General features: G+C 44.0%; 3 protein-coding genes across 4 annotated transcripts in view; 1 reads left to right on the forward strand and 2 right to left on the reverse strand.

Annotated features, from left to right (window-relative positions):
- Positions 1-6,346: 6,346 nt before the first annotated feature.
- Positions 6,347-31,861, reverse strand: SDC4 (syndecan 4). 2 transcript variants are annotated; one of them, XR_014527897.1, is made up of 6 exons: positions 31,479-31,861; positions 13,430-13,565; positions 12,053-12,096; positions 10,778-10,970; positions 7,812-9,643; positions 6,347-7,461 (listed from the first exon to the last, which is right to left on the reverse strand). XR_014527897.1 is itself a non-coding variant. In XM_083510859.1 (5 exons), exons 1-5 carry the CDS (start codon positions 31,557-31,559, stop codon positions 9,489-9,491), a joined length of 609 nt encoding a protein of 202 aa, XP_083366985.1. In that variant the 5' UTR covers positions 31,560-31,676; the 3' UTR covers positions 6,347-9,488. The 2 variants fall into 2 exon arrangements, 1 of the variants encoding a protein (XP_083366985.1); XM_083510859.1 differs by having other exon boundaries at positions 6,347-9,643; positions 31,479-31,676.
- Positions 31,862-55,956: 24,095 nt separating this feature from the next.
- SYS1 (SYS1 golgi trafficking protein) lies at positions 55,957-64,443 on the forward strand. The gene is made up of 4 exons (XM_083508308.1): positions 55,957-56,129; positions 57,256-57,516; positions 61,516-61,583; positions 62,908-64,443. Exons 2-4 carry the CDS (start codon positions 57,355-57,357, stop codon positions 63,146-63,148), a joined length of 471 nt encoding a protein of 156 aa, XP_083364434.1. The 5' UTR covers positions 55,957-56,129; positions 57,256-57,354; the 3' UTR covers positions 63,149-64,443.
- The window catches only part of LOC310709111 (neuritin-like), an 18,229-nt gene continuing 10,029 nt past the window's right edge, over positions 63,597-71,796 (reverse strand). The window contains exon 3 of the mRNA XM_083508339.1: positions 63,597-70,148. Coding sequence (XP_083364465.1) covers positions 69,923-70,148 — 226 coding nt within the window. The 3' untranslated portion in view covers positions 63,597-69,922. The remainder of the gene's footprint in view (positions 70,149-71,796) is intronic.

Raw genomic sequence — 71,796 nt, forward strand, 5'->3', positions numbered from 1 at the left:
GTACCTCAGGTTAAGAACAGACCTCCAAAACGAATTAAGTTCTTAACCCGAGGTACTACTGTATATTAAACATGCACAGTGGTCTCATCTGTGGAACATTTGTTTCGAATTTCTCCCTACCTTCTGAGGCTGACTTGCCAAATTTTCAAGTAACTGAAGCAATACATATTGCCATCTCAAGGGGACAGAGACATGAGACGATCAAGTCCAGAATCTAAAAATACTTTCTGATCACACCTAAGATTTCATAAAAAGGAGGCTTGATGGGTTTTCTCAGGGAGGAAGTTTCACAGCCTGGGTACCACTGCAGAAAAGGCCCTGTCTCTGGTTTTCAAACCTTATTCAACGCAGTGGTCGAGAACCTGTGGCCTTCCAGTTATTCTTGGACCACATTTCCCATCAGCCCCAGCAAAGATGGCCAGCGGTAAAGGATAATGGGAGTTGTAGTTCAACAACATCTAGCTAGCCCCAGGTTCCCCATTCTGCTTTGAAGGGATGGGGGAGGACAAACCTGAAATGGTGTATTGTCTTGATTTCAAATATACATTTAGAGGTCTTTTATAATGCCAGCTGCTGGATTTATTTGGTGACTATTCTTGGCACCCGATGCACATTACTGCACACTGCTAGAGCCATAGGTGTTCAACAGCATCCAATGCTCATTTTGCAGGTGCTGTGGCTGCGCATGTGCTGGGCCTTATCCAGGAATGGAATGGGGATGGACTGCTTTTGTGACCCTGAAGCCACAACTGAAAACGGTCTTGGTACACCTGGGTTGACCTTGTTGATTCGTGAGCTCTCATGCTCCAAATCTCCCACTTCCGGAAGAAGAAAGGTCGCTGGGTTTGGTGACAACGATGTTTTCAAAAGACAGCTAAGGATATGCAGTCCATCTTATTTATTATGGCTATTTATATGCTGCCTTTTACAAACATTCCTTTGGAAAAACCCCAAATTCAGGTAAAAGAAACTGCAAAAAAACTAATAAAGCAGTAGAATCCAAGCGGTATAAAACAAAACAAAAGGCTTGGGAAAATAAGGAGAGCCTTGCCTGATAATAACAAGGTGAGGGCAAGTATCTTTGAGAAGTCCCATTAATTCAGGTGCCCCTCTTTTCAGTAGCCAGCTGTGCCCACTTCAGATGGTGGAGACACTAGTGCAAGGCTCCAGTGGCGTAGCGTGGGTTGTCAGCACCCGGGGCAAGTAATTTGCGCCCCCTAACCCGTGGATTTGCGCCCCCTAACCCCCAGATGTTGCGCCCGGTGCAGCCGGCCCCCCTGCACCCCCCACGCTACGCCACTGCAAGGCTCTCTGTTTGAGGAAGTGCAAACTCACACTTTCTCAGCTACAAGCTGGCACAGGAAAAGATTAATAGAGAAGCACACCATTTTCTGTGCCCACACTATTATAAGGTAAGAGATAAAAGGGGCTGGGGTGTTCTGACCAATGAGGTGAAAAGTACTGAGCTGGCCCTCCCCAAAGGCAGAGTGAGGCAAGAGTCTCAGATAGCTGATTCCCTCCTCACCCCCACAATTTGTTATTGAGTTTAGGCAATTAATGCAAGGCAGACAATGGAAGATTTTACATAATGTAACATCAGACAGCTGGTTTCAGGTGTCAGGAGTAGCAGCAAGTTGCCAGTCCTTTTATTTATTCTTGGTGTATTTTTACTACAGGGTGGGGGCTCAGGGGGGAAACTGGTCCTTGTGAGATTTTCAGCCAATATAACTTGACTGGTACTATTATTATCATCCACTATGACTGGGAGGGGAGTGCCATTCTGCAGCAAGCTGCCTTGGGCTGGCCAGAGAGGAAATGAAGCCGGAATATAATTATTTATTATGTTTGTTTAGTCACTTGCCACCTAAGGAGGCTCCAAGCAGGAGAAATGGTTTTGAGGAGATATGGAGGGTGTTTGTAGAATTTGTACTGTTAAAACGGAAAGGGGTCAAACCATCGCAAGAGGTGTTGAAATTTTGGGAGGTTTCAATGGAATGGTCTTGGTGGTGGGGTGCACATTTTTATTCTTATTTATTTATTATTATTACTTTGTAAAAAATAAATTAAAAAGAATGTATAAAATGTAAATAAATGTATAAAATATAAAGGAACGAATACAAGATTAAAAAAAGAAGACTTCGAGGAAAGTACAATATTTTAAAAGCATAAAACATGGCAAAAAGTTGGAAAAAAAGAACATTGCAATAAAAGCCAACAAACCCAATAAAACAGCAACAACTGCAGCAGCTGAAATATTCAACCAACAAACAGCAAAAACATCAATACCTGTCAAATGCCAGAGAGTTAAGAGATGTTGTTACCTGCTGCTAATAATGGCAGCAGGCAGAACTCACTGAGTATATGACAGTTGTAGGAGAGGAAGAACTGATGGACACTTTTGGCCACCAGATTTTTGGATTCATATTTCTTAAGCTTTGGGACTTTGCCCAGTCCTGTCCTATACCTTAGTATGCGCAAACAGAGCCTCAAGTGGGTGTTAAGCTATGCAGAAAATCCTTCTGTTTTGTGGATAGCCAGCACTTTCAGTAAAAACAAAACTGCAGAACTGAGAAGCAAATGTCACTCTGCAGATTCTTTTAAATATGATGCATTCAGGACAGCAGAGAGATGGGGAGCCTGCAGCCCTCCAGATGTTTCTGGACTCCCAACTTTAATCTCAGAATCATAGAATTGTAGAGTTGGAAAGGAACCTGAGGATCATCAAGTCCAAGCCAGACCTGCAATGCTGGAATATGCAGCTGTCCCGTAAGGGGATCAAATTTGCAACCCTGGCTTTATCAGCACCATGCTCTAATGCACACATAGGCAAACTCGGCCCTCCAGATTTTGGGACTACAACTTCCATCATCCCTAGCTAACAGGACCAGTAGTCAGGGATGATGGGAGTTGTAGTCCCAAAGCAGCTGGAAGGCCGAGTTTGCCTATGCCTGCTCCAACCAACTGAGCTATCATCCAGTCAGTATGGACAGTGGTCAGGGATGATGGGAGTCCATAGTCCAAAAACAACTGAAGGACCGTAGGTTCCCCATATCGAAATAGCAACTAACATCCCTGGAAAACATAATATGACCCAGTATTCAGGTGGCATATTTCAAAATATTCCAGCACTCATTAATCCTTACATGATCTCCTTAATGTATCTGAAGAAGTGTGCATGCACACGAAAGCTCATACCAATAACAAACTTAGTTGGTCTCTAAGGTGCTACTAACGGGACGCGGGTGGCGCTGTGGGTTAAACCACAGAGTCTAGGACTTGCCGATTAGAAGGTCAGCGGTTCAAATCCCCATGATCGGGTGAGCTCCCGTTGCTCAGTTGCTGCTCCTGCCAACCTAGTAGTTTGAAAGTGCATCAAAATGCAAGTAGATAAATAGGTACTGCTCCGGTGGGAAGGTAAACGGTGTTTCCGTGCACTGCTCTGGTTCGCCAGAAGCGGCTTAGTCATGCTGTACACTGGCTCCCTCGGCCAATAAAGCAAGATGAGCACCGCAAACCCAGAGTTGGTTACGACTGGACCTAATGGTCAGAGGTCCCTTTACCTTTAAGGTGCTACTGGAAGGATTATTATTTTTTGTCCTTAATGTAAGTTAGTAGTATCTCCATTTTGCAGATATGGGGGCAGGAGGAGCTGAGAAACAATAAGCTTGGTGAAGGATTTCAAATGGCATGCTGGGTGCAAAAAGCAGACCTTTTAGCTTGTACTCCTAGGCATATTTACACAGAATTCAGCCCAGTTGTGGGCTTGTCTCCTAGGTGTGTGCATATGACTGCAGCATTAGTCACCATGTTAGACCAGCTCTAAAAACTCTGTTGACCCTTAAGCCAAGGCTGCACAGACTTCAGGTTTGTAGGATCTTCAGGCCGGTGGTAGGACTCTCCTCTGACTGCTCGGACCAATGTTTCTCTGCTGAATTATGACTTTGGATCCAACATGGTTGCCTGCAACAGTATGACTGATGGGCTGGAATCTGCGAGGGCTGGGAATTAATTTCTGCTGAGCAGAATTTTGCTGTGCATTATCTGTGATTCTATGGTTCCCAATGCAGCTGAGCTTTGCGGCTTAAAGTGATAAGCAGAGTACAAAAAAATGTCCAGGTTAGTGTAGCTTTCTGATGGTGAAAGAAAACCTTGTGAACTGTAGCATGCCTGCCACACATAGTTAGCTTTCACTGCACATTTTGGAAAGCAGCAAAAACTTTGCTCCCTGGGATGTGGCAAAGCAACCGGAGTTGGTCTCCACACATTTAAACAGCTCCACCGCAAGCCAAAATAGGCTGGGCTTTCTTTGCGAAGCAACATGCCATTATGCTGCTGTGGCTTCGCTGTCTCTCCCAGCGCTCTTGGAGCATTCAGACAATTTCTTTGGCTCCCCAAGCCAAGCAAAGTCTGAATGGGAAGCCTCTTTATGCAGAACAGGAACTCCCAACACAAGGTCTTAGATTTCCCAGACTTCCAAAAGTTACAAATCAGAGGAAGTGCCATTTACAAGCTACCAAGAGGCCCAATTTCCCCATCAAAATTGTGTGTTTTTTTTAAAAAGAGATCATTCTTTAAATTTAGGACTTCTGTGGATGTACGAGGGGGGGGAGTGGCACTCATTAATTTTTTCATATTACCTGTACTGTCATCAGCACTCCCGTTGGCTTATGCCTATATGGGACTCTTATTCCCAGTTGAAGTAAGTGCCCTCCTTCTGAATTAGACTAAAATACCATCTAGACCAGCATTCTACTTCCAGCAGTGAGCACATGTCCCAGGCATAAGGAAGATTCTTGCACGTAATCATAATAATAATTTATTTATATCCCGCCCATCTGGCTGGGTTTCCCCAGTCACTCTGGGCGGCTTCCAACAAAATATTAAAATACAGTAGTCCATCAAACATTAAAAGCTTCCCTAAACAGGGCTGCCTTCAGATGTCTTCTAAAAGTCTGGTAGTTGTTCTCTTCGACATCTGGTAGGAGGGCGTTCCACAAGGCAGGCGCCACTACTGAGAAGGCCCTCTGTCTAGTTCCCTGTAACTTGGCTTCTCGCAGTGAGGGAACCGCCAGAAGGCCCTCGGCGCTGGACCTCAGTGTCTAGGCTGAACGATGGGGGTGGAGACGCTCCTTCAGGTATACTGGACCGAGGCCATTTACGGGCTTTAAAAGTCAGCACCAACACTTTGAATTGTGCTCAGAAACATACTGGGAGCCAATGTAGGCATTTCAAGATTGGTGTTATGTGGTCCCGGTGGCCACTCCCAGTCACCAGTCTAGCTGCCACATTCTGGATTAGTTGTAGTTTCCGGGTCACCTTCAAAGGTAGCCCCACATAGAGTGCATTGCAGTAGTCCAAGCGAGAGATAACCAGAGCATGCACCACTCTGGTGAGACAGTCCGCGGACACATAGGGTCTCAGCCTGCCTACCAGATGGAGCTGGTAGACAGCTGCCCTGGACACAGAATTAACCTGGCCTCCATGGACAACTGTGAGTCCAAAATGACACCCAGGCTGTGCAGCTGATGCTTCAGGGGCAGAGTTACCCCATTCAGGACCAGCGAGTCCTCCACACCTGCCCACCTCCTGTCCCCCCAAAACAGGACTTGTGTCTTGTCAGGATTCAACCTCAATCTGTTGGCCACCATCCATCCTCCAAGGCAGGAGTGGGGAACTTCAGAACCAGGAACCGAATAACTGAACTTCGGGACTCTTCCCCCTCATTGGCCCTGTTCTTTGCCCAGTGTCAGGGACTGGCTGGCTGAAGGAATGGTGGGAGGCACCAGCCGGGGAACCCCAAGGGAAACCTCAGAGGAGGAAGGCTCAGAACCCAGGGGATTGGTGGTGGGGGGCCAGAGGGAAAAGATTGGGAAGAGGTACTGGATACTGAAGGACCAACAGGGGTATGTGAGCAGGAAGAGCCGGTGACAGGGGGCAGTCCAGATTCTGAGGCTGAAGCAGAGGAGGGGGGTCGAGAGGCTGTAGAAGAATCCAGGGTGTCTCCCTCTCCTGCTGAGACAAGCTCCCCTAGCCCCTGGTCTGCAAGAACATGCAGAATAACGAGGAGAGCAGAACAGAGGCCAGAGGTGTGCAGACACAGTTCAACACTGCTTGGGAAACATCCAGGAGGGGAGGAGCCTTAGAAAGGGTAGAAGGCCCCTTTGTCTGAAGAGGCACTTCTACATGTTCCGGTGGTCCTACGGGGTCACCACTTTGGACTCAAAACAGACATCATGCACACAGGCAGGGCTAGAGCCTTTGGGCTGGTCCGTGCGAGTAAAGGGAGATGAGTCAAAACCTACCCAATATTCATCCCCTTAATAGAATTATGCAAGAGAAAGCAGGATTTTTATTTTTTTTAAGAAAGTACCAGTTTATTTTATCAAATCAGTGACAGTGAAAACAAAAGCAAATATACAAGAAATCTCATTTGAGCAATCAGGAGGCAGACATGTTTTCCAAGCAATCGTTATAAAAATGTGTTAAGTATATAATCCTCCCCACTCAGCCCCCTACCCCAAACTAAACAATTCCAGAAGCCAAGTTTGAAAAGACTTGTGCTTGTGCCAAAGCAAAATCCATTCCACAGACTTAAAACTTTACCCATATGTTCATCAGAGCAGTCTAACATACACATGATCAAAAATCATCGCATGAATTCACTGCCAAAAGTGTTTTGTTTTTGTTTTTAAGGGAAGGCAAGCTGTACATTGTTCTGGTAACGTCTTATCAGAGAACCTTGCACAGGCCCCTTCTGTTCACGCAAGGACCACAAAGTTAAGTGTTAAGACTATGTCACGTTTTTAAAAGCTACAGCTCAAAGAATGCAAGTAGTTCAAGATTATGCCAGGATCTGTGTGGTTAGGAGATGGCCTTGTGCTGCACAGTACCCGATTTCCTGCAAATTACACAGCCACCTCCCCACTGCACGGAGACCTCCCTTTGCTCTCAGAGGCGACAAGACTGTGCAGATGCAATCTGATCACATCGGAATCAAGTGGGGCCCTGGAAAGCAACTTCCGAAGAGACTCGCTTCCTAGGAAATCCAGCTTACACCAGATACACTGCAAGTCACAGCAGCCGTAGTCCATGCAATGCAGCTTAAAGGTCCTTGTAATACCACTATCTACATCCCCAACCCAAAGATCTAGGATCTAAGCCTAGCTCCGCTGCACCAGTTGCACACTTTCCTCCAAACGAGGGGTGAGGAATCTCAAGCCAGGATGCCAAACACAAACCTCTAGGTCTAGGACACTACCTGCCTCTGAAGACTCTCCCCAGGCAACACACCTCTTCATATCCCCTTTCTGCCTGGCTAGAAGGTGTCCTTCAATTCTGAGAGTGCCTTTGGTTGCCTGGATGGAGCAGAGAAATTAGCAAAGGCAACATTTACATTCACTGGTTTACCCACTTTTGCTCCTGCTCACTACTAGCATGTGGTGGTCCTAGAAGTTTGCCCAGCTGGAAAGGTGGTCCTTAGCCCAAAACGAAAAAGAAAAGAGAAGAAACCACTTCCCCGCCCCCACTTTAATCTTTGCACAGCACAGACATCTTCGAAACTTTTGTACCATTCTGACATAACCACCAGTGGATGAAGATTCTCCCCAACAGGAACCAGCATTTACAGTCAGGTAGAACCAGCAGGTGGAGAAAAAGCTTGGCCCTGAAGATGCTCTTCTTTAGAAGAGGAACAGCAATGTGCCATTCGGAACGCTGAAAGCCAATAGCCTCAATTAAGAGCCCAAAAGAAAAACAAATATGTATTTGGAGCCTCTTGGCACTTGCCTGAAGGGGGAATAGCAACTTTGCACAGAGACACCGCTCTCCGTACCAAACAGCTTCTGAAGTCTGTCTTCTGTCACCCCGTGGCATTAAAAGGGCAGAAGCAAACAGCAGCATGTGGCCGAATCATGCCCACACCCCCAGCAGTGAAATTCCATGCTGCCTGTGCAGTGAAGCTGGGTGTAAAAGCTAGACTCCAACCCACACAGCTGAATTGTTCAGCTGCCATTGAGTAGCAACACCGTATGTGAAGTAATGACTCCATCGAGAAGAGGAAGACATTTAGGGGAACTCTGCAAGGAAGAGAGCAGCCCAGCACCCCTTGCAGGAAGGCTGTACAAAACCTCAAGTGTGCATTTTACTGGAATATATATATTATAGAGCTCCACAGCACTGATAATAGGCTAAAAACACAAACCTCCAATTATATTTTAGTCATGTTCAAAGAAATCTGATTTTTGCAGACAGACATTAATTCTAGCAGAACTTATTGCCTTCGGGTATAGTACACAGAATCAAGCTTAAATAGTTTTCACAATCATTAGGAGTTTCATTATATTAGTGTTTTACGTATAAAAAGAAGAGTTACCAAAAACAGAGCAGCCATCTTAGAAAGTATAAATAGCTCTATATAAAAACAACAACCCAGAAACTTATTTGCTTTTACTCCAGAAAATATATTTATAATTATATATAAATATTCTCTTCTCAACTGCCTAGAATAGCCTATGATATGAGCTTAGAGAGCTTTAACATACTGTAGCTGCTGCATCGGTTCTGGCAATGAGCGATATAAAATGCCATTCATCTGGAGAGATGTCCAGCAAAGGGGGAAAAGGGGACTTAAAAAAAAAACAGAACTCATGAAAATTACAAAATATATATACTTTTTAAAATTTCGGAATACTTTCTACAAACTTGTATAGGAAGGGAATTTTTCTTAGCGTCTTTTATTTAAGGAAACCCTCTTCTAAAAATAAAAAAGGTATTTCTTCAACTCAGCTCCATTTAAAAAGTGGGAGACATCCCCCCTGCCACACACACACACACACACACACACACACACACACACACACACACTGTTCTGCTTTTATAGGCTACCCAGCCCTCTCTCCACCAAGGAAGAAATCATCTCTTCACACAGCCGCATCCAAAATAGTACTGAGATACTCAAGTCTGCAGAGAGCAGATCTGCTCTCTCCCAAGGCTAACGTGCACTGTAGCGCAGGAGATTTCATAAATATGTTCTTTACAAAAAAAAGAAAAAGCATTGTAGAGCTAGCCCCGCTACAGGTCAACCTTCTTACAGGTAGAAATGAACTTATACCTTTTTCTGCAGACAAGACAAGTTGGAGCACTGCGACCAAATGCGAACAGTTTCACATCCGAAAAACCCTTCACCCAACCAAAACAGAGCATTTGGCAAAATTTGCTTTGCTTTTCAGGACACATGCACACTCGCACACCCCACAAGGGTTTTTTTCTCCCTAGGACGCTGCCTTTTTCTTTTTTTTTACTTTGCGTCCTTGTTGGCTAGCGGGATGGGAAGGGTCACAAAGTTTTTATATATATATAAAAAAATCACTTTGACGGTTAGATCCAAGAGAGCATTTGTCTCAGAGCTTCTTGTCCGCGGTCCAAATGCTTTTTTTTTCCCCCCAAAGTCCGTTTCTGACTCCCAAATGGGTTTGTGTCGTTGGCAAGCCTTAGGCGTAGAATTCGTTTGTGGGTGCTTTCTTGTAGATCGGCTTCTTGCCCAGGTCGTAACTGCCCTCGTCCTTTTTCTTCATGCGATAGATCAGGAGGAGGATTGGGAAGACAGCAAACAGCAGCAACCCGACTGCCCCACCTGCAATAAGAGCTGGAAGTAGGGGGGAGAGGGAGAAAGGAAATAGCAGCATATAGTAAATACTGTGGAAACAGAAGAGATTTGCACCTACTTGCAACACATGTCATGCAATGCAGCTTCCGTCTCAGGCTTCCACTACACAGTAAGTACTGGAAGCTGTTTTGCACCCAACTTTAGTTGCAACTGATACTAGGTATTTTTTATTATTACAATTAAATCATCCAACTGCTGCCCTAAAGAACTCAAGGTAGAGCACAATGTTTTCCCCCTTCCCACCTATCCTTGCAACAGCCTGTGCTACGAGGGTCAAGGTATTGCCAGCCGTGACTTTGAAAGTCATTCTAGTGCTCCAGGAAGTGTGTGTAAGAGAGATCTCATCTACTGGAATCACAACTGCTGCATACGTCAGCTCCATGCACGGGTCAGAATGTCTGCACAGGTTCAGCATCATCATAATAAATAATTATTATTATTTATTATTTATACCCCGCCCATCTGGCTGGGTTTCCCCAGCCACTCTGGGCGGCTCCCAACAGAATATTAAAAACACGATAAAACATCAAACATGTTTTATAAAGCATGCGTGAGCAGCAGCCCTACTAAAATTCAGGGCACAGTTGATGCTCTCAGAAGCTATGCAGATGTTCCAACCGATGGAAGGAAGCCAGGTGCATGGAAGGAGCATGGCCCTATCTTTGTACTTATCATCTCACTAGAGATCAAATATGTTCCATGGGGCTCCAATCTCTAAACACAACTTCTTGCACCTACTCATATGGAGTTGGGGAGAGGGGCTGCTTAAACCTGCTGAATGTTTAGGCTGAATGTAAGTTTAAGTAACGGAAATGCTTCTTATTTTGGGTAGCGATGTGAGTCGACGACCGCGAGTTTCTCAGAACTGTGGCTGACCATCTACAGGCCTTCACATGCTTATAGAAGATTGGCCATGTTGTTTAAACAACAGTTAAAAATACGTCCTCTCCCCACCTCTCCTGTATATTTTCGTTTTCCTCTTATTTGTGCAATACACATCCGTATTGTTAGTTCTTTGTATTCCTGATAAAAAGCTTCTCTTCAGCAAATGAAGCTTCTTCCCATTTTAAGGAGTGGCAAACTTAATTCTTCCATCAAAAAGAAGATGGTTACCTGCCAGAACTTCTGTCCTCTCAAAGATGCTGCCATTGGCTGTGCTGGCCATCGAGATCTTGTTGGATGGCTCATCGCCTTCTTCAGAGGGCGCAGGTTTCCTGAGAACAGAATCGTTTTCTATTTCTATCACAGCAGGCTCGCTATCCTTTGTCTCTCCTTTGGAATAAGGGATAAAGTTGTCCATGGGCTCCTGAATGAAGTGAAAAGATGAGTCATGCCTTTGTACCTACACAGCTGAGAGCAATGCTTCACAGAACGGAAAAGAAAGAAGGGTGAACGGTTGAACCCGTCTGGGTGCCAGCGTCTCCCCTTAAGTGTTCCAAGAGAACAGTAATAACCAAGGGTCAGCACATCTAGAGACAATATGGCAGGACTGGCCAACAGCTGTAGATGCTGCTCCAGAACAGATTTATGTTGTTTATATAGCAAAGACACCCTGGTATTCTGGAAACAGATAGCACTGCCAAGTGTTACTACACTCTACAAACAGACTTGTCAATGGACAAATTTTACGATGATTTGGAATTCATTTTTATAAATACCGTATTAGGTTAAGGTTAAACTACAGTAACTTTTTGTTTTTTGTAACGTATACAATTCCTTTTTGTTTTTTTCTACTTTGTTTTCTGCATGGGTACTATTTCTTTTTCCTTTTTCTTATCCTACTCTGTGCATTTGTAATTATGTACTTTTTATTTTCCAAAAAAGAAAATAAAAAAGTGCTACTACAGTACTGTTTGCTACCTCGGTATGTGCCATTTGTGATCGCCATTTACCTTGCGTAGCACACCTTAAAAAAAAAATGCCCAGGGGTCTTTAACATGCACCATTTGCCTATGCCAAAGCCATGCAGATCTACACAATAAGTAAACCTACCCAGCAGTAACCCATTCCCTCATCCCCTCAGTACAAGGATTGCTACTTGTTCAATGGGACTCCTCCCCCCCTTCCTTCTTCTCCCACCACATGTGCACCACACCTACCCCAAATCCGCTCCAAAGGGTTGTGGGGGAAACCCCGGGACAGATTTAGAGAGCACACAGTGGGAGGAAAGTCCCATTTGACAGGCATAAATCCTTGCGCTGACAGGAGGTTCGCTCAGCAGTGCAGCAAATACAAGCCACTGTTGCTTTGCATTTCCAGTTTTCAATGTTCCTGCAGGGGTTCAGTAACACAGCTGGGTGGCCTGTTCTCAGAAGCCATGTAAAGTCCTAGGTGGCACATCAACTGAATGACTTCTTCGCCAAGTGGAGAGTATTTGCAAATACCTACCATAGGTCTTTCGGAGGCTGGAAGTAAGGCATCCTCTGTATCATCTGCATAATGAGGAAAAAAACGTATTAATTCTCACAGAAATGAAGGAACTGCGATTTATACTGCCGTTCCTTCAGAAGACTTTGGCAAACTTGCATCAGACAGCTTATCGCCTCATCGTGCGCTCTCCTCTTTCACATCTCCACCCAACCCCCGACTTCCCTGACCTAGTGGGTTTTGCTTCAGGCAGCCGGTTGCAAGGACTGCCACTGCAAGTCCACACACAGCGTGCTGTTTGACTTGTTTTCAAGAGAGGAGCTGCCCTTCTTTCAAGCACCCATTCCTTGAGGAGAACTGGCTCATGTAAAGTCCCAGATCTGCCCCAACTTGTTGCGTGCTAGTTTCGGAGCTTGTTTTTCCTCCGCAGCGTGCAACAAGTTGTCAGAGCAAGGCTGTGCTGGGAGTTTGGGAAAAGCAAAGGGGACAAAATGCGAGGCTGTTGTGCCATCAAAAGGCTGAAGTAATGAGAGGGGAGGGAGAAAGAAGAGCCGTTTCCGAAGAAAGGAGGAAAGCTTCTTCCTAAATACAGCCTTAATGGGGTAACAGAACCACAACAATGTGGGAAATTTCCCTGGCCAGTGACCAGCTGCTGCAGTTACAGGTAGGTAGCTGTGTTGGTCTGCCATAGTCAAAATAAAAAAATTCCTTCCAGTAGCACCTTAAAGACCAACTAAGTTAGTTCTTGGTATGAGCTTTTGTGTGCATGCACACTTCTTCAGATACACTGAAACAGAAGTTGCCAGATCCTTCTATATAGTGAGAAGGTGGGGAGGGGTATTACTCAGAAGGGTGGTGGGAATGGGTGATTGGCAGATAGCTGAGATGAGCCTGTTGACGACTTAACGACTGCAATAGGCCTTACAGGAAAAGGCAAGGGGTGAGAAGCTGCTGCAGGTCAGTGAGGATATTTGAATTTCTTAGCTAGTTGTTCCAGACAAGGGCAGGCTGCATCCCCACACTGTTGGAACGGTGGTTGTGTGACAGAAGAGCATTTGTTTCCTTTTCAAGTTAGGCATGTGAACTAGAAGGTATAAGCAGGCATTCAGATTGCAATAAATGGCGAAGCAGGTTGAGAATCTCCCATCCACGCACACCTGGCTAAGGGTGGTTGTGCACTCGCAAAGCCTCAAATTAGGGAGTACAATGCTTTCACCCCAAGTTTAGCCAGATGATATTCAGCAAAGTAAATAGGAGCACAATGCAAACAACCTGTGTTCATCTCAGATTCATAACCTGCGGCTTACTACAAGCCTAGGCAAGAAGAGCACAGATTTTACACATGCAAAAGGCTGTTTGGCTTGGAGCTAGAGGCAGTTTAGAGTGAAGTATATATACCTTCTTCATCTCCTGAACCTGAGTAGTCATAGCCATCTTCATCAATTACAAAGTCAGGCCTTGAGTCCTCATCATCTGGCAAATCTCCAGATGGAAATTCATATAGCTGTGGGTCCATAGTCTCGGTTTCTCTCACCTAAGAAGGGAAAACAAGATTTAAAAGGAATGGTTAATAATAATAATAATAATATTTATACCCTGCACATCTGGCTGGGTTTCCCCAGTCACTCTGGGCAGCTTACAGCATATATAAAAACATTGCAAAATACCAAGCATTAAAAATTTCCCAATACAGGGCTGCCTTCAGATGTCTTCTAAAAGTTGCATAGTTCTTTATCTCCTTGACATCTGAAGGTTTGATATTAGTAGTCCAGGGAGGGGGGGAGAATACTAGAAGTTAACAGATTGGGTAATTAGACACAATAATTTAACAAAATCTGAAAATTGTATGAAAGCAAATAAAAGAAAAGGGAGTTAGAATTAATTATTCTAAGAATTCTATTTTAAGTGTTATGAACTAGCATAAATGAGTGAGGAATTAAGAAATAACTGGAGTGTTTATGCTGTATTAGTAGGATTTAGAAATAAGTAGTTTAGTTACGGAATGTAAGACAAAGCATTGTATTCATAAGCAGAAATTGGATGAAACTGTAGAATTGTATTTTTGCGCTCTCTCTCTCTCTCTCTCTGTGTGTGTGTGTGTGTGTGTGTGTGTGTATTTATATATAATTTATAGGAAGAGTCTTGATGGACCAGATGCCAAACTGGTTGTTCCAGAGATAGGCAGAATTCAAAGATGTCTTGATAGCTTGATTCAAAGATGGATTGTAGCTTGATCAACCAACTTAGAAGGACATGTTTAAAAGCCACAGGTGTTTACGGGCTGCACAGCTGGCTCCTGCAGGACAGGGGCATTTCTGCATCAAGTTGCAAGATGTACCATTGAAAAGCAGCAACACTAGTCACCATACCAGAGCCCTAACTCGAGCTGCCAAGGTGACACATAACAGTAGATCACCCAAGTGCCAGGGTGTACTGCAAACCCATTGATAATTTAGAGGGTTGCCAGGCCATTACTAGAACTAGTGCCAGGAGAAGATGTGGTCCATTTCATTTGCTGCCTTGTTCTTCTCTACCTGCGGAGTTTCATCCACTCTACTCTGAAACTTCCTATGCATCAAAGTAAAACCTCTGCTTGCTACAGCAGGGAAGGGTGAAGAGAGCAGGCAACTTCTCTGGCTGCCAGCTTTAAAGGCACCACGACAACCTGGCAGTAGCAACCCTATTTAAAGTTATTGCAACCATCTTGCCCTATGCTGCCAGTGGGCAGAGGGAATGTCTGGCCTGTCTTCCCCCACAGTGCTGGTGCCTGGAGCCAGCCGTATGTGAAACGGCACTGTTTGCTTCCCCAAGGCCTCCGAATTCAATTAACACAATTATACAAAGGTTGGAACTGACAGATTTGTTTGCTTCCCCCATCTGAAAATTCTGCTGACAAGAGGATCAAAGGGTGGTTTTTCTTTTTTCTTTTCGTAATAAATACTAACTCACTTGAATTAAGTGCTCCATCAAGAACATACAATTTAAAAAGCAAACTCAGCAGCTGCCCTTTGAAAATAAAAAAGAACTAAATGCTGGGGCCTAATGCAGCCACAGATATGGAATTAGCACAGCAACAGCAGCAATAGATAAGCTGTTGCACGGTACATAAAAGCCAAAGTGACTTTGCCAAGGTTCAGATGTCAAGCTACGCAGTTTCATAAGAGCCTGTTTACCTTCCACTGTTCAAAGAACCTGTAGCAACCTTCAGAGTTACTCCGAGGTAAGACAGCTTCCCTTGCAGCTCAGTACACCTTGGGTATCAAAAGACCAGTATGGCAGCTTAGAACTACACACAACTCAATTCCAGAATCGTTAGGTCATTTGCCAGCTTGGGGACTGAACTATTTTTTGTTTCCGCCTGAGGGACAAATTTCCATCTGCCCGGATAGAGGTAGAATTTCTCTGTGTCAAGGTATCTGGAGTCACTGACTGAAGAGCAACTGATTATTAACTTACTATTACCAGAGGAGAAAGCTTTTACGCAGGAAAAACTGAGAACCCATACAGCCAAAGAGGCTGCAGCACTGGATGGATGACCCAACGGCACTAATAATGAATGGCATGTTGAGGGAAACAGGTCAGAAAGTCCTTTTGCAAGTCCTCTTGCCAGCTCTAGTCTGATGCAAGTTCAGCACAAGTTATAGGGGCAGTCAATGGCAGAAGTATCCTGTGGTTGCTTCTGATCAGGACTAACCAAGAGATTCCAGATCTTTCAACCGTGCCATGCTACAGGATCTAGACACTCTGCATGCAACCCAAATTGAAAACCGAACTCTGCAAGATGGGATGCCTTTTGTGTGCAGAATTTGGTCCTTGAGGCCACAGACTTCCGAGAGAAAGAGTTGGTCCACATACGGCGACCAGCTTTTGTCCTCATTGCAAGGCAGTCCAAAGCAAGCAGTTCTTAACTGCTGTGGCACACCCATATGTCAACTAAGGCTGCATTCATTGTGATGAATCACAGGTATAACTTTCCTTTGTGCCCATCTGTTGCTGACAAAAGGCTTGAAAGACTAAGCAGGCTAGACTAGAAAAATGGCTAACAGAAGTAGGCGGTGGGTGGGTGTGTTATCAGATCAGAGGATGAGCAAGACTACAGTCAGACATGCGCCATCTTTTGTGTGCTTTGATAAGCTATGACTTAAGCTCGTTTGCAAGAAAGTGACCGAGCCGGATACAAACACAGACTTGACCCAGATGTGTTTGCTGCTGGAGGAGCCCATGCGATTGACTGAAAAACCATTGTCCTATGTCAGCCATTCCCAATCTGGTGCTCGATCCCCAGATGGGAGTTGTGGTTCAAAATGCATGCCAGGAGGGCACCAGAATCAAGAAGGCTTTCCTCAAGCGCATGAACTCAGCATCAGCATTGGGCGACTAATCCAAGAACAAAACTTCTTTATTAATACATAGGAGTTTTTTGAGAGTTAACAGAGACCTTTAGTGAGGCCAAAAAGGTATTGAAAGACAACTTCTTTAGCAGTAGAGTCTATATCTACAGAGCACCAGAAAACAGAATATTTGGGCACAACCTGAGGATAGAGCAGGAGACAGGATTGCTCCATCCACCATTTTGAATCTCTCCCCCAGTGGCCACAGCCACAACCCCCAGGAAGGACAAGCTTGCGCAAAGTCATGAGGGAGCTACAAGTCAAACCTTGAAGAGCAGCCTCCTTTCTTGCTTGTTTTTAAGCACAGCTCTTTAACCCCAGGTTAGCTTCTCAAATGTGTTTCCTGAACACCCAAGGTTTAGTTATTCTGCTTTGGTTTATACTAAGCTACTCCCGATGCAGCTGGGAATATGGGTCACTAAGAACCATGGGGTTTGTTGCTAGGCCTAAGGAACATTGGACAGCTTACTTCATATGAGCAAGTTGTAAATGGAGACTGAGGCTAAACAGACCATAGAATCAAAGAGTTGGAACGAATTCTGAACACCACCCAGTCCAAATTCCCTGCAATGCAGAACTCTCAACTAAAGCATCCATGACAGATGGCCACCCAACCTCTCCTTGAAAACCTCCAAGGAAGGAGAGTCCACCAGCTTCTTGGACAGGCAGTCCTGTTGAACAGGGTGGTAACTACATTTCTGTGCTCTGGGAAGACTTAAATCTGCAAGGCCAACCACCTTCCAAAATGTACTACTCTACTTTGGTAATATGGTGCCCTGAGTGAGGACAAAAATTGGCACCCTTTCCTGAATATTTCTTATTTTCACAATAATTCCTGTGGGTACAGTTGCTTTTCATGGATCTTCTCAGTAACTACTGGTGTAAATGTAGGTTGTTGTTGCTGCTGCTGCTGCTGTTCTCCCCTCAGCTCAGCACCCTGTGTGAGGGAACCACCCATACTGCCCTAGATCCAGCACTGATTCTATGAAGGTACATTATGTAGTCTGGCTTGGCCCTTGCTGCCATTCTTACAATAGGAAGCTGCACCCAGAATGAATCACTTGCCATTCACTCTGTCTACATGCAGTCCCATTTCTATGCCCCAACTGCCCCCAATTCCAACACACAAGACATTTTGATAATGTGTTTTCTTTAAGAACTCCAAAGTCTCTAAAAATGTTACATCTGAGCAGGGCCTGTCCACATTTGCTTTGAGCCAATTTAAATGGCATCTCTGGTGATCCTTTAGACTTCCACAGAGTTTCAGGTATCAGTTTTGGAGTTTGCAGCTAGGTTTCTTCCTTTTCTAATAAAGGGAAATTGGGTTCTTTTCTGTTTCCAAAGACCTTACTAGTCTTACCTACCTGATATTCCAGAATAAATGAATGAATACATTGTGAATCTATCATAATGATCTGGGAGCACTGAAAGGGGTGGGGGGCTAATCTCCAGGGCTTGTTTACTATGCTCTGTCCAATCCTAAGAGCCCTGCTTGGTTTTAGAAAATGAAAGCAAACTGTGTGAGTGCCGATTTTGGATTTTGCTGTTCCTCCATTATTTTCTGCTTTTTGAACAGAGCTGCACAGGGTCAGCCTGACGGGCAGTTCTGTTTGTTTTTCAACCAGAGGGGCACTGCAGCTCCACGAGCTTCTGGCAACGTATACAGGCTTTGCTATTAATATGCTCTCCGGCTGAATCCTTTAACTACAGAAGCCTGTCACTTCTACATTTAATCCAGTTGCAGCGTATCTTCTGAGCATTAAGGAGATTTGCCCATATCGAGTGCCAAGCGAGATTAACAAACATGGCTGGGAGGAGCACAGGGGCGGAGAAGCAGCTTTTCTAGCCTACAAATTGCTGAAAGATTTGCTCTGCAGCTGCCAACCACAGACTGTGTGCAGGCACACATGCACACCTTCATTCTGCTACCCACAAGCGCTGTTGCACCAAGGCAGTCAAGTGTTTTAAGTGCCACAGAAATCATATGCACCAAGACATACCCAGATATTCTGAAGGATGACTGTTAGTGCAGAGATCATTAGTAAAAGCTATATTTAATGTGTATGCCTGGTTCCTTTCTCACTTTAACAGCAGTGTTCAAAATTAGCCAGGTGCTACGTGACTTTTGCACCTGGCTTTGAACCATTTGCAACCAATTGAAGATACCTGGGCACCAGGTTGATGCCTGACATCTCCACCACCTGGGGATCAATGGATCTGGACTGTTTTCACACTTAAACCCCGCCCTCCAATGCTGTAGAATTCTATCAGTTATATTTTATCTGCACAACCAGAATGAATTTCTGGAACCAAAATGCTTTTCCTGTGCAGCCTGAGCAGTCCCCATTAAGAAAAAGAGGTCAGAATAGGTCAATATACATGTGGAGTGTCCCTGGATGAAGCGACTTTTGTTCTTTAAGTTTTCAACGCTCTTAGCCTAGCACAGGGTTGTCATCTGAACTAGCCAGATGTTTAACTGAGAATCAATCACAGTCAACCCATCACTTGAAAAATAAGACTTTAGAGCCATCTTGCCCAAAAATGGCAACTAGACATTCCATTTTGGTGACTGCAACCTTGGTTTAAGGAGCCACTGGGCACCTAGCTTATATATCTGAGTTTCTGTTTCACGATTTCAGCTCAACCACCACTTCTTGCTTTTCCAACTGAACTACCCAAAACTGCTGCTAGCACATCAAAGACCATTAGCTGCCTTATTAGGGGAATTCTGCTTGTGACTCTAGCAGCTTTCAGAACTACTCACTTCTATAGATCCAAGCCCCAGAATCCAGATTCTTCTCCAGGCTCTGCTGAAAGACAGCAGACTCCAATTTGCAAAATCTCAAGAGACAGAGCCCTGCCATGCGCCGCTTTTAATGGGGCAGGCAATTAAATCTTCCATAGCCTGCCTTAGCTAGTACTTCCCAGCAATGTGTACATAAGCAGGTGGGGTAAACCGTCAGACCTATTGGGCTGGCAGCACCAAGTACAAGGACCTGAACTAACAAACTCACGGAAGAAGGTGGTAGTTTGCTGCTAACCATTTGCAGATGGAAAGCAACTCAGTTTGGGGGTGGGGGAGAGCTGCGTTCCCATGCTGTGAATTCCTGGTATTCGGTCTTCTCAGAAGCCAACCCCCCCCCAATATGGCCGACGCACACAGTGAATGCCTGTATCTGCCCAACTTCAAGGCAACGCATTTAGGGTGCAGCTTTTACAAAAGTGTGGGAAAAGAAGCAGAGACAGAATTGCCAGTCAGGTTTTGTTTATGGCACCGCTTTATTTGGTTAGCCGAAGATGCTAAAAGCTTCATTGGGTGCAGAAGATACACACACGAGTGACAGGCTACGTATGTGTGGACAGATGGATTAGAAGGAGTATTCCCAAGCCTGTGAAACGTCGGCTGTAGTGGCTCTATGACTCTTGCCAGTCTTGATTATAAAGCATGCTTGTTCTTGGCTTCTCAGTCAGATAGGAGTGGTACCTTTGGGATCTAAGACAACACCCCTGGCCCCTCCCAGACACTGTTAAGACGATCTACGTGTGCCCTTCCTTTCACAGTATGCCTTTAAGTGTTCGCTTAAATGTGCAAATTGTTCTATGAGTTGTACTGTACTAGTAAGTAGCTTGTGCTGCTTGAATCTAATTTGCTCGGTGTGCAGGGAGGGAGAGATGGGGTAAAAAGAAGTTGCGCAGAAACTAGCACTTCACGGGATGGTTTTTTTCTCTTGCCCACAATTAATGATTGACCGGTATTTCCCCCACCCAGGCCATTATTACTTCCTCTCCATCTCTGCCTTCATCATCAGGGCTATCAAGTTTTTGATCTGACCACCCTTTCCCCAGTGTTGCACTCCCCAGGCTATTCTGCATATCCAATCAGGCCTGGATCCAGAGATTCCTGGGAGCAAATAACTCCTGCTGACAAGATGGAGAAAGCAGAAACAAGATTTCCACCGATTCGCCTCTCCTCTGTAGTCCGCAGGGGTTTGCTCTGGGAACCAGTGGGTGGTGGTGCAAGAGTTAAGTTTCACAGCTAGTACACAGATGCAAAGGACTGAATTACATGTCACCAATGCTCTTGCAGGACTTGAGGATAAGCTAAGCTACAGGTATTGTCACCAATACAAGCACCAAGTTCATTTGTTTCATCTTAGCTCTGAAGACCAAGACCTATTATGTTTCTCTGTATTGCACTAATTATTCTGCCTTTATTAAGCTGGATTTCCGTAACAGGTAATTTATTGAATTCATCTTGAATCATACCTCTGAAGGGGATTTGTCACACAGGAACGGCTTTTAAGCTAAGTTCTGGGGAACAGCTCCGGGTTCCTCAAGAGCTTATCAAACACTCTTCAAAGGCAAGTTCAACAATAGCTTCCCTGCAAAACACATTGCTACCCCACCTTGATCTTACACTGCAACGTGCAGCTGCATGGGAATGTTCTAGACCGCACCACCAATTTACATATGAGGCAATGGCAAGGCCAGGTGAATAGGTGCACACACCTGTGAATGGGCAGGTGCACAGAATATTCATGAAGGGCACCACAGAGCAGGACAGTGTTGGTCAAGCAAGTCAACATCAAATGGGTGCCCTAAAACAAACAAGTTTTCCCTGTACAGTATAGTTGTCTTCCCAGTCATTTCTACGTGTCTCCCTAAAATGGCTAGGGGGAGATTAAAAAAAAAATCCTATTCTGCATAAAGTTAAGAGATCCCAGTGTACTTTTTAAATTTACATTCAAAATCTGCTCCTTTTTTCATTAAGATTCTGTGTCCTTGCTACCAGGGAAATTTGGAGAAAGTTCAACCCTTTCCCAGCCCTGATCTGAATTAGCCCACCTCCCCCCCACAACAGCTGCATTTTCCTTTTCCAAACCATAGTTTGCCAGTTCAGATGCAGAACTATGGTTTGACTAAACCAGGAGCTAACTGAAGCAAAGCACACTAGGGAAGAGCATATGCATCCTTCTTGTTCCTGCAAAACTGAGCCAACTCAGTGTCTTAGCAGCAAAAGAAAATGGACTTGAATCAATGCTTAGAGGACTGCTGCTTTCATGATGAAAGTTGAAGCTATTTACATTCTGAAGGGATGTTACAGCCATTTTAGTTCACCCCCTTGGGCCAATTTCTTCTGCTTGCAAGTCATGTGCAAGCTTTAGCCAACAGCATTGCCCTACAGGACTTCAAATCATATTAGCCCATATAGGTCAGCTTTACAAGTGCACTAAGCTCACTAGATTTACCTAACGTGACTCAAGTAAACAGAATATGATGTTTGGACAGAGCCATATTGACAATAGCTGCAAAGGCAACCCTTAAAAAGCCCCAAATTGGCACGTCCCCATCATTTCTCCCCCACCTGCGCTGGGCTCACGTAACAGCTTGGCAGCTTATGTGGTCCCTCAGCCAAGGTAAACTTTTATGCTTCTCAGGTTATTGGATTCTAAGGCCTATGCCTTAGAAAAGTGTTGCTTAAGACTTTCAGAGCATTTAGGAAACTTGCTATCAGCAGTCTGTTCCGACTCACCAAACTTCCTTCAAAATGCCTTTGCTGAGGTGAAGGGTGAGGTCACATCCGACAAGGCCAACCAGGCCGGGAAAGCAGAAGTATCACTTGGTTCAATCTTGTGACTCGCAAGTTCCAAGGAAGGAAGGGAATCCTCCCGTCAGCAGACTCTCTGGTGAAATTACAGTCGTGCATATTTCAACTGTCTTACGTATCCTAAGAAGGTCTTACTGTGCAGAAAGCCCCAAAAGCCACACCAGCACAAAGGTTACATGGCATTTTGAGACACTGGCTTTCATGCAGTGCTGGATTACCAGGTAGGAAGAGGAGGCACCAGCCTATGGGGACCCAGCGACCACGGATCAAAATAATGTTGATTTGATGTTAAAAGTAAGCTACAATCAAGCTTTCTTAGTTCAATGTGAGGTAGGTCCCGGGATTTTGACTGCCTAGGGGCCTCCACAGGGTTTAATCCAGCACTGCTTTCATGAGTCAAGACCATGTAGATAACCTTTTTCGGTTTTCACACCTGCACTCACTCTGCACCTCGTTCCAAGCACTCTGTTTGGGACAAGAGAAATAGTATGGAGTAAGGATTTACCCCACCTACCCAGCTTGTGCAAATACAACTCTCTTTGTGCACACACTTGTGTTCACGACTGACTGCTTGCAAGTTGCAGATTCCAAGAAAACAACACAGGAAGGGAGGTGAAAATGTACCGCTTTTCTCAGCGGATCCAAGATATTTGTTAGGTGACCCGAGTGCAATAAATTGTCTGTGTGTGTGGAAGAAGAACCACATCTAAATTACAAAAGATTAGGAAAATTAGATGGTCTGCTTAGTGCATCATCCTATTTGCCACAGTTGCCAGCCAGAGGTCCACAAGGGCAAGAGACCTCTCCCGTGGTTGTTGTGCAACTGGTACCCAGGGACGTGTTATCCTATCCTGGAAGCTGGATACAGCCATCTTGACTAGCAACCATGGCTGATTCATAGCTCCTTGAGACCTTTTGAGTTCTCCCCTACGCAAAGATGCTCCATGCTCTACCGTCTTAACTACCATCCTCAACTGGTTTCCAAGATCCTATTAGCTTTCCATTGCTAAGGTACGTTTAATTGTTCGTTTATCTGGCACCCCCACACTTAAGTCCCCAGGAAATTTTTTTTACAGGTAGCAACAGTTTGTCTAGGTTTGTTTGCACAGCTGTTTCTTGCAGGGGTTTCTGCTTTACATAATCTAATCTAATCAGAGGGCCTAGAGATTAGCACAGCCTTTCTCTTCTACATCTGATTAATACCGTGACTTTTCCAGACAATGATGCTTTCCAGAATCACAGGAAATATGTAATGTTTACAGTCCAAAGCATCAGGTACTTTCCACTATTATAACAGCACACCGAGCAGTGCACTGAACCAATCTTTGCCATAGCTGAAGGAAAATGGGCAGCACAAAGAAAGAAGTCAGTGGAACTAAGGAATTCTTCCATTAAATGAAGCCCACCTACATGAATCCCTATCAAGCCTGAGGAATACCAAACAGTGTGAGGATTAACCAAAAGTGGGCAGTACAGAACAAGGGAAAAGAGTGGTCAAAATTCCTTTTTTAGATGCCCTTGTTTTGGTTTTTTTATAAAATGAAATCATTTGCCGAGCAACAATGGCAACTCCACTTTTGCCGCATATTCGCTCCTAGTGCTGTTTTGCTGGATGCTAAGTCTTTTCTTTATTTAGCCAAAATCTAAGCATGTGCAGTTCAATAAGTCAACCCTTTTGGCGTTCTGTAAAATCTCTAGGGTTTTAGTGTTCAGAAAAGGGAATCTTTATAACTTATTGACTCTGCCAATCCATTGGCTCGGTGGATGAGGCCAACCAACAGAAGAAGCTCTCCACAATGACTCAAGACATTACCATATGAGTTACCATCCCTTCGCTGTTAAGAGGCAGCATGTCTCTTAATACCAGTTGCTGGTAAATATAAGGAGGTGTCTGCTACTGAGCCCATGTCTTTGCTTGGAGTCCTCCCAGGGGCATCTATTGGCCACTGTGGAAAATAGGATGCTAGGCAACATAGGCCTTTGACTTAGTCCAGCAGAACCCTTCCTATGTTCATAGGAGCAGCCAAACCTGTGTAGTCAAAATTAGAGGCATTCATAACATAATCCAGCAGATTGCAGAGTGCTGCTTAAGGAGTGAGAGAAGAGTATCCGCCTTAGCTTGGAATTTTTGGACAAGAGAGTTCTGGTCTTTGCCAGTTCTCCCCCTTTTACATATGCAGCTTCTGCGATCACTTGCCAGAACTGCAACACATCAATGGAAGCTGATTCAGTGTCACTTTTATATGAAAAGAACACTCATTCACATGCTCAGTTGTAGCTACTGAATCAGGGAGTTTTCCAAATAACGTGCAGTTCTCAGAAATCTGAGTCAAGCGCAAGACCTGCTACCACTACTAATGAATGGGTGGGGGTGCTGACAGTTAGCAGTTCACGGCTTCAGAAAGGCCATCCACAAAATGCACACACTGGCATATATGTAATTCTGTGTCCACAGATCTTTCCATGGCATAAGGCCAAGCAAATACACAATTCCTTCTACTGGATTCAACAGGTCCACACCTTCGGTCCTACATACATGTCAAATGTTTGCCGTCCTAAATGCCACCTGCTCACTGTAAATATGTGTGAGCCTCCAAGAGCTTATACACAGGTTCTGCCAAGTTCAGTTAATACGAATTATTTCGTGCACTCACAGACTGCATTCCTACACACACTTAGGTGAAGAGTAAGCCCTATTCAGCTTAATGGGACTTATCAGTGTAAACGTGCAAAGGACTGTGCTGCAAATCTGTAAATTTTTCATTACCAAGATGCAGTAGTGGTGTTTTTGTTTAACTTTATTTCCAATAAAGCCTTTATGTTTTCCATAATAAAGTTAGTCCCTACCAGCTATTCTGTTTCTCCCCATCCTTAACCATCACGTGTCAATGTAGCTGGGGAAGAAAGGAATAGGAAAACAAAAGAGAAATAAGAAGGGGAATAAGGGGGGAAAACTGTTGTTGTCTTTTTTCTATGCTTCCTGCACTGCAGACACCTATTATTTTTCTCACGTAGTCAGAAATACCTTGCAAGCAGAAGAGCAGACCCCAGTCCTTAAAAAAAAAAAAACATTAAAGAAGATGTATTACTCCAAAACATTTATTCTAGTGCAAGAAGCACTAGGGTCGGAGACAAACTGAAAAAGTCACTTGCATGAAGGTGAACAGATTCTGCCTCTACAGAATAAGCTCTGCTGAACTGGTCACAGGAATGCACCTCTGTTTTAATTTAAACTGATTTGAGTCTGGTAAAAACAAAAATACACTTAAAGGGCTTGCAACATGAAAAATGTGGTATTTCAACATGGCCAAATGTCCTATAATTAAGTTATCCGCTGTGTATCAATGCATTCAAGTTGTTGCTTACACCTTTAAAAGACACAGGAACAACTGTTGCCTCTTCTTAGGGAATTGTTTTCCAGACTGTGTCCCTGCTCTGTTCTGAGGAGCTGAGCTTATCAGCCTCGCCACAACAAACCCATCTGAATCCAAATATTTTCAAGCTTCTTTTCTCAGGGCTTGCATTACTCCAAGTCTAAGCAATCGGCCCAAATGTCATCAATAACAGCTGCCAGGTCAGGATCACCCAGGACAGTTTAACTTCTCTGGTTTACAATAGTGTCTGATACAAGAGGAAAACTTCTTGTACATTTGACATGCACTTAAGACTCTTTAGCAGTCCTCCACAAGACCCTCTCACCTCAATCAATTCCTATTATTGGCATAACAAGTAGCCTTCTTTGTTTCTCTGTATCACACACAGATGGGAGGTCAGCCCGTTCCCAAACGTGTTGCAATGCCTTCTCTTTCCCCTACTCCCCCCTAAATTCCTATGTGACGTAAGCACAATGCTTGGAGGTTGTCCCTCCCTTCTCCCCAGTAAGTTTCCATTAACTCATCTTCAGTCTCATGTAGGAACTTGCCAACAGCACCAATGAACCACAATCGTGTGTCATACACTTTCCCACACGTTGGCATCTTTCCCAACCCAGTTTGACATACTGGGAAGACAGCGCTCTCCAGCTGAACAAGGGTTTTTCTAATCAGTCACAAAGCACCACAGCTGCCGTGTCAACCACTATTAAGATTTATGGAACCAGAGATGTATTTTCAACCACCATGAACATCTTGGCTGAAAAAAGTGATGACAATCATGGCAGCCCAGGTTGTTAAGTGATGGCAGCAGAACTGGATAGCAAGTGTCTTATTTTCTGGTACCAAAATCTGATAAATTACACATATGTGGAGGGACCTCTTGGCTTGACAATGCAACTACCTAGCTCTGGGTGTTCTCACTGTTAGGCTAGTATAAGGCACAGGTTTGCCCAACTCGGCCTTTCTTAAGCAGGGGGATATGACAATTCAATGCAAAACTAAGCCAAACAACATTTTGCAATGGACTATCACGACCACAGCTCTGAACTACTTTCACATAACGTGAATCTAGGTCTGAAAGTACTACAGCGTTAAAGGAAATCAGCAAGCCATAAATGTTACATTCACAGCTATGAAAGGTGGGCGGTTTAGCAGTCAAGTAGTGCCCAAGAATTTGAAACAAAGCTGGTACCAACACATGCAACTATTTCTCTAGAACTCTATGATGTTTGTCACAACTGCACATCCCACCCAGAGCCATACGTTAATTATGAGACACTGGCGGTGGAAAGAGGCCTAGGATGGGGCTACCACTAGCCCGGCAGCAGTAAGTCAACACAGTGTGAGAAAGTGGCTGAAATCCTACAGCATCACATGACTTTGGTATACCTGCTATTAGATGCCATGAGACTAGTAACAGGATCCCATTGGAAATCTTGAGAGCCAGTGCCGAAATAGATGTGGCATAACAATAAAAGGAATATAGCTCTTTCGGAAACCTCTAACTTATCTCCGTCAAGCAATTCAAGGAGAGACTGAACTCAACTTGTTTGATAAAAAATGGTATCTTTTAGAATACTGTAACTGAATGAAACTTTATTATAATACAATGCCAGGACAATTTTTCATTGTTTGTAGTTGAATTTTTTTTCTTTCCTTATTGTTATTGTAATGGAGGAGGGAAGGGCGGAGGGAAGAATGGTATCCATTTTTTAAGTTTATTAATGGCAGGTTCAGACAGTCTGTAGCAACCCTGTCTTCATCACATGGTTATTTGATAATATAGGGATACAGTTTGGGGTTTTAGACATATAGTGGACCTAGCATTTTTTGTAATTATGCTGTACTACACAATACCCAAATTGCACATTTTTTTGTCTTTTGCTACTATAGAAGACATTAATAAACATTTTTTTAAAAAAAGAGATCAGCCGTGTTATCACACTGTGGGGCAAAGCTTGCATCACAAATAGTAAGTAATATATCTACCGCCTGCAGCCCCAAATACATTGGTCAACAAGTCCACCCCCCTTTTGTTACTTAGGGCAGATCCAAACAGTGGCATTTAAAGCACATCCAACGCACATCCCCCCCCCCAAAAAAAATATTCCTGGGGATGCTAGTTTGTGCAGGGTGGTGAGAATTGTATCTCTGTGACAGAGAAACTACAATTCTTAGGAGTCTTGGGGGAAGGAATGTGCTTTAAATGTGTGTTGGATGTGCTTTAAGTGCATGGGCCTTAGTAATAGGGTCTTGATTTGCCAATTCACAATGCTTTGAACCTCTTTCCTCCTAAACATAATGGGGAGAGAACAGGGATGGGGAATTTTGTAGTCCTTCAAGATGCTGCTAGACTTGAAAGACTTGAATGCCCATCTGCTTCAGTCAGCAGTCAATGATTATGGATAATGGGATCTAGAGTAAAACAATATTCCCCATCTCTCATCTAGAACATGTCCAGATAACTTGCAACCATGGTTGTACTAGCAGTCTCTGATGAGCTCAAGAGCTACTCAATTTACACTTTTAATTACTTGTGACCAAAGTGAACTGCACTTCATCTGTACATGCCTAGCAGCTGTTATTTTTAAGTGTGGAATAGACAGTCCTAGCGTTGGTAGATGCTGGAAAACAGAAATCAGAACTGTACTTCTTACCATGTTTCCAGTTCCTTTGCATTTTCTGCTATTTGATAACCCTGCAACCATGAGGGCTAGAAACTCCTAAGAAGTGAAAAGCTGGGATTGTCCAAATTCTAAATGGCTCCCACTGGCCACACAAGAGCTGCGTGTGCCGTTTGACCATATACTGCCTATATGGGGAAATGTGGTATTAGCATCTAATTTGCCTTTGCGATGAAGCAAGAACATTTGGAATAGCTGTCAAGGCCCATTCTTATTTTCCCTTTGCAGAACAGGTAGTTATATCACATCAGGCAAATGAGGGCACACCTGAACTCTGCCCGAGCCTGTCCAAATCATATGGTACAAACAAAAAATAAAGTTACATATTCAGGTTAACAATGCTGATTTGATTGAGAGAGACAGAAGAAAAAACTGAGCAGGAATAGAAAGAACAAGCCTGAGGGGTTCATGGCAGCAGGACGGGACCAACCAGTTTGTTCATTAATAATGCTGCACTACTTTACAAAATGTGAAGCGGAGCCAATCAGATACTTAAGTTTTTGGAAATTCTACTACTGTTTTAACACTGCAGAGGGAAGCCAATTTCACTGGCTCCTTTACTCTTGTAACACCGGGGACCTGGTTGATTCTCCATGACAAAGATTCATGTATGCATTGGATGAGCAGCTTCAGGAAATATTTGTTTAGATTTACACCCTTCCTTTTTATTGCAATACTTGGAGGGTAATGAATTTACTGGGCCACTTTTTAAAGTGTTATATATGCCAATCAACAAAGTAGTAAAATACAACATTAAAAAAGGAGACAACTGCCACAAGTGAATACGTGGATTAGTCTACTGAAAACTCCACATAATCTTCCTGTCACTAAATGGGGCCATTGCAAAAAAAAGGGGGGAAGGGGGGGGAGTACATTCCTGTGTATTTGGACCCACCATCTACTTCAGGCCAGGTAGTTAACAGGACTGCAAGTAAAAAGCAGAAGATGGCCAGATATGTTGATAACACTCAAGCCCCATGTCAACAGCATCTCTGATAAGGGAGCTGAAGGAATGTTTAAAGATAGTGGCAAGTCTCTGAACAAAAGCTGCTGATAGATCCTAGAGCCTAGATTCAAAATTACCTGAGATTCCCTCAGACCTACTGAAGGGGGGAGGGAACACACCCAAAAATCCAGAACCCCTGGAAGAAGTTTCCCAAGAGGGTTTCTTTACTGGTGCATGAAAGGAATCTCCACAAAAAACGAAAAAACAATTTACTACATCGCAGTAACAAAATGCGTTCATATCACATCAATATATGAAAAAGTTATGTTTTCCACAAACTAAATGCAGCACATTAAGAGCAATCGGGCAAAGTAGCAAACACATGCTGTAGTACTTCCAGGCAACTCGTACTTAATTATTTCTGTTGCCTATGTCCAACTACAGCAAAATGATGTACGCTGAACCTGATCCACAAGAAGGTCAAGGAACACCCCTGCCATTTGCAGAAAAAGCCTCATGTGATAATAACACAAAAGCTTCATCGTGAAGGTGCCAGACCCAGCTCTAAGGGGAGGGAATTCCACAAGTTGTGCTTTTGGTCCAAGCAAAAAAAGAAAGGTTTGGACTGGTAAGGAGACAGCACAGGTAAATGTTAAATAAACCACAGAGGGAAAGATTAAAACAAATCTATCCCTATCAAAAAGGAGTTACTATGGAACTCATTCCCCTAGGAGGCAATGGTGACTGCGGACTTGGATGTATTTAAAAGAGGATTAGACCATGGGTAGGCAAACTAAGGCCCAGGGGCCGGATCCGGCCCACGTGCAGAATGTGTGCTTTTATTTAAAATGCATCTCTGGGTTATTTGTGGGGCATAGGAATTTGTTCTTTCCCCCCTCCAAAAAAAAAAAATAGTCCAGCCTCCCACAAGGTCTGAGGGACAGTGGACCGCCCCCATGCTGAAAAAGTTTGCTGACCCCTGGATTAGACAAATTCATGAAGAGCAAGGCCATTAATGGCTACTAGCCATGATGGTTATGCTTTGCCTCCACAGTCAGAAGCAGTAATGCTACTGAACATCAGTTGCACCCCTTCAGATGCAAAATGTCTCCTGCCAAGCCTATACAACACCATTACGTTAACTGAAACAAGGTTCTCACCACCCCACAACGATTTTGCATAGTCTTAGCAAACATATTCTAGCGAGTATGTATTCGGCATGGTCAAAGGTCAAGAGGCAAGGGTGTTTACCTGAGAAATAACTACCTGTAAAGGTGTATTCTGGTTGGCGGGAGAGGAGGAGCAAAAGGGAAAAAACACACAGGGAAAAAAACCCAACCCAAGGTCTCCTATTGTCAGAGAACAACCGAGGGGGAAATTATCAAATCCAGACCTACAAGAAAACTCCCGATTTGTACCATGCCAGAGCCCTGGGGATTTCACTTAATGGGTTCTGCATGACGTTAGGGAATTGCAACAGAGCCAGGCTTTCGGTCAGCGGTTACTCATTCCACAGCTATGAGCGAGAGGAAGTGCTAAATAAGGCAGCGGGGCACGTTATTTGCCAAAATGTGCTGGTATTTGGAGACTTGAGATGAGAGGGTAGGAGAAAGGGAGGGAGGGAGGCGAGGAAGCCGCAAGGCAAGTCAAGAGGATGACGAAAGCCAGCGGGCGAGCGGGCGCAAGGGGAGCAAAGCGGGGGATAGAGTAAGGGTCGCCTATCCCACCCACCCCTATCAGCCTCACTGGAATAAGAGGGGGAAAGTGTTAAGCAGCCTCCAGGCGTTTGAAGTGGGGGGGATGCTCCACTGTTAACTAGGGGAGGGGGTCAAGTGGCGGTGGAAGAGGAAAGCAACAAGCGAAAACGGACTGGGAGAGGGAGAAGGAATGTGCATGCTCCTAGCTTCACGGGGGGGGAGTGTCTCATTCCCGGCTCCCATCCATAGCTCCAGGGATTTGGAGAGGGGCGTGCATGTGGGGAAACAAGGGGGGAACCCAACCCCATCCCACGTTCCCAAAAAGAGCCAGCAGAATTTCGCCCCAACGTTACAGAGGACAGGCAAGCAAGTCCCCCCCACCGCGCGCGCCCGCGGCAGCACCACCACCAGGAAAGGTTAAGGAGAAGTAAGCGCTCGTTCCAAAGTCCCGTCCCCAAAGCAATAGGGGGAGGGAGAGGGAATGGGGCGGTTTGCAGACTCTCCCTCTTCGCCCCTCGTGCAAAAGTTCGCAAGTTAGAGTGTGCGACGGAAGGGGGGGGGCGCGGCAGAACCAACACATTCCAATTATTCCCCGCTACCGACTCCCCCCCCCCCACCGTACCCGCTTCGGAAAACACCAAGCCTTGCCTGCCTCCTTACAACCGCGCGCCCCCGCTACCAAATCAATGCCGGCAACTCCCCAGCGCCCGCCACCCCTTCTTCGCGGGACGCCCCGAAGCGACTCACCGACTCGGCGGCGGCAGCGCCCAGCAGCAAGAGCAGCAGGAGAGCGGGGGCGCACAGGCCGGCGGGGCGACTGGGCTTCATGGCGTCGTGGGGTCCGCGAAGGAAGGCGCAAGAGCAAAGGCTGGTCCGGTGGCGGCGGCGCGGTAACCAAGTGTCCCGTCCTTCCCCGCCCCGCCGCCGCTCAGCTTTCTTATACGCGGCCTTGCCCGGCCCTCCGGAGGAGGAGTCGCCGAAGCTGCGGCCTCCGCTTGCGAGGAGGAGGCGGCGGCGGTGACGACGAGGGGAACTCCCCCCGGCTTGAACTCGGGCTTCTCCTAGGGCTTTTGCACTCAGTATCTCGGGGGTCCCCCTCTTTAACCTTTCGCTTGCTTTAGGTTGACAGCAAAGCAACAGAAAGTTAAGTTGAGCTAATGTTTGTTTTGTTTTCAATACGTCATTGTTGATTTTAAGTGAGAAATACACAGTTCCAATGATACGGACAAGGGCGCCAACTTGAATAAAATATTGGGGGGGAGAGAGATAAACCGTTCATAATCGATCACAACACACACCATTTGAATGGTAGTGCCCATGAACGGGGGGGAGGCCCCTCAGTTATTTTATTGGGGGGGCTGAAGGGACCTTGGCCCCTAGGAGTTGGCTCCTATGGATACTGACGCTCCAAGGATAAAAGGCCTCAGATATAAACTAATAGGCATTTTGCCTACATAAATCGTTGCAACCTGAGTCCAGTTCTAAGGCTAGTTCTGAATAAAAACATAGCCCCCACTCCCTTACACACAAACCTGCACTGTTGGGATGGGGGGCAGGTGGAAAAAGGGAAGCCACAGATTGCCAAAATTATCCCATTTCCAACTCTACAATTCTATGATTCTAACCCTCTCTCACTGCTTTCTGTGTCTCCAAGTTGAACACTTCCCAAACATTATTGATCTGGTTGTGCAGAGGAATCTCCTTTTCTGTTTTCCAATGTTGCATGATTACAAGCCGTGCTGCAGTTAACAGAAACTTGAGCTAATGTTTTAATTTTTTTTTAACTGAAAGGTTATATTCCACTCATGCACGCCATGCATTTAAAGCACATGGCTTCCCACAAAGAATCCTGGGAACTCTACTTCAACTCTCACAAAGCTACTATTTCCGGCACCCTTAACAAACAACAGTTCCCAGGATTCTTTGGGATTGGGGAAAACACGTGTTTTAAATGTGTAGTGTGGATATAACCACAGAGCACCTCAGATTTTTGTCACTTGTCAGCCTGGGTGCTTAATGCTGAGTGATGACCCGTCACCACAAGGATCTGCAATTGGACCTCAAAGTGTGTGAGGTGCCTCAAAACAACCCACGAGGCCCTCCTAAGAATTCCACCTCTAACAACAACCCTATAGGTACTCATTTTCCAGACAGGGAAAGGCTGGGAGACCTTGTTTCCTGATGTGCCAGGCTGTGGGACAGAGGGAAATTCCAGAGGTGTGATGGTTCCTTATCATCGACTTGCAATGATGGGGAAATTTAGCACTTGAGTAGGAAGTGGCAACTCTACGCAGCACATGATTGATAGCTGCTGATAGGCAGCCTGTGGAGGTTGCAGCCAACCCACATCAGGTTTTAGCAAAAGAAGATAAATAACAGATACAGAGAGTACAGAAGATTCCAGATGTGGAGTCCAGTGTACATAATTTCCCTTTCCTAAAATCCCAGGCAGATGTCTTAAAAAAAAAAAATCTGCTCCATACAGCGTGAAACAACCCTGAGAGAGTAATTTGCCTGAGGCAGGCTGTGACCAGGTGAGACTACCCATCAGCGACTCTTGCATGGGGATGTAATCTGCTCTAGAGGTGTATACCTAATTATAAAATAACCTTGCAATCTGCTTTACATTGGATCGACGACACAAGCGTTCGGTGTCTCTATAGGAGAGCATCGATCCCACATTAGGAATCAAATCATGGAAGCACTTCTAGTTGAGCACTTCGTGAAACATCATCATACAGATACAGACCTACTTTACACGGTCCTTTGGTTTAATCAGAGAGAATTTGGGATGATGAGAGATTATGTCAAATTACTACACCAACAAGAAACTAGATTGATTTACCTATTTTAATCCCTACACTTGGGGGGGGGGTGTTGAAGACTGAATTCAACTTCAATTGTTTTATTTAAGTTTTCTGACAAGATGGCTACTGTTTGTGTTCTCTGTGCTAAATTTTGGATACTGTACCTTTAAAATTTCGTAAAATTGTATGTGATTCAGTGCACCTGTGGGTAGCCTTTATGATGCTACTAGGGTTATGCCTACAGTATCAGCTTATTACACTATCAAGTGATTGCTGATCCATTGCTACTTGATGTACCCATAGGGACAATTTATTCGGTATGTATTTATTATTTATTATTGTTTGCATATATACAGGTCTGTCATTTCAATTTCTGTATTGTATTTGAATTTAATGTATTTCAATTTCTATTATTGTCAGCTGATGAAGAATCATCATTGAAACAGTTCGTTATCCGGAAAAACTCTTCTATGTTTGGCGCACCTATCACCGCATATTTGCAGGATTTTGAAAGTTGAAAGGCATTTTGCCTCCATCTCAGTGTTCCTTGATACTGACCGACTACGCCTCCTATTTTTGTTCATTGAACATTTATTTGACTCCTATTATTTGTGACTCTCATATATTTTCTGTTTATGAATTGTGTATAAATACTTTGTTAACACATTAGCAGCCGCGTGTCGCTTGGGGTTGTTCTAGAGGAGTATAAACAGATTCCACTACTAGTGCCTTCTGAATTCTTTGTGCCTGCTATTGATCCAACCATTTTAGGAACATAAGAAGTTGCCTTATACAAAGTCAGGCCATTGGTCCATCAAGCTCAGTATTATCTCGACTGATTGGCAGTGTCTCTCCAAGGATTCAGATAAGAGTTTTTCCCTAGCCCTATGTATAAGCATCAGAGATTGAAGCTGGGGGTTTCTGCATTCAAACGCATGAACCAGGTATGGCAGGGGGCTGCAAATGCTCCTCTTTGTGCATGAAAAGATTGCCAAAGGGTGTGCATGTTTGTCTGTTTTCTCCAAGGCCCATGGAGAGCAAAGTGTTCTGGGCTAGGACTGTTCCTGTAGATATGAACTTCGGGAGAAGAATGGGGGGAACCATGAGGTGTAGGGAAATATCTAGGTTTCCTTAGTGGGGCTGAGTAATAACAAGGTATGAATCAACATGCAGTTATTGCGTGCAAGGTGGCAACCCCAGTGCAGAAGCCACCACAAAGGGTTCAAACGCAATACAAGCCTTGTTTCCTTTCTGCCTAGCAGTTTCTTTTCAAGACAAGTTAACTAAGTGATTTAGCCATTTCAGTCTCTACAGAAGCAGTCTTAGGCAGCAGATGGGCAAGAGGAAGCACCCTGTCTACCCCCATTGCTTCTGCTGCCACCAGGAGACACCTTTAGTTGAGCACTTTGTAAAACAACATCATGCAGATACAGACCTACTTTACACAGTCCTATGGGTTAATCAGAGAAAATTTGGGATGAGGGGATCATGTCAAATTACTGCACTAACAAGAAACCAGACTTATTTACCTATTTAAATCTCTGCACCCAGGGGGTTTGAATACTGAATTAGATTTCAATTGTTTTATTTAAGTTCTTTGATAAGATGGCTACTGTTTGTGTTCTGTTTGCTAGATGTTGGGTACTGTAGCTTTAAATTTCCTGAAATTATATGTGATTCATTGCACCCGTGGATAGCCTTTATAATGCTACACTTTTAAGTGATTGCTGATCCATGGCTATTTGATGTACCTTTGGGGACAATTAATTTGGTATGTGTTTATTATTGGTTGTTCATATGCAGGCCTGTCATTTCAATATCTGTATTGCATTTGAATGTAATATATTTCATATCATTGCGAGCCGATGAAGAATTATCATTGAAACAGTTCATTATCCTAGAAGAACTGTTCTGTTTGCAGCTGTGCTCAGAGTACCCTACTACTATGTTTGGAGCACCTATCTAGGATATTGACTGTGGAAAGGCTTTTTGCCTCCATATTAGTGATCTTGGACAGTGACTTACCACGCCTACTATTCTTGTTTATGGAACATTTATTTGTTACCTATAATTTGTGACTCCATGCCCATATTATACATCTGTTTATGAATTTGTGAAACAGTATAATATTATAAAGATTTTGTTAGTATTTAGTAGCCGATGTGTTGCTTGTTGTTGTTTTAGAGCACCCCACTGCTTCCACTGCCACCAGAAGACATCCTGCTCCATGGCTGAGTTTTGGTGAGAGGGAGGTGTTCCGGCACACGGTGTTGCCATTTGCCTTCCCCATCTCTGGGGCAGAGAAGACTAGCTGCAAAGCCTTGTGGAATGCCCCACTCTTGCTGAGTTTCAGCGCAGCATGGCAAGGGGAACTAAGGAGCGATGCATTCCTGTCTCACCTCAGATGACGAAATGGGCTGGGCCACCCCTGGAGGGGACACACACAAACTCCCCTAAATGTTAAAAGAAAAGGGTAGAAGGTGATCCTCAAATAGCAGGGCTACTTTTTGACACTCAATCAATGTTCCTGCACATGTGTACAGGTGGGATTGCAGGAGGTTTGTAGTGAGGTTGCACAAAATACCAATGCATAGCAACTAAGAAATTTCAGAATTAAAGGCAACAAGGAAACAAGTTCACAAAATGGCAGGGACTGCAGTTGCTAGTAATAAATTCACAGGGAGCTTCTATAGTAGGTGCCCTTATCAACAAACAAAAATCCATGACGAGCACAATGGAAAGTGATGGGTGAGGTATAAAGTTTTCCAAAGTACAAAATACTGTAGTGCGAGAGCTTGGAAAATGCCATTTCCCCAGAAGCACAACCGCAAGGGAAGCTGAGCTGGTAGTGTCTATCCAAATCTGTAAGTAATGCACACTTACTGTACAAAAGGCTGATTGTGTAGAAAAGGTCGTCATCTCCCTTCCTGGTCTTCCCTCTTTATTTCCATTAACCTACCTTTTCCATCTTTCATGCTGTGAACGCTGCCCTTTAGAAGAAGCCTATTCGTATTTGTGTTGCGCTGTGCAATTTGATGCCAGTAAACAAGTAATAACCAATTATAACAAAGGGGTGAGCCGGAGTTAATGTTGACAATAGTTCATTGGGAAATTAAAAAGGGCTGCTCACAATGGGAGGTTCAAGGAAGAAGAAACAACAAGGAACAACAGAAAATACATAGCAGATGCTTCCTTGCAAGTACTTTTTGTCTGCACAATACTATCCTATCCACACATCTGAAACAGTTCACAAAGGCTGTTTGTTAAGGGTTAGAATCATAGAATCATAGAGTTGGAAGAGACCACAAGGGCCATCGAGTCCAACCCCCTGCCAAGCAGGAAACCCCATCAGAGCACTCCTGACATATGGTTGTCAAGCCTCTGCTTAAAGACCTCCAAAGTAGGAGACTCCACCACACTCCTTGGCAGCAAATTCCACTGTCAAACAGCTCTTACTGTCAGGAAGTTCTTCCTAATGTTTAGGTGGAATCTTCTTTCTTGTAGTTTGGATCCATTGCTCCGTGTCCGCTTCTCTGGAGCAGCAGAAAACAACCTTTCTCCCTCCTCTATGTGACATCCTTTTATATATTTGAACATGGCTATCATATCACCCCTTAACCTCCTCTTCTCCAGGCTAAACATGCCCAGCTCCCTTAGCCGTTCCTCATAAGGCATCGTTTCCAGGCCTTTGACCTGTTAGTCAGTTGTGAATTTAGGGACTCCCTTCAAACCTCCTATTTCATGGACATAATCACGTACTACTAACATAACTATTTCCACATCCTGATATAAATACAGTACTCTGATTACTTAGCTTCTACTAGCAGGCAATATATCTGTGGATGACAGAGCAATGTCTACATTGAGTGCAGGGGGACTTACTCCATGAGAAGGATATGTATATATAGAACTGCAGCCTTAAGATGTGTACACATTATAGCTTTAAAGAAACATTCCTGCCCCTTCTCAAAGAATTCTGGGCACTGAGGTTTGTTAAGGCTTGATGAGAGTTGTAACTCTGTGAGGGGTAAACTACAGGGCCCATAATTCTTTGAGGGGTGTGTGTGGTTTGAATGTGCTTTAATTGTGTGAACGCAGCCCTAGTCTGGTGGTATGGGGCAGCAAATCCATGTGCAATGTACCAAGCTGTTAGGTTAGGATCTTCATGCACACGCTTTTAAATGGTAAACAACCATGGCAAGAAATGGGGAATATGAACCTGAGTGCTCAATGCCAAAGAAGTGATTAGCTCTAACAATGCATGTTTTGTGCAAGGAATGGGGGCAGAATCAAGCAAGAAGTACTGTAGCCCCCATGTTTGTGTGTGTTTAATCCTACACACAACCTTTTTGTATGCCCAGGACACCATTGAGGGGAATCTGTGTGCAGATCATCTTTGATCAATCAGAGTGGATATTTTTTGTCAGGCTAGCTGCACCGTTCATCAATTTTGATTCATAAACTCAAACCTTCTGGTTGACTAAAAGGCTGACCTAGTTCAATACTGTAATGTGAAATAAAATCCTTACTATGGCAGATGTCATTCTAGAAGAGGCATTCCTCCTTTTGTCCCAGAATGAACACCTCTTTTAAGATATTGTGGCATTCATAAACTAAAATACTCTTATCTATTCAGAACAATTCGTATTCAAATCTAAGCAAATTTGCTCATAGGTTGAAACTCATCTGACTTAATTAACTGTAAAATCCTGTGCAAATTTCATTACGAGTAAATCCAGGGGACACAATTGGATTTGCTTCTGGGTAAACATGCATAGGATCAGGCTATAAGAGATTTATTTATTTGGTGACAGTTCAGGTTTTAGGTGTATAGAGGTTTTTCATGACTCATACCAAAACCAAAAACCACATAAGGCTACTAAGTCATTTTCTCTTGGTCGATTTAGTGGAAAATGCAATGGCAACTAATAAAGGCAGGCTAGAAGATGGAAAGTGAAATAACGCCTACCATACTTTAATTTATCCTGTATACTGAGAAAATGTTAATTTTCTTAAAGGAAGAATAAGGCGCCTGTTATCATCATAACAGTTTTTATCTGATCATTGTTCAGTTAAACTCAGCAGAATACTTTGTCTAATATTCTGTAAGGTCTAGTAAACAGATTTCACTTTGTAATTTTATATCCCATTGTTACTTTTGACAGTCTGATCCTTGTTACTTGCCTTGTTATGTATGCTGCCTTTCCTGCAAGGACAGGCTGAAGGAGTGTAACTGGTTCAAGGTCACCAAGTGAGATTCGTAGCTGAGTGAAAAAAAATTCTCCTCCTGTCTCCTCCCTGAACTGCATGATGTTGCTTTAATGTTCCATGGTGCAGCTCTGATGACAGTTGACACCTGGTGCTATCGATGTGGTTGTTGATTAATGCAACTAAACTGTGGCCCCAGACCTCAAAGTCCTAAACCTTATTAGTCCCCCTATGGCTAGAAGGATTAAAATCAAATAATGATTTCCTGCCAAATAGTTTTCTGTAGACTTCAGTAGCCTGTACATTTACAGACTGGGATAAATCTCTGCGACATGAATGAGGAAGCTGTATCTCTGTCCTCACGTTGTAGAACTCCAACTCCTATTGTTGAGTTGTAGAGTTGGGAGGGAACGAACATGAGGGTCATGTCCAGCCTTCTGCAATGCAGGAATCTTTTGTCTGACCATTCTGGCTGAAGCATAGGAGCTGTGTTTGCTTAGTTAAGCTGGAAATCAACTATCTAGTAGAAACGACTACCAAAGTTTAGAGATATAGATATATACGCACACAGTTAATAAGGGGGAAAGAAGCACTAATTAACTACAAAAATAGCTAAATTCAAAATTTATTAAATCTTATATATTATAGTAGCATACAATCAATCCCTGTCCCAGCTAAATCCAGGATGGCTGGGGTTTTTTTACATATTCCACAGCTGGTTTCCAACTATTTAGTACATCTTTACCTAACTTTTTAAACATAATTTTCAGTTTAATTATCCCCAGTTGTCCCCATATTTTCCTAAGTGTTTCTTATTGTCTTGCCTTCCAGGCATTTGCATACAAAATTCTTGCCAAGCTTAACATGTATTAAAGCCTGCCTTTGAATTTCTTCTGCTAGTATTATTTCTGCTGCTCCCTGCAAGGCCCCCAAAGCAGGGTAGGGAATTAGAATACAAAAGGAGCAACATACAAATCCATTAATCTAATCAAAAAAAGAAAAGAAAGAAAGACAAAATAGAACATTTCAGAGATAATAGGAGGCAGACAATACCAGCAGATAAGACAACCTAATTATCATAAAAAGCAGTAAAAAAAGGAAGGTCATTCAGCAGATATCACCACTCTTGGGAAAGCTGCAAACATTCACTTCACATAGCAATGTATATTAAGTGTGTGGTGTGTACGCAACCAAAAGTAGTTTAGTTTAGTTGTAGTTTAGTTGTTGTATCAATCTCACTTTTGTATTAAAATAATGTCTGAAGTACTTTACAATAATATATATACGGTGGTACCTCAGGTTAAGTACTTACTTTGTTCCGGAGGTCTGTTCTTAACCTGAAACTGTTCTAAACCTGAAGCACCACTTTAGCTAATGGGGCCTCCTGCTGCCGCTGCGCAGCCGCAGAACGATTTCTGTTCTCATCCTGAAGCAAAGTTCTTAACTATTTCTGGGTTAGCGGAGCCTGTAATCTGAAGCGCATGTAACCTGAAGTACCACTGTACATACAATAGTTTGTAGCCAACTTAGTTTTATTCAGAGTTGACAGGCTGAAATTAATGGACCTATGTTAGTCATGTTCATTACATTCAATGTGTCTTCTCTGAGTAAGACTAGCATTGGCTACAACTCAACATAACAATCAGCATTAATACGTTAAAAGATAACAATAGCGCTAGATACGCTGGGGCTGCAACAAAATGTTGCAGTGTGTGATGATGCTTGTTCAACCACTCCATTCCATTTCCCCTCCTCTCATCTTCCTCCTTTCCCACCATTCACAGAACTAAAATTCAGCTCCTGTCTATAGACAACGTTGGGTTGCAACAGCATTATTTTTAATCACGTACGATATAATCTTATTAGCAAAGGGGTTTTGTTCCCCTTTAATATTTGCATTCAAACTGAAAGTGCACACAACTAGGTTGCTCTGGTCTGTGACCACAATGATGGTTTTGTTTTTGTTTTTTTAAGTCTCTGGCTTGAGGTCACTGGGTAATAACGAAATGCCGGTGTGTTTCCTGACCTCACAGTATTTGCATGAATTCAGCACCATTTCCTGAACATGCACTGAAGTTTTTTTCCTCACCATTTGCAAGTTGAGCCCATTCTGGGTTGCATCGATTCCTACCATGTGGTTTTCATACCAAGAACATGGTTACCGCTTTTCAGTCATACACAGCATCTGGTCCCTGAAAGGTTTCCTTATGATAAATTGGTATTCTTACCTTGCTTCACAATGCTGGAAAAATCTTATGGCCCAGTTTACACATCACAGTAAGCCACAGTTAAGAAATGCTTAGATGATTCCAGCTTTGCTCTTCCCCTCTAGCCAGTGGGAGCAACAAACTGTGATCCCTGGCTTAGAGCACATCTGAACCAGGGTTCATCGTTTGTTTTGCTCAAATATTTGGTGAGCCAAGAACAAACCTTGGCTAGATATTGTGGTTTGTTTGGAGCAAAAATAACCGCAATCTCCAGTTCAGATGCAATACTATTGTGATTTGTTTGCTCCTGCTAGTCTGAGAGGAGGATCAAAACAGGAGACTTCAGCATGGTCATGGTAAACCATAAAGGTAAAGGGACCCCTGACCATTAGGTCCAGTCGTGATCAACTCTGGGGTTGCGGTGCTCATCTCGCTTTATTGGCTGAGGGAGCCGGCGTACAGCTTCCAGGTCATGTGGCCAGCATCACTAAGCCGCTTCTGGCGAACCAGAGCAGCGCACGGAAACGCTGTTTATCTTCCCGCCAGAGTGGTACCTATTTATCTACTTGCACTTTGACGTGCTTTCGAACTGCTAGGTTGGCAGGAGCAGGGACTGAGCAACAGGAGCTCACCCCGTCATGGGGATTCAAACCGCCAACCTTCTGATCGGCAAGTCCTAGGCTCTGTGGTTTAACCCACAGCGCCACCGCGTCCCTCTAATGGTAAACCATAAACAATGCTTTATTGTGACAGGTGAACGCTGCTTATTTATATGCAGAAGTCATAGAAAGTGACAGCACATATGGGTTCAGGGGGAAATAGTATATACCATAACTGAGGATTGCATTGCTCAAGGCCGTCTGTCATTAAGCTGGATAAAAAGTCACAACTTGTGATTAGGTTTCTATCAGAGCACTCCATGGGTGTAGCCAGAGAGGGGCTGGGGAGGGGACAGCTGCCCCCATCAAATAAATACATAAATAAAAATACTTAACTAATGGTCCAATTGAGTTGCGGATTGCTCAGTTCTGCCCCCACCCCCAAGTCCTGCCTGCCTCCAACAAAAATCCTGGCTACACCCATGGAGCGCTCCCTCAAGGCACAATGCCTTATCAGTTGTCCTTGTTAAGCCACATACAATTGCTGTTTGAAAAGCAAAGGAATCAGTTTGATTCCCCTGTTGTTGTTTAGTCGTTTAGTCGTGTCCGACTCTTTGTGACCCCATGGACCAGAGCACGCCAGGCACTCCTGTCTTCCACTGCCTCCCACAGTTTGGTCAAACTCATGCTGGTAGCTTCGAGAACACTGTCCAACCATCTTGTCCTCTGTCGTCATCTTCTCATTGTGCCCTCAGTCTTTCCCAACATCAGGGTCTCTCCAAAACCCCAAGGTCAGGAGGCCATAAAATCATAGAGTTGGAAGGGACCCATCTAATCTAACCTCCTGAAATGCACAGTAGTCCACAGTATCTTTGTAAGGGAGATAGAAGTCTCTAGGGTTGCCAGATCTCCAGGGCTGACCTGAAGTCTCCAGGATTGTCTGGGGGGGGGGGGGCTTGAATCTGCAAGTGGGAGAGGGTGTCTTTTTCTTCTTTTTTTTAAAAGAGGAATGTTTATGCAGCTTACAGCCTCCCACCCAGTAGAAACTGGCTGCCAATGATTGCATAGACTCTTGGTGGGAGATGTACTCTCATCTCTTTGCTTCCAATTAGCGTCCACTTCTGCAAATTATTGCATAGAATGTCTTGTATTACCTTAAAGAGTTGCAAATTGTATACTGGTAAATGGCATCGGCATTTGTGGAAGGGGGTGCAATAGTGAGGTCAGAATGCATACAGCACTGGCTGTTCACAAGAGCAGCCCACAAGAAGCATAGGAATGCCTGCTTTACCTAAGATTTCTATCCTCATTTCCAGTCGGTGACATATTTGCTCATTTGTTAGATTTTGTATTTGTTGTTGTTGTTAATATTATTATTTATGTGAGATCCTCACAGCAACTGTGGTTAATAATGTGTCATACTAATGACATCACTGGGGCTCACCCTGCTGTGACATCGCCAGGGTCCACCCTATGGCATCCCCTACATCTCAGGTTTAGACCCTGAAATCTCAGCAATCCTTTAAGTGTCTACAATATCTGCAATGGAGGAGAATGGAGAAAACCTGAACAACAAGGATACACAGCTAGGAACTCATGCACCCGTAACTTCCTCGCAGCCCTGCCATTGGTTGAAGAAGATAGATTAACACCCCCACATACATGCACTAAAATAACGTGCAAGGGGGTTGTGGGGCAACACAGGCTGGTCTTCCACCGCCGAGAATATGCATTGTCCATACCCTGCCAGCTACATATTTGTCAGATGTAAGAAGCCCCTGCTTCCACAGCAGGTACTGACAAAGATGGGACGCGGGTGGTGCTGTGGTCTAAACCACTGAGCCTCTTGGGCTTCCTGATCAGAAGGTTGGTGGTTCACATCCACACGACAGTGGTGAGCTCCTGTTTCTCTGTCCCAGCTCCTGCCAACCTAGCAGTTCGAAAGCACACCAGTGCAAGTAGATAAATAGGTACCGCTGCAGCGGGAAGGTAAATGGTGTTTCCGTGCACTCTGGTTTCTGTTGTGCCAGAAGAGGTTTAGTCATGCTGGCCACATGACCCAGAAAGCTGTCTGTGGACAAACGCCGGCTCCCTCGGTCTGAAAACAAGATGAGCGCCACAACCGCATAGTCCCCTTTGACTGGACTTAACTGTCCAGGGTCCTTTATCTTTTACCTTTACTGAAAAAGACAATGATGGCTGGTGTCCATTGGGACTAGTAGGGCAGATGTCAAGGAGGCAGGTACCACCCACCAAGCACAAAAACCGTGATTCAGTTCAGGACACTCAGCAGCTGCTTTTAAGCAAATGTTTTAAACTGGGCAGATAGATGTGATGTAGGAGATCCATGATCCTGTTTTGGCATTTGCTCAGCTGCAAAACCTGTGACTGGCTTACACCATCAGACTGTAGGGGGTGGGATGGGGGAATTGTTACATGGCTGGAGGTGTCCCTACTCCCTACAGAAGTATTCACCTCACACAGAAAACAAGCATGGCAGGGACGGAAGGCTTGCCTTGAACCTTCACCTGGAGTTTAATACCTAGCAGTGATTGTGTTGTTGTCATATACAGTAACACTAGATCACGTTGTCTGGTCTGCCGTGGTGGAGGCCACCCGCAGCCTCTCGACTCTGTTGAGAACTGGGTCGTGGTTCCAAGCCTCTGATCAAGTGTTCAGAGCAGAACTAGAAAATGGAAACTAATTGCTTCAAAGAAGTGCTAAAAAGAGGAAGTGATGTGGTTTGTGGGGTTTTTTGGAAGGAGCAGTCAATGCTGAGCTGGGACTTTCCCAAGCTTTAATGGTTTATTACATCAGAATCCAATTATCTGGAAAGTACGGTGCCAGCCACCCCCCTTTTTTTGCCTGAAAAACCTTCAGCCGTGTGATGTTTCCTCCACTCTGCAGAGAAGAAGTACTATTGGGAAAAGTTGGCCGTGTTTCACAGCTGTGATGTCACACTGAATGACAAAACGAAAACAGTAGAATTTCTGTTCAAAGCATTGGGGAAGACCTGAGCTGCCCAGAGGAATCGAAGAACAAAATGATAGCAGTACTGGAACTTTTGAAATACCCCACGGAGACTCCCATCACCTGCTGATACCCACATAAATAACATTGTTGGGACTTTCTCTTTTTCATACCATACAGATGCAGTGAATTCCTCAATTTCTCATCCAAACCAAGAGTCCTGCTGGATTAGGCCAATGCTCTATCTTGTCTTTTGACTAAACTGCGGGAGGCAGTGGAAGACAGGAATGCCTGGCGTGCTCTGGTCCATGGGGTCACGAAGAGTCGGACACGACTAAACGACTAAACAACAACAACACTATCTTGTCTAGCATCCCATTCTCACAGTGGCCAACCAAATACCCATGGGATATCAACACACAGGACCTGAGGGCAACAACACTCTCCACACTTTTGATTCCCAGCAACTGGAATTCAGAGGCATACTGCATACCCTCCAACATTTCTCCAATGAAAATAAGGATTTTCTACTATGCCATCCAACATTTCTCCGATGAAAATAGGGACGTTCTAAGAAAAAGTGGGACATTTCAGGGTCAAATCAAAAACCAGGACAGCTTCTGTAAATCTGGTACTGTCCTTGGAAAACAGGGGCACTTGTGATACTGCCTTTGACCAGGGGCGGCATCAGAAAAAAGTTTCAGGGGGACACAGATGGGGCAAAGTGTATTTCTAGGTGGGTGAGTTGTAACAGTAATTTATTTATCTCACAGCTAACCTGCCACAAAAAATATAATCCTATAAGGTGATATAAATTATGTCTCCTAATATTGTAAAAAATGCGCACTTTCTTTTAGAAGAAGAAGAGTTTGGATTTGATATCCCGCCTTTCACTCCCTTTAAGGAGTCTCAAAGCTGCTAACATTCTCCTTTCCCTTCCTCCCCCACAACAAACACTCTGTGAGGTGAGTGGGGCTGAGAGACTTCAGAGAAGTGTGACTGGTCCAAGGTCACCCAGCAGCTGCATGTGGAGGAGCGGAGACGTGAACCCGGTTCCCCAGATTAGGAGACTACCGCTCTTAGCCACTACACCACACTGGCTCTCTTTTACTTGTTGTTATAAGTTATGTTGGATATTATGCTGGAAATCAATTAAAATATTGTTTAAAAATGAAACTTTGTATAAAAATATATTGTCCTACTTTTTATGCCTTGACGAACAAATGTGTTGTTCTGTGTGTATGCACCAAATTTGGTCTTTGACCAGGGTGAAATAAAGCCTAGTTTCACCCCTGCCCTTTCTTCCCTGGCAGGCAGCAGGGCACCATTTTGTGGCTCGCCTCAGGTGGCAAAATGCCTTGGGCCCTGGACTGCATGATAATACACATTCATTGCTGGAAGTGTGGACACCTTTCTGGAGTGCTGTACACCTATTATGCCCACGTCGTCCCTCTCGCACACCATTCGTCAATCAAAAGGACATTATGCTGGAACGGTTACAATCTGTTTTGTGCCAATAGTGCACTTCTCAGGTGCTTGCTGCCTACATACAAACACAGAGAGCCCTTTCTCAGGTTACATCCTATTGGGGCAGACCTACTGGCACTGCAGGGCGGTGCCGCTCTTCCTTCCCATGTTTAATTTGTCTATGTATGAAATAGGCAAAATAGGAAGCAGTACAGTAACTTAGCTACCTCTGTAAACTGATACAAATATCCTCTGTACATCAGTGCTTCAACACACCGGTTTCCAGCCCCCCTCTTTTGAAAGAAAGTAAATTTGATTTTTTTAAACCTGTGGAAACACTAACTGAGGGGAAGGGGATAGAGAAAACTGGTTTGTAAACACGCCCACCAAGTGTGCAGACAACAGGATAGTAGCTGCCACTTTGGACAGCATTATCATGTGACAATGTGTCCAACTGCAAATGGCTGTACACAAAATCACGCTGTGATAAAATAGCCTCTTTTAAAGGCTACCTGTGTATATAGCCTTAGCCTGCAAACCATCTCGAGCTGAAGGACCCTTCACATACTGAAGACCTGCCACATTCCTTCAGCAAATCTAGAACTTGCTGTTGAGTTAGATTGAGAAACAGGCACAGTCTGACTAATATCCACAGAACACTGGCTGCTGGGTATTCCCCTACATGATTTTTTTCTCAAGCTTAAACTGGGAAGTCATTTCCATTCTGGGTGTTGGGTGGATTAGATTAAGATGGTAGATAAATCTGTGCCAACTAACTTCTGCCGTGAGCATAAAAAAGAGATGGGCTTTCCATGGTTTAATAGCAAAATATGTTAAATAACAGGGCAGCATTCAGAGAATCTCAAGAACTGCTTTAGTGAGTTGTTTGTTACAAGACATTAGGAGTAGGGAACCTGCACCCCTGTTGTTGGTCTACAGCTCAGTGAAGAGTCCAGCAACCATTGACCATGCTGGCTCAAGCTGAAATGCAACAACACTGGAGGTACCGCACCCCTACAATAAGTCATCAAAGCACCTGGGGGGGTAGACTGATGTGGGAAGCAGCAAAGTTTTAATACTAAATAAATTAATGGGACTATTAGAACCGGATAGAAATAAATTGGGTCAAGCTACAAACATTGAAGCTATGTGGACAGCTGCTCTGATGTTTATGAAACCCCAACCCCGATATGGAATTCCCAATCTCTTTGTAGAAAGGAAAACTAGCTGTCCTCAATGGGAAATGGCATTGGATATACTCAGTATTTCTCTTTCAGAGGCAACCAGAAAGAGGTGGGGCTCTAAGTCACTCCCTAGATGTACATGTAGACATCTGAGAAGATGGGGGCACTGCCACATCAGAAGTACATAAAAAGAAACTTATTTATACATTTAAAGAGTTGAAGCAACTTCACATTTATACATTAGCATACTTAACCATTTTCTCTTACTCTCACACACCCCAGTACATATAATAATAATAATACTGATTGTTGTAAGGTAGTTACTGCTAACAGAAAAGAGGTAAGGTAAAAAGCCAAAAGCTCTTAGCCAAGCTTCATCTGCATGCCAAAGCAGGAAGTTCATCCATTCTGAAATCTAATTATATATTTCAGCGGTGGGCAGTTATTGTACTTAATCTTGTGAGAACAGATTCATCCAGCATTATGCAAAGCATACACGTCTGCATCCTTTCGCTGTTATTATTATCATTGTCTATTTTTACATTTGTGCTTGAATATCTTAAAATGAGACAAGGGATATATACAGACAGGAGTGGTCCATCAGATATTGCTTGACTGCAACTCCCATCATCCTTGACCACAGTATCCCCATCACAGCCACATGGCAATCACAGTGATTCTACTACAGTATGGGTGGCGGGGGGGGGATCACCTTTCTCACATGTAAAATAAAAACCTATCTGGAGCTAGAAAACTGAGATGTCGCTATAATGTAAAACCCACCTGGGTTGCTTGCAGTGCTGTGAGTAACAGCTGGACGCTTCCTATACTGAAAGCTACTTGCGCAGAAAGGTCTTTAAAATTGCTAAGCCACCTTAATTGCAAGTGCACAATAGATTTGCCACCTAGTGACAACAAAGAAATATGACATCAAGATAAAAAGGCATCTACATTTTAGAGCAGAATTTCCCAGGTTGTAGGAACTGATTCCCTACGGTGTGGGAGCAGGAGGGCTGAGAGAGTGGGAGATGTGTGAAGTAAGTAGGTTTGATTAAGAAAACAGGATTCATCCAGTTTTTCCCCCTGGCACACAACGTAATATTCAAATGTCCATTGTAAAGTATGTTAAGTTATTCATATCTTCCACTTTGTCCAAGGACCTCAGAGTAGCATGCATAGTTCTACCTACCCACCCAGTGCTTACACACCAATTAGGACAATTTCCAACAATCATAGACTGCAGTAACATTTATTTTATCATTATATTTATATCCCACCTTCCCTCCAAGGAGCTCAGTGTGGCATACACTGGTCTTCCCCTCTTCATTTTATGCTCGCAACAATCCTGTGAAAGTAGGTTAGGCTGAAAGAGTGACTTGGCCCAAGGTCACCCAGTGAGATTCATGGCTGAGTGAGGAACTGGTCTCCCAAGTCCTAGTCCATCACTCCAACCACTATCCCATAAAGATGACAGCAGTGGCCAGTGAAGCAAGACACAGTTTCTGCATTTTACCTGGACATGGCAGGTGTAGGGAGGGGGAGAACCATGTACAGCTACTTGGGGGAAAGGTGGAATGTTGCTGTTGTTTCCAGATCATTTACAGGAGGGAGGACAAAACAAGGATTCATGGAATTTTGTAATATTCTTTGCCATTTAGTGGATTTTTATATGACTGGTTCAGATAATGTTTATTATCATACTATAAGTTTTCATGGAGGTCCCTTTTGGGAACAAAGGACAAGGAATAAATCTGTGAATACAAAATGCTGAATGGTTAAGAATCTTTTTTAAAAAAAGCGCACAGCTCCAGGATACTGGAAGTGTTAGAAACCATACTATGGAGGAAAAAGCAGGCCATTGTGCTACATGCTCTGTGTGATGAAATGCCAACATTTCCTGCAGACTAAGCTGCAAACATACATGAATCACATTGACAAAAATGTGCTCTTGATAAACAGCCTTCATTTTGGATTTCCCAAGGCTTGCACTTCCTTAAGCCATTCCGGATTTCAACTAGAGTTCTGAACTTCGTGTGAACCAAGGCTGACCACACCTTAACCACAGAGCCTATGGTCCTGCAGGTGGGTCATATGCCCACAGTCTGCTTCCAATGACACCATGTAACCACAATGGGAAAATGGCATATATGTGGTCATTATGTTTATACTGGTTGCTGGAAACCACAGGAGGGAAAAGTGCTCTTGAGCTCAGGTCCTGCTTGTGTGCTTCCCACAGGCATGTGGTTTGCCACTGTGAGAACAGGATACTAGAGTAGACGGGTCATTGGCCTGATCCAGCCGTCTACCAAAAGGTACTGTACAAAAGAGGAATTATTCCCAATTATTCTTTCAGACCGCTATGACTCAAGAAAACATATAACTCTACAATTCATGGGCCTCTTGCACATCGTGTGCATTTTTTAGTCCTATGTTCTTATGTCAGATTGTTTGTCCATGTAGCTCAGGACTATTTTGACCTTCAGTGGCTCTCCAGGATTTCTGGCAGTGGGACTTCTCATCACCCGTTTCCTCAAGCAAGACCTGCCCTACCACTGGGCAGAGTGAGCTGGCAGGTACCGGTTGGGAGAGGCAGGAAGTGTTGGCAAGAGGTTGTAGGACAGAGCTGTATGCTTGTGCACCCTGCGTGCCTTAAGATAACCTGGAGGAAGATGCTGGCCCATCACCAAGAGACAATTGCCAGTCTGGTCAAATTCCATAATGGAATGGAAAGGGGGTGATTCCTTGTTCTTCTCCTCATTGGGCCACAGAACCTGTTCTAAGGTTCTTCAATGGAAAATGCAGGCGCTGAATCTTAGCGCGTGCCCTGCCACGGAATTACGGTCTGTCTCACAATCAGCCTCTAGATGCCTGGGATAAATGGGATAAAGCCTTTTGAATTAGAGCAGACGCCACAACTTCTGGTGGCTTGACCCATGATTTAAATTACTTCAGCTCTGGCAATAGGGCTGGATTAAGACATGCTCAGAGCAAGCCCTAAGCAATGCCAAGTTTAAGAGGCCCCACTGCATTAAGCCCCCTCCCCCATGTATTATTCTAATGAAAATAGAATAAATTTGCATATATGCTAGTACATACACAATGATGCAACTATCTTACTAGTGGTACTTTTGAACTTAAGAGGCCACTCATAATCTGAGGCCCTAAACTGTAGTTTGTGCATAAATCTGACACTAACTGGCAAAGTAAATGCAAGATCAGTACAGAGCAGAAGGTGGAATTATCTTATTTGAAAGTCTTCAAAGAAAGGATAAACAACAACATTAGCAGTCTGATCCTGTGCATCTTCATTCAGAAGTCCATCCCGCAGGCAGCCGCACGTAGAACATGCATGAGGTTACTTTTTCAGATGTGTCAGTCTGTGACTACCTATCTGCCAAAGGAAAGAGGAACGAGAAACAATTATTAAGGCCCAACACATTATGAGTCACAGCACTGAAAATCAAATCTCATCAAGGAGCCGCTAAAACAATCTTGCTCAATATGGTTCAGACTGCATACAGTTAACATAAAAAAATTTATACTACATTTTTTTAGATTTGCCTTGAGAGAGTCTTTAAACCTCGTTTGTTGACCACAAGCATTACTCTTTCCATTTTTAAGTTTGGAATAGAGGCATCTGAATAAAGCTGATGTTGAAGAATCATTGCTTTGACACTTGTGATCTTTGCTTCTTCCAGTACACTGACATTAGTTCGCCTGTATTCCCAAGTGATAGGTACATTTTTTTGGAGACATCATTGATGGAATCTTTTGAGGAGTTGGAGATGGCGTTTATAAGTAGTCCATGTTTCACAAGCATACAGTAAGGTTGGTAGTACAATAGCTTTGTAAAAAAGTATTTTGGTTTCCCTGCGATTATCCCAGTCCTCAAAAACTCTTTACTTCATTTGGGAAAAAGCTGCACTCGCCAAGCTCAGGCGATGCTGGATTTCAGCATCATTGTCGACCCTTGTGGAAAGGTAACTCTCCTGTGGATTCCAGCAACCGTTATTGTACTACCAACCTTACTGTATGCTTGTGAAACATGGACTACTTATAAACGCCATCTCCAACTCCTCAAAAGATTCCATCAATGATGTCTCCAAAAAAATGTACCTATCACTTGGGAATACAGGCGAACTAATGTCAGTGTACTGGAAGAAGCAAAGATCACAAGTGTCAAAGCAATGATTCTTCAACATCAGCTTTATTCAGATGCCTCTATTCCAAACTTAAAAATGGAAAGAGTAATGCTTGTGGTCAACAAACGAGGTTTAAAGACTCTCTCAAGGCAAATCTAAAAAAATGTAGTATAAACACCAACAATTGGGAAACACTGGCCTGCAAGCGCTCCAACTGAAGAACAGCCTTTACCAAAGGTGTCATGGGCTTTGAAAACACTCAGACTCAGGATGAAAGGTAGAAACGTGCTAAGAAGGTGGCATGTTTGGCAAACCTTCACCATGATCAACTCCCACCCGGAAACCTATGTCCCCACTGTAGAAGGATGCGTGGATCTAGAATTGGCCTCCACAGTCACTTATGGACTAACCATTAAGACCATGTTCATAGAAGACAATCTTACTTGGCTACGAGTGATCACCAAAGAAGAAGAAAGATCTCTCAGATGGGTGATTGACTCAGTGGGTATATGGTAAACCTGTTGACGATTGTTAACGACTGCAGTTAGTTCTACAGGAAAAAGCAAGGGATAGGATTAGCATATGTAATGAGACAGGAATCCAATATCTCTATTAAGACCAGGTCTCTCCATAGTTTTCACTTTAGTGATGTTATAATTCAGCAACTTCTCTTTCAAGTCTGTTTCTGAAATTCTTTTATATTAAGACAGCTGCTTTGAGATCCTGTACTGAATGTCCTGGGAGATTGAAGTGTTCTCCTACTGGCTCCTCTGTCTTGTGATTCCGGATGTCAAATTTATGTCCATTTATCCTTTGGCATAGGGTTTGGCCTGTTTATCCAATATACAGAATATGGGTGTGAGCAAATGCAAAGCACTCTCTGTATTGTTCTTTCCCATTTGCCCCCACATCGGATTGATGGCTCCCTCCCCCTGCATTTTTGTTACAATAAAACTAATAACTGCCCAAAGGAGACAACAGAGAAATCCAAAACACTATCACAGCTATGATTCTGGAGAATTGCATCTCTCCCAAAGAAAGAATGAAAGGTAAAAAAATAGAAGCAGAATTTCTAGGGTTGGAGGCAGTAATGCTTCTGAATTACTGGAAAAGACAGGATGGGAGAGTGCTCCTGTCCTCAGGTCCCGCTTGCAGGCTTCCCACAGGCATCTGGTTGGCCACTGTGAGAACACAATGCTGGCCTAGATGGGTCATTAGCCTGATGCAGCAGATGTTCTTTCAAATCCAGGTCTTTTTCGGGTGGGGGTGATTGGTGAGAAAGATCCCCCACCCGACACTTCCTATACGGAAGAGAAATCAGCTGTGTGGTATTACTGTCCTCTCTTTGCAGGTGGGTGATGGTGGGTGGTGGCAGCTGAGAGATCTTATTCCTGCATTAAATAATAATAATAATAATAATAATAATAATAATAATAATAATAAAAAATTTTATTTATATCCCGCCCTCCCCAGCCGAAGCCGGGCTCAGGGCGGCTAACAACACTAAAATAGTGCAAGGTGCAGGGAAGGAGCTTCAGAGAGAAAAAGAGTGCCTCATGATAACCTTGTAAAGAAGTTAATTAATAAGGTCGCAGAACAAACAGAGTGCTGGCACTGACAGAAAGTTGTTTACAACAGCCCTGCAACAGAGTCCAGTGTTATTATCTTGATACAGTGCTGCAGTTGCAGGAGAGGAGGGCTGAGCCTGTGTAACTTATAACAACCATGTAAGGTTATGTACTTAACTCTTATCACTCCTATTTTGCAGTAGGAGGGGGGGACTGAGAGGAAGTGGCTTACATAAGACTGTAATGCAGTAATCATACTTAAGACAAAGGATAGAGGCACAAATACACTATATTATGATCTCCACATTTCAGATGGAGGCTAAAACTGAAAGCTGGTGGCTTACAACAAATCTCTAATAATAATGCTTTAAAGAACGGACAGCTGCTCAGTCTTTGCTGGTAAAACAAGACTACAAATCTCAGTCTCCATTACAGTACTACAGAGTACTCCCATTTTTTCCAAGGTACAGAGTGGAGAATCATTATTCCGTAGGGGAAATGTTTCACTAACTGTGCATTCAGTGCATGCCTACTCATAGTGGAACTCATTTTTGAATAAATATGCACACGGTTGTAAATCATGTGGAATCATCGTTCAGTAATGTTGAAAACAAACAACAGCAATAAAGATCATACACATACATCAGTCTGCAGCAAAGGTCAGTCTCTTTAAATTGCCACTCATATTGTACCACCAACCTTAAAGCCCTGTCAGGTGAAAAGATAGGGTTTTAATAATAATAATAACCCAAATTTAGCTGAATACAGAGGACATGTTGTACTTCTCCATTAACATCCAGAGAAACACATCACACATTTACCTCTAAGAGAGCACATCAGAATTCACAAATCCATTAAGAAGATAATGTCCTCTTCCAGATTTATTTTGTGTTCCTGTCTTCAAGGACAATCTTACTCATTTCACTTTATAGTCCACAGAAGGGTAGGATACCGGAAATGTCTCAGACTGACTCATGCCCCTATCGTGTAAACAAACCATAGAGCTCCCAATGCTCCTATAGTGCTACTGATTGTAATTTCATGGAGATTAAAGAGGGGTGGAAATGTGGGGGAGAGGGACAACCATGTGTGCCACCTCAAGCTCCTTGGGGGAAAGGTGGGATATAAATGTAAAAGTAAGCAAATGATGAAAAAGGTAATAAAATACGAGTTGGAGATGACCTTGGGGGTCTTCTGCATCCTCAGCTTGAGGAAGGATCTGCAATACATGATTCAGCTACAGCAACCCTGGTGGGGGGCATCCAGCCACTATAACAAATACAAGAACAAACCAATACTCCCACCCACCCATTTAAAAGAACACAGAGTGTTAATCAGCCAAAGCCAAGTTTTTGCCTGGCACCTAAAGATATGTAATGAAGGCGCTAGGTGAGTCCCCCTGGGGAGAACATTCCACAAATGAGAAGCCATCACAGAAAAGGCCCATTCTTTTGTTACCATCCTCCAAACATCTCATGGAGGAAGCATTCAAAAACGGGCTTCAAGTGATGATCTCAGGTTCCAGGTTGGTTCATATGAGGAAAGACAGTCCTTTAATTATCCTTAGTTGTTTAAGGCAAAACCAACACTTTGAATTGGGCCCAGAAACTAATTGACACCAGGTGCAATTCGGCCAGGATCAGTGTGATATGCTGAAACCGTCAACCTGGCTGCTGAATTCTACACCAGTTGCCTTTGGAATTTTTTGGGGGGAGGAGGGGAGTGCATACCCATAGGCGGAAAGGGTGAAAGCCCCCAAACAACTCAGTGAGTATATGCTCTGTTGTCACATCATGCTGGCTAGGGGTACTGGAGAATTCTGATGAAAGCAGAAAGGAAGCATAAACTGTTGTAGTTTGCATGTTCATCTGTGGCCAGAAATGAAAATCAGTCAATTGAGTATGACTGATGTTCAGACTGTTGTTGCTTTCAAGCCTGCAAATGTACCAGTTGAAGTTTCCGAAACGTCTTCAGAGGCAGGCCCATGTATAACGCGTTATTGTGATCTAACCTAGAGGATACCAGAACATAGTAGACAAAACGTAGTTTGTTTGTTTGTTTATTATTTTATTAATTTTTATTTTATTTTATTTTATTTTATTTTCAACTGATGGAACGCTCTGCCTCATGAGACCAGGGCCCTGCAGGATCTGATTTCTTTCCACAGGGCCTGTAAGACAGAGTTGTTCCGCCTGGCCTTTGGCTTGGAGCCAATTTGATTCCCTCCCTCTCTTTCTTTTTTCTTTTCCTTTCTCCTGCGATGAGGCTACATTTTAATATTTCAATATTTTAATGTTGTATTTTAATTTTGTTTTTCAGTTGTAATCATTCAACTTGTTTTTATTATTGCTTGTTAGCCGCCCTGAGCCCGGCCTTGGCTGGGGAGGGCGGGGTATAAATAAAAATTATTCTTATTCTTATTTATTCAATTTATATACCACCCTTTATCAAAAGTTCCCAGGGCGGTGTGCAATATTAAAAACACATTACAGAACATCCATGATAAAATAATAATAAAAACACAATTAAAAAAAGCATCCTGGCAGACAGCCTAATAATAAAATAGTTCTCATAATGTCGTATATCACAGGTTGTCCCTGTCCAGATGGGGGCGCGGCTGGGACACCAGCTGAAGCTGATGGCAGGCACCTCAAGCTGCTTCAAAGCGACTGTAATTATTTTATTTTATTTTATTTATTTATTCATCCATCCATACATGCCCCGCCCATCTGACTGGGTTGCCCCAACCACTCTGGGCGGCCTGTAACAACCTCCCATCCACCCTGTCTAGGAAACTGCCTGGAAAACCTACGCCTATTTTAGCTCGGGTAAGTTTACACCCTGAATATTATTCTTGGGGTGTGTTTTTTTTAGTGGCGTCACCTAGGGAGCCTAAGCATTTCAGCAGGCGTCACAGCGCGTAACCAGAGAAATACGTTTATCAGCGAAGCCGCTGATGACCAGACGACGCGTGTTACTATAATGTGACGTCACTTCCGCCCGTAAGGCGCCCCTCCAGGCTCACGTCGGTTTCTCCGTGACGTCACCGACCTCCAGCCGCCATTCTAGGCATCCGGAGGCCGGCTGGCTCTATGGTCGGCCGAAAAAAGAGTCAGCTGCGAAGACGGGCCTGGCCGGCCGGGAATGAAGTTTGGACCCTGTGGCGGTTTCTCGAGGCTGTTTGGGGGCTGGGAAAGTGCGGGGGCGGCGGCGGTTCGGGGACCCTTCGGCGGCAACGAGAGAGAGGTGAGTGGCAAAAGCGGCGAGGGTTGGCTGGAAACCTGAAGGAGACGGGGCGGCAGGCGCGGGTTTGTGGGAGCCGGGTTTGAGGAAAGCCCTGTGGGCTGGTGGGATGGTCCCTCTCTCCTCTCGGCCTCCCTCAGCGCCTGGCACAACTCTTTCAACACCTTCGCGACAGGCGGAAAACCAGCAGGTCTGGTTTCTCCCCGTTAAGTGATGCAACGACGGGGGAAGCTCTTACCTGTCGGGCTTCTGCCTGTTTGCCTTTAAGGAAGCCAACGCACACCCCCTGGAAGCTCTTCTCAGAAAAGGCGCGCCCACGTGTCGGCCTTAAATCTTTAACCTCAGCCTTTTTAAAGCTTCTCTTTCTGCGGATCACAGCAGCAGAGGAAGCTGCTTTATCCCCAGCCGGATCTGTGTGGTCCACACAGTTCACGGTTGTTGTCTACACCGTCAGTAGCTTTCCAGGTTGAAGGGGGTTATTATTATTTATTTAGGTTTCATGGGGGATATTGAAGGGAATTTGCTTCTGAGCTGTGCTCCTGACCAGCTTGTGGGCTCCCTGTTGAGGCAACTGCTTGTGCCACTGTGGGGAATGGGATGCTGGTCTAGACATCTGACCCAGCAGGGATGTGACCTTACGATGGATTTTAGTTATGATCCAGTAAGGCGGTTCTTACGTTCTTTGTTGACAGAACAGGATCCTGCTCAAATAATTGCTGTACCAGTTTTAACATGGCTGTCTTGTTCGTGTCAAGTATATTTTCACCTGTCCCAAACTCCTAGGGTTGGATAGGTTTAAAATATTTTTCAGAAAACAGCATTAATCCTGCAATGCTCATCTAGTGAGTATCCTTTTACGGTCTCTCTCTCCCATTTCTGTGTTATCACTCCCAGTACTATCTGTGCAACATACACTTAGGCCCGGGTTTTTGTTTTGTAATCTGTCTCTGTTAGGTTTCCCATACCTCTCTCAGGGCTACACTTGGGAGACCACACCAAAGAATAGTAATGTGAATGCCAGAAGATGCCAAAAGAACACTTTGGGTTTTGGTCAATGGGTAGATTGGAGGGCCCTTCCATAAGCTTCGGTTGGAGTAACATGTTTTGTTTTGTTGTTGTTCAATTTCAGGTGCTGATGCGACTGGCCTCTAGTCAGTGAGATGTGTGCTTGATACTTTAAGACATCGCTGGATTTTGCCTAGCCGGTGGGCAGGCCCCTGCTTCAGCAATGGCTCCACAGTTCCGTAGTTATGTTTGGGATCCTGCTCTTATCCTTTCCCAGATTACCCTCATGCAGGCAATTTACTATAGCTCGCTTGGGCTCTGGTTGGCTGTGGTGGACAGCCTAGTTCACAACAGCCCGTCCCTTGATCAGATTTTCAACTACGAGGTAGGATATTATTCATTTTGGGAAATCCTGACAGCTAGAAGATTTTGAAAACCAACCTTGCAGGCTAAGAGGACTGTTGTTTACGTCTCCTACTTTTTGGTATCCAGGGAAATCCTTGAGCCAGTCTTTCCCATCCCTGGGTAGAAGTTGGAGTTAAAAGTGCAGATCAGAGTGAATGGAGAGATGTTGGAAGGGAAAGGAATTGACCAGTGCAAGAAACGCTGTCCCTGTTTGGGTTGTGGTGCCTGTAGATCAGGAGTGGAGGGAAGTCATGTGAGTGTGAACTCCAGTGTGAATAACAGTGGAGTGGCAGGACAGTATGTCAGACTTTCCCACCATTCTTGACAGCCTTCTCCTTCAACCTCCAGCCACCCCTTTGCTCCTGGCTTCCTGTTCTACACAATCATACACATCATGACCACCAGCTCCTCAGTCCAGAGGAAGGGTGATCTGGATTGTGTGTTCCCCTTCTTAATCTCCAGTATTTAAACAAGTATGACATTAACACAGCTTCACAGATTGCATTCTGTAACATTTGTATTTAAATTTTACATACTTTTGTATACAGATTTTTGGCTTGCATAGACGAGTTTATAACAAGATCTGTCAGAAATGAATTTGCACTTTTGCAAATGGCTGCGTTTGTGATAGCAAAATTAAGATGATTTTGTATGATTGTTTAGATATTGTTTATTGTGGAGAGGACATGCTGTGTATTGTTATTGCTAATAGGAACTGATATTATTTCTTTTATTTATTTATTAAAAAGTTTATTCCCTTGTTTTCCCATTCAAAAAGAAAAAGGAAATGCTTATAAAACAAAGGGCACATAGTTCAGTGTTAGAACTTCTGCTTTGCATATGCAGAAGGTCCCAAGTTCAATCCCCAACCTCTTGAGTTAGGAATGTCCCCTGTCTGGGACCCAAAGAGTCAATGCCATTTAGTGCAAACAATACTGTACTGAGTTTGATGGGCCAATACTCTGAATCAGTATAAGATAGCTTCCTGTGTTCTTCTAACAATCCTCTATTCCAACACTATTACCAAACTAGAAATAGCATCAAAGAACAAGAACCCAAAATGGTCTGTCCTGTGTGACCTTGTAAAAGTTTGTATGAAGTCAGTTGAATATTTCTCCCCGAAAGGGCAGTTTCCTCCACCTACCTTCATGTGTTTTTTTTCATTATAATGGTTATTCCTGGTGTTTTGTATCATTTCTACAGAAGAAAACTCTGAATACAACAATTCACTTTTATCACTACCCAAAGTTTCTTGTGATGTCAGATCAAGGATTTGGATTTAAATGTTTAAGTAGAGACAATGTTACAGGGCAGATCAGCTGTGGGAAAGATCTGTGGTGTTCTTTCTTTGGAGTGAGTGAGACTGCCTGGGATGGTTACATGCCCATAAAAAAGTCTCTCCGATGGAATCTGAAAAGATAAGACAAATCTAGAGAGTGCACTGTGCCTTCTCCTTTGCCTGGCTGCATCTGTCCTTGAACTATGATCATGCCTTTTGCTTGCCTGGATGGACAGAAGAGTGTGTAGAAAACTCTTACCTGGATGGAACGTAGTCTACTATAAAAAGTGCGAGTTACATCAGTTGCTCCACCCACTTTTGTCTCTGGCCCTACCCACCACCAGCATCTGTCTCCTGGAAGGTTGGCTATGAAGGAATGTACCTGTAGGCTGAAAAAGACTCTCCACTCCTGTTACATAATTTTATCAATTGCTATTGGCTATGGCATCAGGCTAGCCACTGTTTCAAACCAAATCTGAACTATGTGGCCCCTTATCTGATCCAATTGAACTCCTCTTAACCTGCAGCCAGCCCTGGGGGTGAAGTGGCCATGACTGGGGAAGGGAGCCAATTCACTTCAACAGCATATTCCTCCCCAGCCTTATACTCCTCTGCCATAACTTCCTCTCTAAGGCTTTGAAGTACAGAAGAGTAAACACAAGCCTAAATGGCAGAAGAAGACCTCTGTAGAGACGAAAACCCAACTGCTTGTTTCTGCCCCAGTTATCTCTCTCATAAGAACACAAGACGATCCCTGCTGGGTATTCTATCTAGTCCCATGTCCTGTTTCCCATGGTGGCCAACCAAGAAGCCCATGAGCAGGGACATGAGAACTACTCCCCTCTCTGAAGCTACTGAGTGGAAGTGAGCCTGTAGTGGATATTGTGTAGTGGATCCAGTAGTGCATATTGTGAAGTCACAGGCTGGGAGGAGAGAAATTGTCTTAGCCCAGTGGTGGGAAACCTTTGTAAGCCCAGGAGCCACATTCCCTTTGGGAGAAGCATTCTGAGGGCCACATGCTGGTGGTGCTAGTGATGGGCAGGGTGAGAAGCAGATGTGGACAGAGCAGTGGATGTGAGTTTTACCTTTGTATAGGAGGCTACTGTCCAGCTATGCAGGGTTTCTCTCAGATTTTTTTGTGGGGTGCATGGGACATTACAGGTGTGAAGAGAGGAAACTGAATTCCATGGACACCAGTGGAAGCCCACTCTCACAACTGAATTCCACCCAGGGAAATTAGAGCCAGACCTTCTCATGGCTCTCACCATCAGATTGGCTTTGAGCACCGCAGTACTGTAATGTAGCTTTTGTTTGGGATCTCTGTGCTTTCTGTCCTCATCTCTATTGGGAGAATAGGGCAGGAAGAAGTCTGACACCTGCCCATCTCTGTGGAAGCCTGTCCAATGCATAGACAGCAATGGTTACAATGCTGCATGTTTGAAAGAGAAGGACTTTTGCCTGTGCTGTCTGCAACTCTGCTGTTTTCCAACTTTTGTAAGCAGAAATGATGACCAGCTTAGGGACTCTGTCGAGCGTGCCTTATCGCTGCCTGCTGACCTTGGCAAACTGCATGAGGTAGTGATTTATGATAGCCTGGATTTTGGTGGCAATTGTAAGTTTTCAGTTCTGAGTTGCCGAAAAACTGCAGTTAGTGTACTGTGACAGCTGGCCTTTCTATTCAGTCCTTTCTATGAATATAACTTGTGACGGAGGCTCATGTAGACGTTGATTTATCTTGGCTGGATTGCCTATGTTGAAAACTTTAACCACTGAGTTGTATTTTAGATCAGGGGGTTCCAGACAGTGGTGTGTGGACCACTATTGGTCAACAAGCTTTTTGAAGGTTGTCAGTGGTATGTTTCCATATTGGTTGTATTTTTAATGCTTTTTATTTCTTATATTGTATTTTATTGTATTGCAATTTGAATTCTATGGAATTTCAATTGCCATACAAAAAGAAGAAGCAGCAAGAAAAGTACAATTAAAGATATCACAGTATCTTAGCAGGGTGTATTACAAATATTACAACTGGCAGGGGGAAAATCAATTAGTGGTCCACCGAGAATATCAGCAATTTTCAAGTGGCTCAGTGGAGGTGGGGTGCAAGTTTGGGAACCACTGCTTCAGATCCTTTGGAATTTCACAAAATCAAGAAAATGTTGTGTGTAATTTATGCAGTTTCAGATAGGGAGGAGCAGGTTTTAGCCTCAAAACATACACTGATCTGTTCTGTAGAAGCAAATGGAACCCACTTCAACCATTGGGCAACTTTTGCAAAATATATAATACCATTCTGGCATTGTATCAATATCCCTTGTGATTTTATTCATTTACTGAAGGGTTATTGTTTTGCTTCTTGTTATGGTATGTATTTTTGTGTTTTTATATTGTAAACTGCCTTATGATCTTCGGATAAAGGGCAGTATATAAAATTAACTAATAATAATAGTAGCAGTAGTAGTAGTAGTAGTAATAACAACAACAACAACAAAAACTCAGCCCTGGCTCATTTTTGTAGATATAATTAAACTTGTACATACAAATCTGCACTCCTAGAAAAAGAAATTGTTTTTCTGCTTTGAAGGTAAACGAAGCATTATGTTGAATGGAATGCATGGATGGGGAAGAGGAGTCAAATAAATCTTGACTTGGTTTCCAATTTATCCCAGTGGCTGTTTCTCTCCTTGTAACCCTGTGCAGGTTTTGGGGTTCTCCACCTCACCTGGCAGACTTGCCATGATGGCTTTTATCCTGAATGCACTTTCTTGGTAAGTTGGCTTTTTGGATGTGCATTTCTGACACTTCTGATCGCCATTTTGCTTCTTTCAAGTATAAACATTTTTCCCAGGAATCAAATATCCTTTGCTGAAAACCGTAGTATTCTCACAGTCTGTGTTGTAATGCAGAATCAGGCATAGCTAACATGGTATCCTTCAGATGTTTAGAACTACTTCCATCAGCGCCCAGCCAGCGTGGCCAATGGTTGGGAATGATAGGAGCTGCAATCCACAATGTTTGGAGGGCACCACCTTGCCTAGACCTGTGCTAAGGAATGTTGCGAGAAAGCTGCTTGTAGGGATTGACTAACCTGTCTTAAATCTCTGGCTGCTATTGGTTGAACTGCTCAGACTCTATAGATGGACAGGGCAAAAAGTAAGCTCTTGGGGGAAATGGGTGGAAGATGAGGGATAGGAAAAGAGGAAGGAGAAGCCCAAGGAGGCAACAGGCAAAGGGAAGGGGGAAATATTGAAAAGCAGGTTTGGAAGAAAGAGTTGTTCAAAGGAATGAAAGCAAGAGAGGGCTAGAGGAAAGTCTCAGAAAGGTTTAATAAATCTGGGAAAAGAGAATGGGCAAAGAGAGGATAAGGACACGTGATCAAGAGCTGCAGGGCTTGGAACAAGTCGGTGCTCCACATTTCTTTGAAATATCAGCCAAATAGCTGCTGTCCTTTAAGGCATATGAGCATGAGTATTTATAGTCTTCCACCCTCTCACAAGAGAGATATGTTGTACCTCAAGAGCAGCCAGGAGAGGAAGAGAAGTTGCCAGATCAAAGGTTTTCAGCCATAAATATTCCTAACAGCCTAAAAATACATTACATGTAAATAAGAAGAACAGAGAGCTATAGCCTTAGAGTTCCAAGGTTTGAAAACTTAATTAAAAAGTCCCCACGTGGAGCAAGCTTGTTTTCTCCAGCTCTGGAGGCTGGGACCAAAACTAATGGATATAAATTACAAGAAAAGAGATTCTGACTAATAAACACCAGGAAAAGCTCTCTTACAGTAAGAGCTGTTGGACAGTGGAACAGACTCCCTCAGGAGGTGGTGGACTCTCCTTCCTTGGAGGTTTTAAAGCAGTGGTTGGATGTCCATCTGTCATGTATGATCCCATTGAGATTCCCGCATTGCAAGGGGTTAGACTAGATGACCCTCAGGATCCCTTCCAACTCTACAATTCTATGATTCTAAGATAACTCTTGCACATCTTAGTGCAGGATAAATATAAAAATGTCTGAAAACTTTCTGTTGCTGAATTTCTTCTTTCTTGAATGCTACAGTTTCAGGTAAAATCTTCTCTCCCCTCCCCTTTACAGTGCCATAGGCTTGCTGTATTTCATTCGGCGAGGAAAGCAGTGCTTGGATTTCACAGTCACCATTCACTTTTTCCACCTGCTGGGCTGCTGGATTTACAACGCGCACTTTCCAACTGCTTTGACGTGGTGGCTTGTACATACTGTGTGCACAGCACTCATGGCTGTGATTGGGGAATACCTTTGTATGCGAACAGAACTGAAGGAGATCCCATTAAATTCAACCCCCAAATCCAACGTATAGACCCTCGGAAGATGCTGTTTCTCTCTCTCTCTTCCCCACGGCTTCCTCATCTTGGTGCTAACACAGGATACGTGAGAATGTATTTGAAGCAACCCAGCATGTCAGTTCTAACTTTTAAATAATCTTGCGCGAGAGGTTTGTGATGCATCCATGGGTACAACATGGGACAAATCAGATTTTGATAAAGCACACTTTGTTGCTTGGGTAGACACACCCATTTTGCCCATGCAGCTCAGAACAGATTCAGCGTTGGACAACAAAGCAACAGGAGCTGGACTGCTTTTGTGAGATGAACACTGGGTTGCCGGAACTGGAACTGTCATTTTCTTCAATATGGACAATACCCAGGCAGTTGACTTCACGCAATGCACAATAAAAGCTCCATTCTGCTCCCTCCCCAGTACATCTCGTATCTATTTTCCTTCCAACTGTCTTTTGAAATTTAAAAAAAAAATCAAGGAGATCAGACAAGGTAGGAAGTATTTCTCACTTGGCTGCTGTGATTATAGACGGTTTGGCTAAAGGTGAAGAGGAAAGTGACAATATTTATTGGATTGTAGAGACTGATTTTTGGCAAAGCAAATAAAGACTCTCATTGTCCATTGCAGTTTCGCAGCTTATTGATCAGGCAGGGTTATCCTGTTATTTTATATAGCAACAGGGGAGGAAAGGGAGCCATCAGACAGGAATATCATCCTGGAAGTCACATCATCGAAACTTTAAATCTACCATCTTCAAGGAAAAAAATGGCATGCAGCAAGTTGGCCCGCCGGCCAACAAAGAGGGCTAGCTGTGGGCGGAAATGCTTCAGATGAGCCTTCTTGTTTATAGTATTACCATGAATGTACTTCCTTTTCTCTGATCATCAGATTCTAGTATTTATAATCAAGGACACTGTCCTTTTTTGTTATACGAGGCTGTGTTAGCATATAAAGAACAGGACTATTAATGAGTTTTTTAACTGAACCAGATTAAGAGAAATATGCCGTTTCCGTTGTCTCCTACGCACAGAGGCCTGAGTGCCCCTGTCACACACAGTCAAAACTCTCCTATTTTAAAAGGGATGGGAGGTTTGGAAGAGAGAGTTAATCTGTAACAGCCGGTTGCAGCTGTTAATGGAACTATGGGTTTTTCACAATGAACTTATTTTCAGACATGCCACTGAGCCTTTCTTTGTACATAAATATTTGTTGGTGGTATTGGTTTGTATAAGTTATATTGGTAAGTTAATGCTTGGTTTGTAATGGTTAGGGGGATAATTTTGCATATAGAACTCGATAAACTGTCTCTCAAAAGCTCTTTGTTTCTGTGATGCCTTTTCTGAATTTCATCTGGCAATCCTTTGCAAACAGAAGTTTCGCCCTGGATTAAATGTTTTGCTTCCCATCCTCAGGTATTACATTTAGCAGAAGGCAGGTCTTTTTCTATGCTGTCTTTATGATTGGGGAAAACTTATGAGTCAAAAAGCCCCTTTTCCAGTGTTCGTTGTTTATTTATTTATTTATTGAAATATTTATAGACTGCACTTTTCATTAAAAATACAGCAACGTGGTTTACAATTCAGTGTTAGGTCACGAACATGCTGTACATGAGGGCTGGCTAACGTGTCCTCTTCATGTTTCTGGAGTCCATTTCCCATAATACTCAACTGGAGCTGATGGGAGTTGCAGTCTAACCACATCCAGAGCTCCACACATTTACTTTCCCTGCTACACACTGTGTTCAATAACAGTTGCATATCGCCACTTTGCCACTAGATGGCATTGTTTGCTTTTTAGAGCCTGCTATTATGTGATAGGAAAAGCTGCATTTCACCAGCAACGCTTTAATGCAGTGGGGCAGACCTCCAGAGCCACCCTCCTGACATCACTGCAGCTTACTTGGATGGGGCAGGGCACCACAGGGTCTTGGCAAGGTTAGGATGGACCGGTGGGAGTGCAGGATTGGCTCCACTGTCCTGTCTTACCCCTGCTAGGGTAAGCAGCAGCAGCAGCAGGGTTGGAAGGGCAGTTCTGTGCTATCACATCAGTTGCTACTGCTTATACTGAATCCAACTACTATGGTACTGCCAGGTAGTGGCTCTCTAGGCCCCACCCAGAAGCATTTCCTGCTCCTGCTGCTTCTTTGGGTGAAAGGTCAACACATTCAAAGCAGAGGAGAGAAGGAAAAGCCCCGCTTTTAATACAGTCCTAAAACAGCAATGGTGGAAGCCCCGGCAGGCCATTTGAGCTGGACTAGGCATTGTGCAGAATGCACAGATGCATGCTGGGACTCCAAAGCCTATGGAAGCTCTCGTTTTCAAAATGTCATGCCCAGCCGTTTAACCTGAAATCTGCTTCAAGTGCTAATTGGAACTTGTACGCAGGGCTGTGTGCCTTTTTAGTTACAGAACTCAACACCACAGAAAGCTGGATTCTGCAATGTCTGTAAACAGAGCAAATACAGATAATATTTTGTATAATTCTGCCATTTTAACCATTTTGCAAAATTTGTTTACTTTTGCATGTCAGGAAAAGGGGCAAGGGATTATAGACAATGGTAGGCACGCTGCGCCCAAGTCACTAACAATCATATTGAACCAGTCCTCTGACTTTTGGATACTGCAGCATGCATTTTGACCATATACCGATACATGTTCAGGCATATCTTTGCAACCATGAGGGCTAGAAACTTGTTCTTTTGAGAAAATGAAATATGTGTGCATTTGAGTGAGAGAGAATCAGACTATAGTTTCCATTTGGTTATAATTAACTCTGTTACTGTGGGTAAGCAGTGGCGTAAGCAGAAAAACATGATTGCAGTTATTCTTGGTCTCCTACCTTCATTTCTCCTTTGGACACCCCTGCCATGTCATGTTTCTGCCACACTTTCAAAAAGAATAAAGTACTTCTCTCAGCACGCATATAATACCTTCCCTCACTGCTGAACAGTCTCCAATTTGCTCTTCCCGAAGAGCATGCAGATTCTGCCTTGCCAGCAAAAGGTGGTGAGAAATTCAAGAGAAGGATCAAAATCGGACAGAAAATTCCAAGAGGACTGGAACTTTGTGAGATGTTCCTTGGAAGAACCAAACAGAATGTTTCCTGCCATGTCACTCAAGGAAATGCTTCTGAGAGCCAGTAGGGAAGCCTCCAGGGATGGAAATGGGGGAATGCAGGAATGTTATCAGAGAAAGAACAGAATTGATAAAGAAACCATGTCAGTGCTCAGATTGTGGGCAAATATAGATGGCCATCTGTCATGGATGCTTTCGTTGAGATTCCTGCATTCCAGGGGTTTGGACTGGATGACCCTCAGGGTCCCAACTCTGCAATTCTATGGTTCTATAATCAGGAATAAAAATACTTCAATTTCTATGTCAGGGACCCCTGACCATTAGGTCCCGTCACAGACGACACTAGGTTTGTGGTCCTCATCTCGCTTTATTGGCCGAGGGAGCCGGCGTACAGCTTCCGGGTCCTGTGGCCAACATGACTAAGCTGCTTCTGGCGAACCAGAGCAGCATATGGAAACGCCGTTTACCTTCCCGCCGGAGCAGTACCTATTTATCTATTTGCACTTTGACGTGCTTTCGAACTGCTGGGTTGGCAGGAGAAGGGACCGAGCAACGGGAGCTCACCCCATCGCAGGGATTCGAACCGCCGACCTTCTGATCAGCAAGCCCTAGGCTCTGGTTTAACCTACAGCGCCACCCGCATTCCTCTATATTGTATACATACAGGAGAGTTAATTTATCCTTGTTATATTTGTTGCTGCTTCATGGAGAACAAACCTGGGTGCCAGCCCGTTCCTAATTGCTTTTGAGTTCTGAAGCTTACTTCTGACTAGACATATATAGGATTGTTCTGTGAATCTGTTTTCTGTCATCTTGATCCTGTGAAGCCCAGTTTCCTATGTGTTTGTGTGCATAAGAAAGTGAGAGCAGTTATCCTCTGCCCTGCCACAGAGCAAATAAACGGCAGATGGCTTCCTTTTCTTAATGAACTTGGTCTGATGTAGGCACTTGAGGGGTTGCTCCCAGAGAGCGTTTCTGCAACAGCTGCTTCTAGTGCATCATCCATCAGTGAACTCGAGCTAAATTTTGTCCAGGGGGAGGGGGGGGGATCAGAGACAGGGAGTAGCCTTGTCCAGCCAAGTGATTTGAGCTTTGATTTCTAGGGAAAGTGGGACGGGGCATTTGACAGTGTAAATGGCCACAGCAGGATTTTTAAGAGCAAGAGGTAATATTGTAGAAATACAATGCTAAGCAGTGTCATATTCCAGAAGTCTCCCACCCTCCACAAAAAAAGTCTCTGGAGGATAGGCTTAGATGGATGGAACCAGGGTGTCCTCCTGTTTCTGCTCTTTTAAAGCCAAGCGCAACAGAGATGCCATGTTTCTTCATTCACATGTCTCTAGCCCACGATGTCTAAAGTTTGTGTGCGAGCTATCAGCTTTTCACAACAAAAGCTATGCTTGATTGAGGGAAGTGGAACTCACCCTCTCTCCTTCCTTCCTTCACTGCATTCTTGAAGCAAGTACAAGATCTAGTGATGACCACCAACTTGTATGGCTTTAAAGGGGATTAGACAAATTTATGGAGGCTAAAGCTTACCAATGGCTACAAACCATGATGGCTATGTACTACCTCCAGCGTCACAAGTGCTATGCCTCTGAGTAGCAGTTGCTCGGAGTCACAAGTCAGCGTGTGCCCTGGTCTTGCTTTGGGGCTTCCCATAGGCATCTGGTTGGCCACTGTAAGAACAGGATTTCTGGACTAGAGAAGCCTTGGGTCTGATCCAGTGGGTCTCCTATGTTCTTAAGCACTTTTCTCCTAGCCTAGCTCTGACACAGTGAGTGAGCTGGGCTGGGGAGAAAAGCATTGGGGTCAATACCATGCAGGGAGGAAAAATAGGAGAGGGTTCTGCTCCCCTGACTTGGATGTGCCTTTTGTGATTAAAACCAGGTTTCCTGCAGATGCTGCTTTAGACACGGATGAGGAAGTGCGTGAATAAACAAACATGGCTGCTCTCACCATCTTTCACTAGTCCTCAGCTGGCAGTGGCCATCGGCACTTTGTAGCTGTGCAGGATGCTCAGAATGAGACTGTCACCAATCCCCACCCACATTCTAGCCTTCTTCCTATGCCTGTAATAGCTATGCCAAATTGGCAGGCAGAAATGAGGAAAGCCCTTGGGTTTACATGCCAAAGGTTTTAGGTCAACCCATGCTGTCTCCAGTTAAAGGGTCCTGATAGCAGGTGGTGGGAAACTTCTGGAGAACCTAGAGAGCCACTGCCAGTCAAGAGTAGACCATACTGGGCCAAATGGGGAAATAGTCTGACTCATATGTTCATTACAAATTGATAGATGGAGTGTGGAAGGGGCTACAAGCAATTGGGCTGGAGGCTGGCGGGTTGGCCAGCGTGGTTAACACCAGTGGTGGGGCTTGGATCTGGCCAGCAGGCTAGATTCAAAACTCATACACACACTGTGGAACACTTTGCCACATGAACAGGGAGCTTGATGTCAGATGATCAGATGAATCCACTTCAAAGGAAGAATCAGGAGCACTTTTGCAGACGGGGCTTGAAGTCAATATTTCAAAGGCTTGAACGCCAATCTTCCTTTGAAACCTTGCCATTCAAGCTGCATCTGGAAGGGAAGACAAGAAGGCTCGGCAGGCTTAATTAGGCTCATATGCTTGAGGCTTTCCACTGCTGGTTTACACTCTGCTAGAGAGGTGGAGAAACTCAAATGGGTCTTAGAGCAACAGGTATGGTACACACAACTACTCTGCTAACAGGGCTGGAATACTGCCAAACTGCAGGAGATCATTCTCAACCTCAAACACGTTCAGACATATCCCTCAGTTTCAGAAGTGCTGACAGCACTTACTCTTTTCTTGCATCACATCTTGGGAAATGAAGAAAAATGGTTTTCGGGAGGAGGATTGACAGTTTACATTGATCCCTTGTAAATGTGTGCAAAGCCAGCATGAGTTCCTTCTTTGCCCCTCAGGTCCTGTTTGTTGGCTTCCCACAGGCAACTGGCTGGCCAGTGTAAGAGCAAGATGCTAGAAGGCCCATATATTTTTATGTAGCCCTGAGGTTTTATCCACCAGCTTTAGGTTAGAGCTCTTGATCAGCACCTGAAACCACAATCCAACATAATATAGTGCCATTTATCTTACCATTCTAGTGCAATCATTTGTCCAAAAAAACCTTGATAAATCAAACAGGTGTGTAACCTGATTAGCACATTAAAACGGCAGAGTGTCAGTAGAGATTTTGGGGATTGTTCCAGAGATGGAACGCAACCATTAGAATTCGTTTCTCTGGGAAAATCTGTTCCTGATGGTTTCTAAGAGCTCAAACTGCCCCTTTTAGTTCCCTAATATTTACTGTTCTAGGAGGTTGTCCAGGATACTGTCTTTAGGAATGGTTGTGTAGGTGTGGGAAGAGATCGACACAATAGTTTGATTGGTAGTTTTATCAAAGAACATCCAAAACACCAGACCAAAATAAGGAAAGCAGATGCCCCTTTGCTTGCGCTGCCATTTCCTCCAAGTTCAGTGGTTTAAAGCTGAGATTCACAAGCAACTTCTCGTGGGCAAAGTCACACTGGAACACTTGCCAGACTTGTTCTTGACAACCCAGATCACTGGAAAATGCAGTGGATTTCCCTCCATATTTATAATGTAACCAAGCATTCACTAAACAAACACAAAACCCCTAACAGTATTTATCAAAGATCTGGAAATAAATATATGTACATATGTGCAGAGTGGTTCCCTTTATAAATTAAGCCACATGACCATCAAAGTGATGCTTAACAGCGAAAGAGATGGAATCTGCAAGGAGCTGAAATTCTGGGAGTTGCTGGACGCGCAGAGGTCAAAAAGGCTGCCTTGGAATTTGATTTTCCTAGATTCCTTTTTCAACATCTCCCAGATAGTTGCTGCCTCCCTCTGGCACTCCCAAAGGGCAGCCACGGCACAGGTGTGAAACTCTTCCCAATATCTGCAGCAGGAGAAAGAAGAAGAAGAAGAAGAGTTTGGATTTGATATCCCGCCTTTCACTCCCCTTCAGGAGTCTCAAAGCGGCTAACATTCTCCTTTCTCTTCCTCCCCCACAACAAACACTCTGTGAGGTGAGTGGGGCTGAGAGACTTCACAGAAGTGTGACTGGCCCAAGGTCACCCAGCAGCTGCATGTGGAGGAGCGGAGACACGAACCCGGTTTCCCAGACTACGTGACTACCGCTCTTAACCACTACACCACACTGGCTAAGAGAAGACTTAGTTTCTTTTCATAAAACAAAGAAGTCACAGTTAGAAATCGCTTATCTGTAAAGTAGAACATATAGTAGCGATCATCAGTGCAGTGCCTGAGGATGCTCACAAGTAGCTCTTAAGGGACCCATGAATTGTTTCAGTAAAAATCCCCTCAAAAATCCACAATCCGCAAAAGGCTTCTTGCTCTTTCTGCTCAATTCCTGTTTGCTTTGGCTTGGCCTCTCTAATGCTCCCTACAGCAGCCATTTTGTGTAAAGCCACACCCCCACGCCAGCCATTTTGTGACTGGCACCCATGGCACTCAAATGTTCACTGGCTCAAAGAGGTTGTCCACCCCTGACAAAAAACCCTGAATGGTTTGGTTGGTTGGTTGGTTGGTTATGACCAGAGTAGGCACTGTTCCAGCCTTCTCAATGTGAGTCTGTCCACCTTAGAGGAAGAAAAAAGGGACAATCCAAGTCTAGCAGCACTTCTGTGATATACTCACTACCAATATGAATTCATGATCCCTGTGCCAAATTTATCCCCATAGGAACAAGTTCTTCTATAGGCAGTCCTTCCTGAATAACTCCTAGGATACCTAACATTTTGCTTTTGTGCATACGAATGCAGCCTACATGAGGAACATTAGGATGGATGTTGAAAGAACCAAATTTCAGGATGCCTAAGCAGGATAGGATACCATGAGAAGGTTGATCTAGCTCAAATGTGGAGACCTTCAAGCCGTGGGAATGAATGTGGTCCTCCAAACCTCTCTCCAGGCCTCAACCCCATCTTGGCAGGGGGTTGGACTCGATGGCCCTTGTGGTCTCTTCCAACTCTATGATTCTATGATTCTATCTCCTCTCCAGCCACCCTCTCCAGCTGGCCCTGCTCTATACCATCCTTGAGTGTTTTTGCCTGGCTGGAATGTGTCTTTGAATGCTGATAATGCCTCCTGTTGGATGGAGAGGGGTGTGTAAGTGCACAAACTAGCCTACCATGTAAAATTTACATCAGTTTCTCCACCCACTTTTGCCTCTGGCCCCACCCACCACAAGCGCTCAAAACGGTGCACACTAAATTGTTGGTTAACCAGTTTCAGTTCTTCCAATGAATACATGGATTCCAGACTAAATAGCTTGAGCTATACAGTAATGGATTTTTAAAAGGGGGAGGAAGCGGAACATAGGACAGAGTCCCGACTGTACTCCCTTGCTAGGCTGTTACTTTAATAGATGCACTGTGAAAGTGAATTGTATCTTTTTTTCTGGCCTTGCTGAAACATTTTCCTTCTGGAAATGTTTGATTGCAATGTTACAATGGGTCCCTTCAGATGTCCTTTTTATTGTGCATTCATCATTATTTGTGCCCATGATTGTATCAGTGAGGTTA

This window comes from Podarcis liolepis (assembly GCF_965112155.1).
Source record: "Podarcis liolepis genome assembly, chromosome: 6".
NCBI lineage: Eukaryota > Metazoa > Chordata > Lepidosauria > Squamata > Lacertidae > Podarcis > Podarcis liolepis.

Bases quoted from the DNA above. Each gene is read 5' to 3' on its own strand.
- SYS1 (XM_083508308.1), top strand. From the start codon at position 57,355: ATGGCTCCACAGTTCCGTAGTTATGTTTGGGATCCTGCTCTTATCCTT. The intron at 57,517-61,515 runs GTAGGATATTAT...AACCCTGTGCAG, and splicing joins ATCAGATTTTCAACTACGAG to GTTTTGGGGTTCTCCACCTC. The intron at 61,584-62,907 runs GTAAGTTGGCTT...TCCCCTTTACAG, and splicing joins ATCCTGAATGCACTTTCTTG to TGCCATAGGCTTGCTGTATT.
- SDC4 (XM_083510859.1), bottom strand. From the start codon at position 31,559: ATGAAGCCCAGTCGCCCCGCCGGCCTGTGCGCCCCCGCTCTCCTGCTG. The intron at 10,971-12,052 runs GTAGGTATTTGC...CACTTCATTCAG, and splicing joins CAGCCTCCGAAAGACCTATG to GAGCCCATGGACAACTTTAT. The intron at 9,644-10,777 runs GTAACCATCTTC...CCCTACTTCCAG, and splicing joins GAGGACAGAAGTTCTGGCAG to CTCTTATTGCAGGTGGGGCA.